We start from the raw sequence: 72,089 nt of genomic DNA on the forward strand, positions 1-72,089 counted from the left end.
TGTCCTGTTTGGTGGAGATGATATTTAATAAAATAAGTAGAAATCCACTAAAAGTTTTGTTTGGTTATCTTGCAATCCCGAGATAATCGTCTCCATGCTCCAAATCCATTTTAAAGCCATTTTTAAGGCATTTCGCGCATACATGAAATGAACACATTTTTCTCCAAAACTATAACAGATGCAAGCTTGTCCTGTTTGGTGGAGATGATATTTAATAAAATAAGTAGAAATCCACTAAAAGTTTTGTTTGGTTATCTTGCAATCCCGAGATAATCGTCTCCATGCTCCAAATCCATTTTAAAGCCATTTTTAAGGCATTTCGCGCATACATGAAATGAACACATTTTTCTCCAAAACTATAACAGATGCAAGCTTGTCCTGTTTGGTGGAGATGATATTTAATAAAATAAGTAGAAATCCACTAAAAGTTTTGTTTGGTTATCTTGCAATCCCGAGATAATCGTCTCCATGCTCCAAATCCATTTTAAAGCCATTTTTAAGGCATTTCGCGCATACATGAAATGAACACATTTTTCTCCAAAACTATAACAGATGCAAGCTTGTCCTGTTTGGTGGAGATGATATTTAATAAAATAAGTAGAAATCCACTAAAAGTTTTGTTTGGTTATATTGCAATCCCGAGATAATCGTCTCCATGCTCCAAATCCATTTTAAAGCCATTTTTAAGGCATTTCGCGCATACATGAAATGAACACATTTTTCTCCAAAACTATAACAGATGCAAGCTTGTCCTGTTTGGTGGAGATGATATTTAATAAAATAAGTAGAAATCCACTAAAAGTTTTGTTTGGTTATCTTGCAATCCCGAGATAATCGTCTCCATGCTCCAAATCCATTTTAAAGCCATTTTTAAGGCATTTCGCGCATACATGAAATGAACACATTTTTCTCCAAAACTATAACAGATGCAAGCTTGTCCTGTTTGGTGGAGATGATATTTAATAAAATAAGTAGAAATCCACTAAAAGTTTTGTTTGGTTATCTTGCAATCCCGAGATAATCGTCTCCATGCTCCAAATCCATTTTAAAGCCATTTTTAAGGCATTTCGCGCATACATGAAATGAACACATTTTTCTCCAAAACTATAACAGATGCAAGCTTGTCCTGTTTGGTGGAGATGATATTTAATAAAATAAGTAGAAATCCACTAAAAGTTTTGTTTGGTTATCTTGCAATCCCGAGATAATCGTCTCCATGCTCCAAATCCATTTTAAAGCCATTTTTAAGGCATTTCGCGCATACATGAAATGAACACATTTTTCTCCAAAACTATAACAGATGCAAGCTTGTCCTGTTTGGTGGAGATGATATTTAATAAAATAAGTAGAAATCCACTAAAAGTTTTGTTTGGTTATCTTGCAATCCCGAGATAATCGTCTCCATGCTCCAAATCCATTTTAAAGCCATTTTTAAGGCATTTCGCGCATACATGAAATGAACACATTTTTCTCCAAAACTATAACAGATGCAAGCTTGTCCTGTTTGGTGGAGATAATATTTAATAAAATAAGTAGAAATCTACTAAAAGTTTCGTTTGTTTATATTGCCATCCTGAGATAATCGTCTCCATGCTCCAAATCCATTTTAAAGCCATTTCAAAGGCATTTTGCGCATACATGAAATGAACACATTTTTCTCCAAAACTATAACACATGCAAGCTTGTCCTGTTTGGTGGAGATGATATTTAATAAAATAAGTAGAAATCCACTAAAAGTTTTGTTTGGTTATCTTGCAATCCCGAGATAATCGTCTCCATGCTCCAAATCCATTTTAAAGCCATTTTTAAGGCATTTCGCGCATACATGAAATGAACACATTTTTCTCCAAAACTATAACAGATGCAAGCTTGTCCTGTTTGGTGGAGATGATATTTAATAAAATAAGTAGAAATCCACTAAAAGTTTTGTTTGGTTATCTTGCAATCCCGAGATAATCGTCTCCATGCTCCAAATCCATTTTAAAGCCATTTTTAAGGCATTTCGCGCATACATGAAATGAACACATTTTTCTCCAAAACTATAACAGATGCAAGCTTGTCCTGTTTGGTGGAGATGATATTTATTAAAATAAGTAGAAATCCACTAAAAGTTTTGTTTGGTTATCTTGCAATCCCGAGATAATCGTCTCCATGCTCCAAATCCATTTTAAAGCCATTTTTTAAGGCATTTCGCGCATACATGAAATGAACACATTTTTCTCCAAAACTATAACAGATGCAAGCTTGTCCTGTTTGGTGGAGATAATATTTAATAAAATAAGTAGAAATCTACTAAAAGTTTCGTTTGTTTATATTGCCATCCTGAGATAATCGTCTCCATGCTCCAAATCCATTTTAAAGCCATTTCAAAGGCATTTTGCGCATACATGAAATGAACACATTTTTCTCCAAAACTATAACACATGCAAGCTTGTCCTGTTTGGTGGAGATGATATTTAATAAAATAAGTAGAAATCCACTAAAAGTTTTGTTTGGTTATCTTGCAATCCCGAGATAATCGTCTCCATGCTCCAAATCCATTTTAAAGCCATTTTTAAGGCATTTCGCGCATACATGAAATGAACACATTTTTCTCCAAAACTATAACAGATGCAAGCTTGTCCTGTTTGGTGGAGATGATATTTAATAAAATAAGTAGAAATCCACTAAAAGTTTTGTTTGGTTATCTTGCAATCCCGAGATAATCGTCTCCATGCTCCAAATCCATTTTAAAGCCATTTTTAAGGCATTTCGCGCATACATGAAATGAACACATTTTTCTCCAAAACTATAACAGATGCAAGCTTGTCCTGTTTGGTGGAGATGATATTTAATAAAATAAGTAGAAATCCACTAAAAGTTTTGTTTGGTTATCTTGCAATCCCGAGATAATCGTCTCCATGCTCCAAATCCATTTTAAAGCCATTTTTAAGGCATTTCGCGCATACATGAAATGAACACATTTTTCTCCAAAACTATAACAGATGCAAGCTTGTCCTGTTTGGTGGAGATGATATTTAATAAAATAAGTAGAAATCCACTAAAAGTTTTTTTTGGTTATCTTGCAATCCCGAGATAATCGTCTCCATGCTCCAAATCCATTTTAAAGCCATTTCAAAGGCATTTTGCGCATACATGAAATGAACACATTTTTCTCCAAAACTATAACACATGCAAGCTTGTCCTGTTTGGTGGAGATGATATTTAATAAAATAAGTAGAAATCCACTAAAAGTTTTGTTTGGTTATCTTGCAATCCCGAGATAATCGTCTCCATGCTCCAAATCCATTTTAAAGCCATTTTTAAGGCATTTCGCGCATACATGAAATGAACACATTTTTCTCCAAAACTATAACAGATGCAAGCTTGTCCTGTTTGGTGGAGATGATATTTAATAAAATAAGTAGAAATCCACTAAAAGTTTTGTTTGGTTATCTTGCAATCCCGAGATAATCGTCTCCATGCTCCAAATCCATTTTAAAGCCATTTTTAAGGCATTTCGCGCATACATGAAATGAACACATTTTTCTCCAAAACTATAACAGATGCAAGCTTGTCCTGTTTGGTGGAGATGATATTTAATAAAATAAGTAGAAATCCACTAAAAGTTTTGTTTGGTTATCTTGCAATCCCGAGATAATCGTCTCCATGCTCCAAATCCATTTTAAAGCCATTTTTAAGGCATTTCGCGCATACATGAAATTAACACATTTTTCTCCAAAACTATAACAGATGCAAGCTTGTCCTGTTTGGTGGAGATAATATTTAATAAAATAAGTAGAAATCTACTAAAAGTTTCGTTTGTTTATATTGCCATCCTGAGATAATCGTCTCCATGCTCCAAATCCATTTTAAAGCCATTTCAAAGGCATTTTGCGCATACATGAAATGAACACATTTTTCTCCAAAACTATAACACATGCAAGCTTGTCCTGTTTGGTGGAGATGATATTTAATAAAATAAGTAGAAATCCACTAAAAGTTTTGTTTGGTTATCTTGCAATCCCGAGATAATCGTCTCCATGCTCCAAATCCATTTTAAAGCCATTTTTAAGGCATTTCGCGCATACATGAAATGAACACATTTTTCTCCAAAACTATAACAGATGCAAGCTTGTCCTGTTTGGTGGAGATGATATTTAATAAAATAAGTAGAAATCCACTAAAAGTTTTGTTTGGTTATCTTGCAATCCCGAGATAATCGTCTCCATGCTCCAAATCCATTTTAAAGCCATTTTTAAGGCATTTCGCGCATACATGAAATGAACACATTTTTCTCCAAAACTATAACAGATGCAAGCTTGTCCTGTTTGGTTGAGATGATATTTATTAAAATAAGTAGAAATCCACTAAAAGTTTTGTTTGGTTATCTTGCAATACCGAGATAATCGTCTCCATGCTCCAAATCCATTTTAAAGCCATTTTTTAAGGCATTTCGCGCATACATGAAATGAACACATTTTTCTCCAAAACTATAACAGATGCAAGCTTGTCCTGTTTGGTGGAGATAATATTTAATAAAATAAGTAGAAATCTACTAAAAGTTTCGTTTGTTTATATTGCCATCCTGAGATAATCGTCTCCATGCTCCAAATCCATTTTAAAGCCATTTCAAACTGTTTGGTGGAGATGATATTTAATAAAATAAGTAGAAATCCACTAAAAGTTTTGTTTGGTTATCTTGCAATCCCGAGATAATCGTCTCCATGCTCCAAATCCATTTTAAAGCCATTTTTAAGGCATTTCGCGCATACATGAAATGAACACATTTTTCTCCAAAACTATAACAGATGCAAGCTTGTCCTGTTTGGTGGAGATGATATTTAATAAAATAAGTAGAAATCCACTAAAAGTTTTGTTTGGTTATCTTGCAATCCCGAGATAATCGTCTCCATGCTCCAAATCCATTTTAAAGCCATTTTTAAGGCATTTCGCGCATACATGAAATGAACACATTTTTCTCCAAAACTGTAACAGATGCAAGCTTGTCCTGTTTGGTGGAGATGATATTTAATAAAATAAGTAGAAATCCACTAAAAGTTTTGTTTGGTTATCTTGCAATCCCGAGATAATCGTCTCCATGCTCCAAATCCATTTTAAAGCCATTTTTAAGGCATTTCGCGCATACATGAAATGAACACATTTTTCTCCAAAACTATAACAGATGCAAGCTTGTCCTGTTTGGTGGAGATGATATTTAATAAAATAAGTAGAAATCCACTAAAAGTTTTGTTTGGTTATATTGCAATCCCGAGATAATCGTCTCCATGCTCCAAATCCATTTTAAAGCCATTTTTAAGGCATTTCGCGCATACATGAAATGAACACATTTTTCTCCAAAACTATAACAGATGCAAGCTTGTCCTGTTTGGTGGAGATGATATTTAATAAAATAAGTAGAAATCCACTAAAAGTTTTGTTTGGTTATCTTGCAATCCCGAGATAATCGTCTCCATGCTCCAAATCCATTTTAAAGCCATTTTTAAGGCATTTCGCGCATACATGAAATGAACACATTTTTCTCCAAAACTATAACAGATGCAAGCTTGTCCTGTTTGGTGGAGATGATATTTAATAAAATAAGTAGAAATCCACTAAAAGTTTTGTTTGGTTATCTTGCAATCCCGAGATAATCGTCTCCATGCTCCAAATCCATTTTAAAGCCATTTTTAAGGCATTTCGCGCATACATGAAATGAACACATTTTTCTCCAAAACTATAACAGATGCAAGCTTGTCCTGTTTGGTGGAGATGATATTTAATAAAATAAGTAGAAATCCACTAAAAGTTTTGTTTGGTTATCTTGCAATCCCGAGATAATCGTCTCCATGCTCCAAATCCATTTTAAAGCCATTTTTAAGGCATTTCGCGCATACATGAAATGAACACATTTTTCTCCAAAACTATAACAGATGCAAGCTTGTCCTGTTTGGTGGAGATGATATTTAATAAAATAAGTAGAAATCCACTAAAAGTTTTGTTTGGTTATATTGCAATCCCGAGATAATCGTCTCCATGCTCCAAATCCATTTTAAAGCCATTTTTAAGGCATTTCGCGCATACATGAAATGAACACATTTTTCTCCAAAACTATAACAGATGCAAGCTTGTCCTGTTTGGTGGAGATGATATTTAATAAAATAAGTAGAAATCCACTAAAAGTTTTGTTTGGTTATCTTGCAATCCCGAGATAATCGTCTCCATGCTCCAAATCCATTTTAAAGCCATTTTTAAGGCATTTCGCGCATACATGAAATGAACACATTTTTCTCCAAAACTATAACAGATGCAAGCTTGTCCTGTTTGGTGGAGATGATATTTAATAAAATAAGTAGAAATCCACTAAAAGTTTTGTTTGGTTATCTTGCAATCCCGAGATAATCGTCTCCATGCTCCAAATCCATTTTAAAGCCATTTTTAAGGCATTTCGCGCATACATGAAATGAACACATTTTTCTCCAAAACTATAACAGATGCAAGCTTGTCCTGTTTGGTGGAGATGATATTTAATAAAATAAGTAGAAATCCACTAAAAGTTTTGTTTGGTTATCTTGCAATCCCGAGATAATCGTCTCCATGCTCCAAATCCATTTTAAAGCCATTTTTAAGGCATTTCGCGCATACATGAAATGAACACATTTTTCTCCAAAACTATAACAGATGCAAGCTTGTCCTGTTTGGTGGAGAGGATATTTAATAAAATAAGTAGAAATCCACTAAAAGTTTTGTTTGGTTATCTTGCAATCCCGAGATAATCGTCTCCATGCTCCAAATCCATTTTAAAGCCATTTTTAAGGCATTTCGCGCATACATGAAATGAACACATTTTTCTCCAAAACTATAACAGATGCAAGCTTGTCCTGTTTGGTGGAGATGATATTTAATAAAATAAGTAGAAATCCACTAAACGTTTTGTTTGGTTATATTGCAATCCCGAGATAATCGTCTCCATGCTCCAAATCCATTTTAAAGCCATTTTTAAGGCATTTCGCGCATACATGAAATGAACACATTTTTCTCCAAAACTATAACAGATGCAAGCTTGTCCTGTTTGGTGGAGATGATATTTAATAAAATAAGTAGAAATCCACTAAAAGTTTTGTTTGGTTATCTTGCAATCCCGAGATAATCGTCTCCATGCTCCAAATCCATTTTAAAGCCATTTTTAAGGCATTTCGCGCATACATGAAATGAACACATTTTTCTCCAAAACTATAACAGATGCAAGCTTGTCCTGTTTGGTGGAGATGATATTTAATAAAATAAGTAGAAATCCACTAAAAGATTTGTTTGGTTATCTTGCAATCCCGAGATAATCGTCTCCATGCTCCAAATCCATTTTAAAGCCATTTTTAAGGCATTTCGCGCATACATGAAATGAACACATTTTTCTCCAAAACTATAACAGATGCAAGAAGCTTGTCCTGTTTGGTGGAGATATTTAATAAAATAAGTAGAAATCCACTAAAAGTTTTGTTTGGTTATCTTGCAATCCCGAGATAATCGTCTCCATGCTCCAAATCCATTTTAAAGCCATTTTTAAGGCATTTCGCGCATACATGAAATGAACACATTTTTCTCCAAAACTATAACAGATGCAAGCTTGTCCTGTTTGGTGGAGATGATATTTAATAAAATAAGTAGAAATCCACTAAAAGTTTTGTTTGGTTATATTGCAATCCCGAGATAATCGTCTCCATGCTCCAAATCCATTTTAAAGCCATTTTTAAGGCATTTCGCGCATACATGAAATGAACACATTTTTCTCCAAAACTATAACAGATGCAAGCTTGTCCTGTTTGGTGGAGATGATATTTAATAAAATAAGTAGAAATCCACTAAAAGTTTTGTTTGGTTATCTTGCAATCCCGAGATAATCGTCTCCATGCTCCAAATCCATTTTAAAGCCATTTTTAAGGCATTTCGCGCATACATGAAATGAACACATTTTTCTCCAAAACTATAACAGATGCAAGCTTGTCCTGTTTGGTGGAGATGATATTTAATAAAATAAGTAGAAATCCAATAAAAGTTTTGTTTGGTTATCTTGCAATCCCGAGATAATCGTCTCCATGCTCCAAATCCATTTTAAAGCCATTTTTAAGGCATTTCGCGCATACATGAAATGAACACATTTTTCTCCAAAACTATAACAGATGCAAGCTTGTCCTGTTTGGTGGAGATGATATTTAATAAAATAAGTAGAAATCCACTAAAAGTTTTGTTTGGTTATCTTGCAATCCCGAGATAATCGTCTCCATGCTCCAAATCCATTTTAAAGCCATTTTTAAGGCATTTCGCGCATACATGAAATGAACACATTTTTCTCCAAAACTATAACAGATGCAAGCTTGTCCTGTTTGGTGGAGATGATATTTAATAAGTAGAAATCCACTAAAAGTTTTGTTTGGTTATCTTGCAATCCCGAGATAATCGTCTCCATGCTCCAAATCCATTTTAAAGCCATTTTTAAGGCATTTCGCGCATACATGAAATGAACACATTTTTCTCCAAAACTATAACAGATGCAAGCTTGTCCTGTTTGGTGGAGATGATATTTAATAAAATAAGTAGAAATCCACTAAACGTTTTGTTTGGTTATATTGCAATCCCGAGATAATCGTCTCCATGCTCCAAATCCATTTTAAAGCCATTTTTAAGGCATTTCGCGCATACATGAAATGAACACATTTTTCTCCAAAACTATAACAGATGCAAGCTTGTCCTGTTTGGTGGAGATGATATTTAATAAAATAAGTAGAAATCCACTAAAAGTTTTGTTTGGTTATCTTGCAATCCCGAGATAATCGTCTCCATGCTCCAAATCCATTTTAAAGCCATTTTTAAGGCATTTCGCGCATACATGAAATGAACACATTTTTCTCCAAAACTATAACAGATGCAAGCTTGTCCTGTTTGGTGGAGATGATATTTAATAAAATAAGTAGAAATCCACTAAAAGTTTTGTTTGGTTATCTTGCAATCCCGAGATAATCGTCTCCATGCTCCAAATCCATTTTAAAGCCATTTTTAAGGCATTTCGCGCATACATGAAATGAACACATTTTTCTCCAAAACTATAACAGATGCAAGCTTGTCCTGTTTGGTGGAGATGATATTTAATAAAATAAGTAGAAATCCACTAAAAGTTTTGTTTGGTTATCTTGCAATCCCGAGATAATCGTCTCCATGCTCCAAATCCATTTTAAAGCCATTTTTAAGGCATTTCGCGCATACATGAAATGAACACATTTTTCTCCAAAACTATAACAGATGCAAGCTTGTCCTGTTTGGTGGAGATGATATTTAATAAAATAAGTAGAAATCCACTAAAAGTTTTGTTTGGTTATCTTGCAATCCCGAGATAATCGTCTCCATGCTCCAAATCCATTTTAAAGCCATTTTTAAGGCATTTCGCGCATACATGAAATGAACACATTTTTCTCCAAAACTATAACAGATGCAAGCTTGTCCTGTTTGGTGGAGATGATATTTAATAAAATAAGTAGAAATCCACTAAAAGTTTTGTTTGGTTATCTTGCAATCCCGAGATAATCGTCTCCATGCTCCAAATCCATTTTAAAGCCATTTTTAAGGCATTTCGCGCATACATGAAATGAACACATTTTTCTCCAAAACTATAACAGATGCAAGCTTGTCCTGTTTGGTGGAGATATTTAATAAAATAAGTAGAAATCCACTAAAAGTTTTGTTTGGTTATCTTGCAATCCCGAGATAATCGTCTCCATGCTCCAAATCCATTTTAAAGCCATTTTTAAGGCATTTCGCGCATACATGAAATGAACACATTTTTCTCCAAAACTATAACAGATGCAAGCTTGTCCTGTTTGGTGGAGATGATATTTAATAAAATAAGTAGAAATCCACTAAAAGTTTTGTTTGGTTATCTTGCAATCCCGAGATAATCGTCTCCATGCTCCAAATCCATTTTAAAGCCATTTTTAAGGCATTTCGCGCATACATGAAATGAACACATTTTTCTCCAAAACTATAACAGATGCAAGCTTGTCCTGTTTGGTGGAGATGATATTTAATAAAATAAGTAGAAATCCACTAAAAGTTTTGTTTGGTTATCTTGCAATCCCGAGATAATCGTCTCCATGCTCCAAATCCATTTTAAAGCCATTTTTAAGGCATTTCGCGCATACATGAAATGAACACATTTTTCTCCAAAACTATAACAGATGCAAGCTTGTCCTGTTTGGTGGAGATGATATTTAATAAAATAAGTAGAAATCCACTAAAAGTTTTGTTTGGTTATCTTGCAATCCCGAGATAATCGTCTCCATGCTCCAAATCCATTTTAAAGCCATTTTTAAGGCATTTCGCGCATACATGAAATGAACACATTTTTCTCCAAAACTATAACAGATGCAAGCTTGTCCTGTTTGGTGGAGATATTTAATAAAATAAGTAGAAATCCACTAAAAGTTTTGTTTGGTTATCTTGCAATCCCGAGATAATCGTCTCCATGCTCCAAATCCATTTTAAAGCCATTTTTAAGGCATTTCGCGCATACATGAAATGAACACATTTTTCTCCAAAACTATAACAGATGCAAGCTTGTCCTGTTTGGTGGAGATGATATTTAATAAAATAAGTAGAAATCCACTAAAAGTTTTGTTTGGTTATCTTGCAATCCCGAGATAATCGTCTCCATGCTCCAAATCCATTTTAAAGCCATTTTTAAGGCATTTCGCGCATACATGAAATGAACACATTTTTCTCCAAAACTATAACAGATGCAAGCTTGTCCTGTTTGGTGGAGATGATATTTAATAAAATAAGTAGAAATCCACTAAAAGTTTTGTTTGGTTATCTTGCAATCCCGAGATAATCGTCTCCATGCTCCAAATCCATTTTAAAGCCATTTTTAAGGCATTTCGCGCATACATGAAATGAACACATTTTTCTCCAAAACTATAACAGATGCAAGCTTGTCCTGTTTGGTGGAGATGATATTTAATAAAATAAGTAGAAATCCACTAAAAGTTTTGTTTGGTTATATTGCAATCCCGAGATAATCGTCTCCATGCTCCAAATCCATTTAAAAGCCATTTTTAAGGCATTTCGCGCATACATGAAATGAACACATTTTTCTCCAAAACTATAACAGATGCAAGCTTGTCCTGTTTGGTGGAGATGATATTTAATAAAATAAGTAGAAATCCACTAAAAGTTTTGTTTGGTTATCTTGCAATCCCGAGATAATCGTCTCCATGTTCCAAATCCATTTTAAAGCCATTTTTAAGGCATTTCGCGCATACATGAAATGAACACATTTTTCTCCAAAACTATAACAGATGCAAGCTTGTCCTGTTTGGTGGAGATGATATTTAATAAAATAAGTAGAAATCCACTAAAAGTTTTGTTTGGTTAGCTTGCAATCCCGAGATAATCGTCTCCATGCTCCAAATCCATTTTAAAGCCATTTTTAAGGCATTTCGCGCATACATGAAATGAACACATTTTTCTCCAAAACTATAACAGATGCAAGCTTGTCCTGTTTGGTGGAGATGATATTTAATAAAATAAGTAGAAATCCACTAAAAGTTTTGTTTGGTTATCTTGCAATCCCGAGATAATCGTCTCCATGCTCCAAATCCATTTTAAAGCCATTTTTAAGGCATTTCGCGCATACATGAAATGAACACATTTTTCTCCAAAACTATAACAGATGCAAGCTTGTCCTGTTTGGTGGAGATGATATTTAATAAAATAAGTAGAAATCCACTAAAAGTTTTGTTTGGTTATATTGCAATCCCGAGATAATCGTCTCCATGCTCCAAATCCATTTTAAAGCCATTTTTAAGGCATTTCGCGCATACATGAAATGAACACATTTTTCTCCAAAACTATAACAGATGCAAGCTTGTCCTGTTTGGTGGAGATGATATTTAATAAAATAAGTAGAAATCCACTAAAAGTTTTGTTTGGTTATCTTGCAATCCCGAGATAATCGTCTCCATGCTCCAAATCCATTTTAAAGCCATTTTTAAGGCATTTCGCGCATACATGAAATGAACACATTTTTCTCCAAAACTATAACAGATGCAAGCTTGTCCTGTTTGGTGGAGATGATATTTAATAAAATAAGTAGAAATCCACTAAAAGTTTTGTTTGGTTATCTTGCAATCCCGAGATAATCGTCTCCATGCTCCAAATCCATTTTAAAGCCATTTTTAAGGCATTTCGCGCATACATGAAATGAACACATTTTTCTCCAAAACTATAACAGATGCAAGCTTGTCCTGTTTGGTGGAGATGATATTTAATAAAATAAGTAGAAATCCACTAAAAGTTTTGTTTGGTTATCTTGCAATCCCGAGATAATCGTCTCCATGCTCCAAATCCATTTTAAAGCCATTTTTAAGGCATTTCGCGCATACATGAAATGAACACATTTTTCTCCAAAACTATAACAGATGCAAGCTTGTCCTGTTTGGTGGAGATGATATTTAATAAAATAAGTAGAAATCCACTAAAAGTTTTGTTTGGTTATATTGCAATCCCGAGATAATCGTCTCCATGCTCCAAATCCATTTTAAAGCCATTTTTAAGGCATTTCGCGCATACATGAAATGAACACATTTTTCTCCAAAACTATAACAGATGCAAGCTTGTCCTGTTTGGTGGAGATGATATTTAATAAAATAAGTAGAAATCCACTAAAAGTTTTGTTTGGTTATCTTGCAATCCCGAGATAATCGTCTCCATGCTCCAAATCCATTTTAAAGCCATTTTTAAGGCATTTCGCGCATACATGAAATGAACACATTTTTCTCCAAAACTATAACAGATGCAAGCTTGTCCTGTTTGGTGGAGATGATATTTAATAAAATAAGTAGAAATCCACTAAAAGTTTTGTTTGGTTATCTTGCAATCCCGAGATAATCGTCTCCATGCTCCAAATCCATTTTAAAGCCATTTTTAAGGCATTTCGCGCATACATGAAATGAACACATTTTTCTCCAAAACTATAACAGATGCAAGCTTGTCCTGTTTGGTGGAGATGATATTTAATAAAATAAGTAGAAATCCACTAAAAGTTTTGTTTGGTTATCTTGCAATCCCGAGATAATCGTCTCCATGCTCCAAATCCATTTTAAAGCCATTTTTAAGGCATTTCGCGCATACATGAAATGAACACATTTTTCTCCAAAACTATAACAGATGCAAGCTTGTCCTGTTTGGTGGAGATGATATTTAATAAAATAAGTAGAAATCCACTAAAAGTTTTGTTTGGTTATCTTGCAATCCCGAGATAATCGTCTCCATGCTCCAAATCCATTTTAAAGACATTTTTAAGGCATGTCGCGCATACATGAAATGAACACATTTTTCTCCAAAACTATAACAGATGCAAGCTTGTCCTGTTTGGTGGAGATGATATTTAATAAAATAAGTAGAAATCCACTAAAAGTTTTGTTTGGTTATATTGCAATCCCGAGATAATCGTCTCCATGCTCCAAATCCATTTTAAAGCCATTTTTAAGGCATTTCGCGCATACATGAAATGAACACATTTTTCTCCAAAACTATAACAGATGCAAGCTTGTCCTGTTTGGTGGAGATGATATTTAATAAAATAAGTAGAAATCCACTAAAAGTTTTGTTTGGTTATCTTGCAATCCCGAGATAATCGTCTCCATGCTCCAAATCCATTTTAAAGCCATTTTTAAGGCATTTCGCGCATACATGAAATGAACACATTTTTCTCCAAAACTATAACAGATGCAAGCTTGTCCTGTTTGGTGGAGATGATATTTAATAAAATAAGTAGAAATCCACTAAAAGTTTTGTTTGGTTATATTGCAATCCCGAGATAATCGTCTCCATGCTCCAAATCCATTTTAAAGCCATTTTTAAGGCATTTCGCGCATACATGAAATGAACACATTTTTCTCCAAAACTATAACAGATGCAAGCTTGTCCTGTTTGGTGGAGATGATATTTAATAAAATAAGTAGAAATCCACTAAAAGTTTTGTTTGGTTATCTTGCAATCCCGAGATAATCGTCTCCATGCTCCAAATCCATTTTAAAGCCATTTTTAAGGCATTTCGCGCATACATGAAATGAACACATTTTTCTCCAAAACTATAACAGATGCAAGCTTGTCCTGTTTGGTGGAGATGATATTTAATAAAATAAGTAGAAATCCACTAAAAGTTTTGTTTGGTTATCTTGCAATCCCGAGATAATCGTCTCCATGCTCCAAATCCATTTTAAAGCCATTTTTAAGGCATTTCGCGCATACATGAAATGAACACATTTTTCTCCAAAACTATAACAGATGCAAGCTTGTCCTGTTTGGTGGAGATGATATTTAATAAAATAAGTAGAAATCCACTAAAAGTTTTGTTTGGTTATCTTGCAATCCCGAGATAATCGTCTCCATGCTCCAAATCCATTTTAAAGCCATTTTTAAGGCATTTCGCGCATACATGAAATGAACACATTTTTCTCCAAAACTATAACAGATGCAAGCTTGTCCTGTTTGGTGGAGATGATATTTAATAAAATAAGTAGAAATCCACTAAAAGTTTTGTTTGGTTATCTTGCAATCCCGAGATAATCGTCTCCATGCTCCAAATCCATTTTAAAGACATTTTTAAGGCATTTCGCGCATACATGAAATGAACACATTTTTCTCCAAAACTATAACAGATGCAAGCTTGTCCTGTTTGGTGGAGATGATATTTAATAAAATAAGTAGAAATCCACTAAAAGTTTTGTTTGGTTATATTGCAATCCCGAGATAATCGTCTCCATGCTCCAAATCCATTTTAAAGCCATTTTTAAGGCATTTCGCGCATACATGAAATGAACACATTTGGGAGGTTCCCACACACAAACACACACCAGCCAATCAGACCCCACTCACCCCCTCCCCACGAAAACAGGAGGACATCAAGACTGTACAGTGGCAACAAGGTTTTTTTTTTTTTCAATGATCTTGACTGTCCAGGGGAGGGTGTGTGTGTGTGTGTGATGTTACCTCTGAGACCACCTGGCTAGTCCAGGGCGTCACATAAGCAGCCCCTGTGTGGGGCTGGGGTGAGTCAGGAGAGGGGTGCCAGCTGTCGGGACCCAGTACGGACCAGTGTGAAAAGAAGACACATACCTCGGGCAGGAAAAGATCACCTGAATTACACACACGGGTGTGGGACCCGTCTTCACAGCAGCGGGCCGTTGGCACCTGTTACCAGCAACTTGGTTAATTACTGGACTGGGGTTAGTTATTGGTTTATACTGTGAGTACTCCTGCACCACCCGGTACAAGGCGAGGACTGTACCCGTCACTCTACAAACTACCTCTCCCAATTGGGCCCTGGGACTATAAATCCCCCTACCCGTGGAGGGTATCCCACCTAGCTGCCCCACACCATCAGTCCCGGGCACGGTCCCCAGAGGCAGTGGCGGTGCCACCACCTTATCAACGCAACCCACGGGTGGCGTGACAGACAATTCCCCCTACCTAATCCCCCTCTTTTTTGGGAGCTTGACATTACAGACCGGGTCACGACACCGGGATACCTGCAGAAGTAACCCCTTGGCCAGGATCTCATTTCCCCCCCAATCCCTGGGCAACACAGCAATAGGTGGCAGCACAAAGAGCTGTAGGTGGCATAACACAAACAGCACTGACAGTGACAGCACTAGAAGGCAGCTCGGAGAGCATTAGGTGACAGCACTATAAGGCAGCAGGGAGAGCACTATGTTCCCCACCACAGCTTTAAAACAAAGAACCCACAAAAACATTCTTAATTAAAAAAAAAACACCCACACACACACATTATATATGTGCATCTGTAGAGTTGTGCCATGATGGCGACCCTGACCTCCACCCAGCCCTTTACCCCGTGAATAATGTTATGCAGAATTCATGAAAGCTGTACAAAAGTTTGAAATCAAAGACATTTTTTATTACAATTCCCTAACATTGCTTAAACAACAACAAAAACAGCATAAATATTATAACAAAAAACAAAAACTATAAATTTTGATATTGGTTACTAGAGTCATTTAAATGTTGCCTCTGTGGGCTGAAAAATTGGTTCATTGGGGGGAACATGGGATACTGTGCGGGGGGGTCATGCTGGAGGTGCGGTCGAGGCTCCATCCTCATCCATGGCACTTGGTTCCATGAAGAGTGTTGTTGATGATCTACTTCGCACACTTTTGAGGAGTCTGTCAGTTTCCCCAATGCCACCTTGTTGAGGGCCTCCAGCATGACCCTTTCGACATGACCTCTTTGTTTGTCATCCAGCTTACGGAGTCTTTCATCCGTAAGCTGGGCAAATCCGCAAATGGATGGTCTGCTGTGCTGCTCCAGGATTTTCTTCGCCATATCCATAAGGTCTGTTGATGATGTGTTGTTCGGCTGCCTCTTACGGGTTGAGGAGATCCGCCGCGGTAATGGAGCTTCTGCGGTCTCCTCGGAAGTCCCGGCAATTTCATCATCACCACCTGTCGCTATTGGCCCAGCTTCACAACGATCCTGCGGAACAATAAAAATGATGTTAAACTCAGATATCATGAGCAACAGGCACAGGGATACACATGCACTGGAAACTAATGGGAGGGGCAGACTAGTACTACAAGATATGAAATGTCATTACATGGTATGAAAATAGAGTGTGGAGAAACTAGTAAAGGAGTATACTTATCTGAACTGGAAGGGATACATTTTGAAATCTGCAACAGTAATCATAGAAAACCGTAGTAACTATTTTCAATTAAATAATGCCATGTACATCAAAAGTTTCACAAAGGTACTTACATCTCCAACTGTGGTGTCAGACCGGACCTCAGGCTGTGTTCCGGGACCAAAGGACAGCGATGTTATTGTACGTGGTACCTCTTGGTCTCTTATGAAGGCCAGCAAATCGTAGTACCAAAGCTTTGGAACGTAAAGTTCCTCCGTTCCGGCACCAGATTTGCTGGCCTTCTCCACCTTATTTAGTTCCTTTTTATAAACGGTGCGAAGACCCTGGATTTTCTTTCGCACAATCTCAGTCGTAATGGTCTAAGTAGGGTTATGCCTCTGGAACAATTCAACAAGCTGCTCATAGGCCTGCTTTTTCTTGTATCGATTGCTATAATCGACAGACTTAATCTTCCACAAACAAGGCAGGGATCGATACATATCAATCATCTCCCTTATAAATTCTTGTTTGTTGGAAGACATCTGAAAAAAAAGGAAATTAATGTATTACTACATTGTTATAAACTAAGCACAAGAATATAGCTGCTATAATACTGCCACCTACGTACAACTACTTTAATACTGCTCCTATGTCCAATAATATAACTACTATAATACGGCCCCCTATGTACAAGAATATAACTACTATCATACTGCCCCCTATATACAAGAATTTAACTACTATAATACTGCCCCTATGCACAAGAATATAACTACTATAATACTGCCCCTATGTACAAAAATATAACTACTATAATACTGCCCCTATGTACAAGAACATAACTATATGTACAGCGGTATTGAATATATAAATATATATACATATATACATATATATATATATATATATATATATATATATATATATATATATATATATATATATGTAGAAAATAGCTATATGTTCAAGAATATAATTGCTATAATACTGGCCCCATATATATATTTATTTTTATATATATATATATATATATATATATATATATATATATATATATATATATATATATATATATATATATATATTCCTATGTACAGGAATAGAAAAGCTATAATACTTCCCCCTATGTACATAGATAAATATAACTATAATACTGCCCCAATATACAAGAATACAGTTGCTATATTAATGTCACGATGTACTAGAATATTGGTATAATACTGCCCAAAATTACTTACCTTTAAGTCAGGAGAATATTAAAAATCCAAGACGAAATCAACAAATTGAAAGAATCACTGCAGCAAACTGCGTTCTGAAAAAGCTCAGGTAGAGTGAATGGAAGCGCTACTGCGTCGTCTTTTGTTTGATACGGTCACCCAATCAGGCGACGCTGTAGTGATGACCAATCGGAACAGAGGGGCGTGAAGAAAGACAACGCAAAGCGCTGTAGCGATCACCAATAGGAACAGAGGGGCGTGAAAAGAGATAACGCAAACCGTATCTAGGGGTTAAAACCACACCTCTGACTCGTCGTGCAATGACATGTCTGAAACCACACAACGACCGTCGACGTCGCTATGATCTCTGCTCCGTCGCTGCTTTATTTAGCATGTTTGACAGCTTACTAACGATTATCTATGGTCGCTGCAACGTCACAGAATATGGTGACGTTGCAGCGACGTCGTTGTCGTCGTCGTTATGTGTGACACCAGCTTTAGAGATGTTAATAGGTTTGTCAGGAATCTCACAATAAAAAGACATTTTTCCAATACTGATGCGGACAATACTGATAGGCCCAACTCACCTGATCCTCCGACCAACAATTCTACTCATGTCCCCCTATTTTGGAATTTGAGGGAACAGATTGCGGTTACGCACTTACAAGAACTAAGTGACACCTGTACGGGTATATCTGAACCTTCTCCTTTTGTCAATAAGAACCCGAGTTTTTATCCTATTGCCTCCAGGGTTCCTGTTATGGACACGTTCCAGGACCTTATAGAATCGGAGGTCAGAAATATACTCTTGATGAAACCCCAGATTCAGGACAATTTGTCATCCTCTGAAAAAAGAGCACTTAAAGATCTGAAGGACAATAGTCACATTGTGGTCCGGGGGGCGGACAAGGGGGGCTCAGTAGTAGTGCTGGACAGCAAACTGTATGAAAGAGAGATTAATACCATATTGAGTGATAAATCCACTTACAGGCAATTGCCTTGCGATCCCACATCTGATTTTTCCTCAAAGTTACGGGTCCTCTTCTCACAAGGTTTTCAATGGGGAGTTCTTAATGAAAAGGTCTACGAATATCTTTTTGTCGACTCTCTGGTGTGTCTCATTTTTCAAGGCCTTCCCAAGGTCCATAAGGGCACTTTCCCTCCCCCATTGAGACCCATAGTAGCCAGCACTGGGTCTCTAACCAGCAATCTGAGTGACTGGCTAGATCATTATATCCAGCCGCTCATGAAACGTACTATTGGTCATATTAGAGACACAAAGAGTCTCTTACAGGATTTGGAGATGTCCTGGACGAGTGGTTCTTTTTGGATAATAAGCGACGTGGTCTCATTATATCCTAGCATACCGTATAGGGAAGCCTTACAGGCTCTGTATTTTCATCTAAATAAATACAGCTCATTTGACGATGTCCTCAAAGAATTCATTCTCATGACAACAGGTTTTCTGTTGACCCACAATTTTTTCCAGTTTAACTTAACATTTTATCTCCAGATAGCCGGTTGTCCTATGGGGGCATGTTTTTCATGTGCATTGGCTAATATTTACATGGCCTACTGGGAAGAGAAATATATCTATACAAGTGATAATCCATTGTTGCATACCATTATTTGGTATGCAAGATATATTGATGATCAAGTTTTGATATGTAATACAGGAGATTTTGATATCCCCCAGGAGGCCATGGAAGCCGTCAATGCACATTTTAACAACAACCCTCTCAATTTGAGATTTACCATGAACCTATATATGGACTCAGCTCCCTTCCTGGACATCCTGCTATCTGGCGACCCCTTGACTGGTTCCATTCATTCTGTTCTGTATAGGAAGCCTATTTGTGGCAATACCTCTCTCCATGCGAGTAGCTGTCACATGCCCCACACCTTACAGAATTTACCTGTGGGTGAGCTCTTACGAGCGAAGCGTTTATGCTCATCTGAAGCTTCCTATCGTTGTGAAGCTGTCCGCATTAGAGAGAGACTCAGTGGGAGGGGGTATCCTGATCGGACTTTGAACAGGGCCTCTTCTATTGTTGAGAATAGGACCAGAACCAATCGGTTGCGGATGCCCTGGAAAGACCCATCTCAGAGGAGGAGTACTGGGCTGCAATTAAAAATTCCCCCACTGGTAAGGCCCCTGGCCCAGATGGCTTCCCCCTGCTTTACTACAAAAAGATGGGCTCCATGCTGCTCCCCCATTTCTCTCTGCCTTTAACAATATCTCACTCTCCGAAAAGGTCCACTTGCCGAGAGACTCTTTGGCCGCTAATATAGTAGTCATCCCTAAAGAGAGTAAAGACCCTACCTCTTGTTCTAGTTACCGACCCATCTCCCTCCTCAACACAGACTTGAAGCTCTTCACCAGAATATTATCAGAGAGACTCTCTCCATTGCTGGGGGGGATTGTCAACCCGGACCAGGCTGGGTTCATGATGGGAAGGGAAGCGAGGGACAACACCACTAAGGCGCTGAACTTAATCCACAGGGCTAATTCGGAAGGGTTGCCCCTGATGCTCCTGTCGACCGACGCAGAAAAAGCGTTCGACAGAGTCAATTGGATATTCATGGAGGAGGTTCTGCGGGAGGTGGGGTTGGGGAGGATGATGCTCAGGTGGATATGCTCTCTGTATAGTAACCCCTCTGCCGCGGTCAGGGTGAACGGTCTGGGTGAACGGTCTCCTTTCAGATAGATTTCCCATTCTTAACGGCACAAGGCAGGGATGCCCCCTCTCACCCCTGATCTTTATCCTGACCCTGGAACCCCTGCTTAGCCGAATTAGAGGTAACATTGACAGGAATGATACCAGGCCACATAGGTTTGAGCTCTAAGCCTGAGCCATAACCACGATTTTCAGGTGTTTCAAGCCTCCCCTGATGAGCAGTCGTTGTGAAACGCGTCGGAAGTCACCTGCTTGATGGATATTAGGGTCAGCCACAACAGGGCCAGCTGTGGACTGCCCTTGTAAGGGCGGGAGTTTTTGTGGATTATCTTAGGGTCAGTTGTATCCCAGACAGGGCCAGTGACCAAGCCACTGCTCCCCAAGTGCCGGTAGTTGGACTAAGCAGCACTGGAGAAGGACGACACCTCACCGACAAAAAGACTGGGTGAGATGGTTCCACTTTAAGTGGTCCTAATATTGCACTGTATATGACATCCTATTGTCCCTGACCCCTGCCGTTGTTTGTATAGAGCATGGTACAGGTATTATGAGGTCATTATTTCCTGGGCACCGCATGTCATGGTGCATATGTTTGGTTGTCCCCTGATAGAGCGTATCACACTAGCTTAGCTCTATAGTGGGACATTCACACTATTTTTGGTCTGGTGTTGATGACGCTGAGTGACAACATTCTGTCTGTTGAGTGGCATGCTACTTCTTGTGTATACATTTATCTTTGAAGGCTGCACTTACACAGCATCTGTCTAATCAGCGATACCACATCAGCTTTTTGTGTGTTGAAAAACTCATTACATCTCCGGTGTTGTTCATCTAGGTGAACGTTACCCGTTCCCCTTTTTCTGTAAATGATGGTGCCATAGATACACGCAGCACACATTGGTCCCATCATTTCCAGGTTTTAAATGGTGTTTGGATCACAGTTTGTATATTTATTTTAAATAACCCAATTAAAGGTTAAGTTTTATTATCACATGTTGCTAGATCTATATAAGTTGTACATGTTGGAATTCTTTTCTAATACCTACTGGTTCTGAATTGGTGCTATATTCATAACATTGACATTTCCGGCCCTATAGTTGCTGGTTCCACCTACAAAATTGCGGCGTACGCGGACGACTTACTTTTCTTTATTACCAACCCTCGGGTCTCCCTGCCCAATCTACTGAGAGAGCTGGAAACATACTCCTCTCTTTCTAATTTTAGAATTAACATGTCAAAATCGGAGGCTATGAATGTATCTCTCCCCCAAGATCATGTTATTTCGCTACAATCTGCGTTCGGGTTTAAGTGGGCTAATCACTCTCTGAGGTACCTGGGGGTCCAGCTGGCAGCGGACACTAGCCAACTATATAAGCTGAATTATCTCCCTCTCCTGCAGTCCATTAGAACAGACTGCGCAAATTGGGCGAGGGGCCTTTTCACATGGTTTGGGAGATGTGCAATATTGAAGATGAATATATTACCACGACTTCTATACCTCTTCCAGGCCCTGCCAATTAAGATCCCGAGCTCTTTCTTCAAGGAATTGGCCTCACTATATACTAAATTTATCTGGGCGAATAAGCCGGCGAGACTTTCCCGTTCCCTACTGTGCAGACCTAAGTGTAGGGGAGGGCTGGGAATACCTGATATGAAAAAATATTACTGGGCCACACATATGGTTAGGGTTCTGGATTGGTGCCACCACTCTAGGATGAAACCATGGGTCGCCCTGGAACAGAGCTTCTCGGAGGTACATTTACCGGCCATGCCTTGGGTCGCAAGCTTTTTCCCGTCTACTTTGAGATCTCACCCCACTATTGGCGCTACTCTGGAATGCTGTTCGAGGGGCGAGGTTCGGCGCCTCCTCCTGCCGTTGCCTTCCCCCATGTCACCAATTATAGGAGATCCGGATTTCCGTCCTGGCCTCTTGGACCCAGTTTTTCGGAGCTGGGTACAGGGGGGCAGATTCAGAGCTTACCAGCTGGGAGGGGAGGGTGACTGGCTATCTCTTTCGGATATTTGTGGTCTCCTGCCTCCGGACCCCCTGGGGAGATGGAGGGCCATGCAGTTGAGGCATTTCATGAGCTCCCTTCCCTGCTTCGCCCGGTATGCTGGGCCTCCCACAAGATTCGAGAAATTGTGCTTGGGAGAGGGGGCCCTGCGGCACTCACTTTCCCTGGCATACAATTTGCTATCAGACCCGGGAGATTTGCCCACCCCGGTCTATTTGCGGCAGTGGGAAAGGGACCTTGGGACGGCTCTATCTGACACGCAACGAAACAACGTCCTAATGATGGCACATAAAACCTCGATCAGTTCCAGACTGTTGGAGGCCAACTTCAAACTGCTGACTAGGTGGTATAGAGTCCTGACCAGACTTCATAGGATATTCCCCTCAGTTGACCCCGTTTGCTGGAGGTGTGGCTCGGGGGAGGGTGATTACGTGCACATCTTTTGGTCCTGCCCTTCCTTGCAACGGTTTTGGTCAGAAGTGAGGGAGGTAATTAGACTGGTGACCGGCACGGTTGAGACATTGGGTTCGGAACTGTTTATCTTACAGCTTTTGGAACTCCCGGCTCCTAGATACAAGCGCTCTTTGCTTAGATTTCTGGTAATGGCTGCCAGGTCTTGCATCCCGCTTGGCTGGAAGTCTTCTACCACCCCCACACTGGCACAGTGGGTTTCAAGGGTTAACGACCTAAGGCACATGGAGGACTTGACATCCTCTCTCAATGACAGACAGGAAGATTTTCATAGGACTTGGTTCCCATGGTTGGAGTTCACTCACTCGGTGGAATACGCCAGATTACTCTCTGTTCCACGGCTGCTGTGAGGCTCTGGGGAAACACTCTCCCCCCCCTTTTTTTTTTTTTTTTTCTCTCCTCTCCCCCTTTCCTCTTTTTTCTTCTCTCGCTCTCCCTTCTTCTCACTTCTTTGTCCCCTATCTTCCCCTATTCTCCCCTCCCCCCCTATTCCCCTTTAGCTCTTTCTCTTAACCTGTTCTAAACTCTTTTCGGGCTTTGCTCTCTTTCTATGTTCTGTATTCCACCCTTGTTGGGTTGGTTCATAAAAGGATTAAATTGGGCCTGACTCGAGCAGTTGCAGCGACTAGATATGTACAGGGGTGCGGAAGGGTGGGCTACATGTCAATGTTAAATATTTGAAATCTGTTATTCTGTTCTTTGTGGAGCAGGTGTTACTTTGTATGTTCTCGAGTCGGTCATTAAAATAAAGAATTTAAAAAAAAAAAAAGAACCAATCGGTTGGAAGATCACCCTGTTTCCTCAGTATCTAGAAATCGTGTGACTTTTTCAACACCATTTAGCACTGATTTTTTTCAAATTAAACAGACCATCCAGCGTTTTATCCCCCTTTTACGTCAGGACCCCATACTAAATTCAGTTCTTCAGCCGGGGGTCAATATAGTAGCCAAGAGAGCTCGTACCATTGGGAACCTTGTGGCACCCAGCATGTTCACATCTAAGAAATGTAACAGAACCTGGCTCAGTGTCTCTGGGTCTTATAAATGTGGGTCCGGCCGATGGGGCCTTTGCAGGTTCATGCACAATACCAAATCCCTATTAGGGAATAATGGAGAAAGCTTTGTAATTCGATCGTTTATTAATTGTGCTTCTGCACATGTGGTCTATGTGGCAACGTGCACACTATGCCGCAAGGGCTATGTCGGCTGCACCTCTAGAGCACTTAGAACCAGGATCTCTGAGCACGTCCGCATACCTTCAGCAGCTCATGACAGGACCTCCTTAAGCTATGTTGCATTGGTGAAGAAACGCTCCTTATCTGGTCTGACCAGGCACTACATTGAATGTCATTCAGCGGATTTTTCTTCCTTAGTGATCACGGGTATAGAGTCTGTTCCCAGACCACCTCGTGGGGGGGACTGGTTCCAAGCCCTGCTTTTGGCAGAGGCAAAATGGATTTTGAAGCTAAATACAAGATACCCAGGTGGCTTTAACTATCGCTCCAATTTGCGATTTATTTTTTAGATCGATAGATATAGAATAATTTCTGATCCGTTTTCTGACATTCAATGAGGTGCTTTTATGCTTATGTGTTTGTTCTAGTCATTCTTTGATGAAATTCATCCATTCCTGCACGGATGCCATAATTCGGACATATTGTAATGAGCATTCCTTCAGTCAAGCTCCACACATGTTTCATCCTGATGTATATATATTTTTTTTTTATGGTCTTTTTATCGTCAGACGATATGCACATATTGGAGCTTGCTTATTTATATTGAACAAGTCCTCTCCCCCCCCCTGTTTTTCACTGGAGGAGCTGCTTTTTGATATACTTTGCAAATATTGTTGAGAACCTTATAAATTTATATTTTATTTAACTTGTGATCTCCATATAATTTACTTATCAACCTAGGGTTGGGTCCTTTGGTAACTAACCCACATAATCTAATTTCATTTTTAGCTCTATCTGTATCATGAAATTTTTCGTTTCTATTCTTATGAATATATAGGGGCTTGTATTTGCAGCCCTATTGCAATTTCAGGTCAGCTCCTTTATTGAAATGATTATTAACATATGAATGAATGTTTTATGGTTTATCACGCACTATTTACTAAGGATTATATTGACCCAGTATGATGTTCCTTTTGTCCATATGCACGGCGATGTTCACCTGTTTTTTCATGCAATCATGACATCCCGCCCCTCCCTTCCGCCCATCCAGCGGGTCAGTCTATTTTAGTAATGTTGTGGTATACATGGAACACTTATGATTAAGGACTCTTTCTGTTTTTATGGTGTAGTCCGAAACGCGCAAAGTTTCCATGTATTGATTTATACCTCGGCCTTCACGATGCTTTTAATATTTCCAATAAAGATTACGGAGATTTTATCTTAAAGAAGAATCAGTGCCGGATCATCCTTTTCTTCTCTGCCTTCTTCCACAAACCGGTCGGGACTTACCGGCGGATCCGAGGCACCCGCAAGGTCTAGCAGTCCGGGCAACAGGTGAGCTGAAGAATCCCTTTTCCTTTACCCATTCTAGGCTTATCCCCAGCCTGTGCTAGTGTGCTCTGGTGGACGGAGCAAGCAGCACGCTGCGATAAAGGCACAGAAAAGCTGCAGCAGGTTTACCAGCCTCCCGAAACTGTGCTGTGTGTGTGACTCCCCCCCCCTCACTGTGAGTACTCAACCAATTGCTGCCCCCCCCCGCTCAGTGCTGTGTACCCCCTAGTGCTGTGTGCACCCCCTCGTGCTGTGTGTACCCCCTCGTGCTGTGTACCCCCCAATGCTGTGTGTACTCCCTAATGCTGTGTGTATCCCCTAGTGCTGTGTGTACCCCCTAGTGCTGTGTGTACCCCCTAATGCTGTGTGTACCCCCTAGTACAGTAAGTACCCCCTAATGCTGTGTGTACCCCTTAATGCTGTGTGTACCTCCTAATGCTGTGTACCCCCTTGTGCTGTGTGTACCCCCCAGTGCTGTGTACCTCCTAGTACAGTGTGTACCGCCAGTGCTGTGTACCCCCTCATGCTGTGTGTACCCCCCAGTGCTGTGTACCTCCTAGTACAGTGTGTACCCCCCAGTGCTGTGTACCTCCTAGTACAGTGTGTACCCCCTAATGCTGTGTATATTCCCTTGTGCTGTGTGTATCCCCTAATGCTGTGTGTTCCCCCTAATGCAGTGTACCCCCTAATGCTGTGTACACCCCAGTGCTGTGTACTCCCTAGTACAGTGTGTACCCCCTAAGCACGGTGTAACCCCTCACTGCTGTCCGTGCCCCCCTAGTGCTGTCTGTACCCCCTGGGTGATGTCTACGCCCCCCCCAGTGCTGTCCGCACCACCTAATGCTGTCCATGCTGCACCCAGTGCTGTCCATGCCACGGTGAGTGCTGTCTGTGCCCCCCTTATGCTATCCATGCTCCCCAGTGCTGTGTGTCACCCCTCAGTACTGTGTACCTCCCAGTGCTCTTAACTCGCTACTGCTGTCTGTACCCTCCCACTGCTTTCTATGCCCCCCAGTCTGTGCCCTCTTGTTGATGTCTATGTTCCACCAGACCTGTCTGTCTCCCTAGTGATGCCACCTAGTGCTGTCCATGCTGCCACCCAGTGCAGTCCGTGCTGCCACCCAGTGCAGTCCGTGCTGCCACCCAGTGCAGTCCGTGCTGCCACCCAGTGCTGTCCCTGTCCCCAGTCATGTCTGTGCCACTTCCAGGGCTGTCCATGCCCCCTACTGATGTATATGCCCCAGCCCCTCCTGTGATATAAACTCCCAGTGTCTCCTGTAATTTATGCACCCCTGCCCCTCCTGTGATGTTTATGCCCCCAGCATCTCCAGACAGAGACAAACCTGGAAAAGCAGCTGTGAGAAACAAGATGATCAATATCACCAAACATCACAATTGCACCAAAGAGAAGCAGCTCCTGCCCCCACAGTAGGGGTGAGTTAATTAATTGTTTGACCAAATATAGCAGGGTTATTTTTCAGGTTGATAATGTTGTGCGGCCCCCAAAGGTTAGTACGAAATTCCAAATGGCCCCTGCCAGTAAAAAGGTTCCCCACCCCTGCAGTAAGTGATAGACATACAAAAACACATTAAAAATATAGTGTTACAGTTGTGAGGTAGCGACCACCAATGTTGTGGATGGTCGCTATGTGTTGCAGTGGAGAAGGATTCCCTGCCCTATTGAACTGAAGATGTGACTGTGGGACCTGTAGTTTCACAGGACTTGGGTTGTAATTAAGGGTTAGCTTCCCTTTAAACTATGGGCGGCGTGATGGACAGGGCTGGAGAATCACATACCTCCACCTGTGGGTGTGTCCGGTTGGGTTTAAGAGACTGTTAGTTTTAGAGACAGAAAAAAGTCTGAGTGTGCTGCACATGGAGATTGTGTGCTGCACATGGAGATTGTGTGCTGCACATGGAGATTGTGTGCTGCACATGGAGATTGTGTGCTGCACATGGAGATTGTGTGCTGGAGGTCTCAGTCTGTGTGAAGACTGAAGAGAGACTTCTGGAAATCAGTCCAAGTGAGGACTGGGGATAAAACTGCAGCCTGGCTGGAGGCTGCAGGAAGGAACCACAGTGAGTGGTGTTCGCTGGCAGGAGCCAGAGTGTGGAGACTCCACTATGGACATTTAATTGGACTGGAAGCCCACGGTATGTTATATTTTCCTTTAAGCCAGGAGAGGCTTTGTTACATTTTGTTTAGCAGTTTATGTTGAGTCTATTAAATAAACTGCTGGGTTTTATAAGAGACAGTGATACCTGTGTTGCCTAAGCTACCTAATACCGCTGCAAGCGAGTGAAACCCCCAAGTTTCGGTAAGCAACGTTATACAGTGTACAAAACACACAAGGATGCAGAGGGTTAACACGCTGTAAGTTGGGTTAAATTATACAAACCCTAGGAGTATAGTGAACAGATAAAGCCTAATTGGCTATTCCTTTGGATTTGGATGTAGATAATAACAGAGGTAACAGTAATAGGGCTGTCGAAATTTACAAGATGATGGTCGCGGTGTAAGTAAAGTGCAACGGCTGGCTGTAAATATATATATATATATATATATATATATAGTTCCGGAATTGCGACAGTGCAGACCTTCATTGGACCTGTGGGCTGACTAATAAAGTGTACATGTGCACTCAAAATTCATCGGTATAGACCTGTATGTTCCCAAATGCTGGTATCCCCATCATTGATGGGTCCATACCCAGGGACTCAACACGTGAATTTCACATATAATAGTGAGAGAATGATAGTAAAATTCTGTAGTAAATATTATATCTCATCACTATAGAAACAGGACTAAATGGTAATCTCAGCAGCCACAACTCTGCCTAATGGCTGAAATACTAATAAACGCACTGAGTAGTGGAAAATACCAAAGGCAGAAAGAGTGTGCAGGAGAGTAGAAGGCACCTTGCATTAAATTCAAAAGAGCTTGTTGCATTACCTGGTGGTATATGGGGCTGGTTCTGAAGGCAAGAGTAAACCTCCTTAAAGACTATTTTTATAAAGGAACATTTCTCCTTTCCACACCCTTGGTGACCGATTCCATGTTCTGTATGTCTTTTTGTACTGTTTTGTATTTGTTCTTTTAACCTTTACCAATAAAAACTTAATATTTTCAATCATAATTGTGCCTTATCTCCTTTCCTCCTCTTTTGATATGCCTTTCGGAGTTGGCATTACCCCCGAGGGATGCTATTGTGTTATCTCCTCGGTGTATTAATCATGGCCAAATTTATGTGTTTAATCCTTATATGATGTGTTTGCTTAATGGCGGCCGCTTGCAGTCTGACGCCGGCGCATGCGCGCTACTGTCCACCGACCCCAACGGGGAAGCGCCGCGCGTCAACGGTGCCAGCACATGCGCAGTGGCTATAGAAGCCAGTGCACATACGCAGCCCTAATGACAGCGGGCAGGTGGAGGACAGCGGGCACGTGCACCAGACTGCAGTAAGCAACTTACGTCACATTCCCATATGCTGCACTATAATATGCGCTTGCTTACTTGCTAATCACTATGCATGATATGCAAAGTTGAAGCGACCAAATGGTCATGGAAACCTATAAATTTATAAATTCCAAGTATGCCATACATAACGATTGAGACATATGGTAATTCATAACATGCATCAGGTCGTGCAATATTGAGAGAATATCCACGTCAGGAATATGAATCCATTAGAGTGGGTTCTTCACATACAAGGTGATCCTTAGAGTTGGTAGAAGTATACTGTAAACAAATACACTAATTAAAACCGATTAAAAACAATACAGGAAAACAGTGGAAGAGATCAATCAAATATAATGTACTAAATTGCATAAATGATCGTTGCTGCGCAGAGAGCCAGATGGATTAATTGGGGACTATAGAGCTAGTACACAGGCATTTTTTTAGGGGAAAGAGAGTCCAACTTATAAGAAACAAGCAAATTAATTGGTTTCATTCAATCCCATAGTTTCCAATAGTGTAATCCATTTGTATTCTTGCTGTAATAGTTTCTTATTTATATTGCCGCCTCGAATCCCTACGGACACATGTTCAATCCCCCTTACCTTAAAGGTACAGGGATCACTATCATGTTTTAATTTGAAATGTCGAGGGATCGTTTTCAATTCCTCCAAATTGGAGATGGTTTTTGAAGCGACAATGTCGCGTACGTGTTCCCTTGTCCTGACTCTTAGTTGGCGTGATATCAGCCCCATATAAAAATGTGGCCACAACCACACATCGCATAGTATATCACCTGCGTGGTGGATCAGGTGGATACTGGCGACTTTCAAATTCTTTGTCTCCCCATGATGACCTAAAGGTCTTAGTCCTGCACATATTGGTGCATGCCCTACATCCACCACAGGGGTATCTAGTATATACTTTTTTAGGATTGGTTTGGTCTGGAGAACTGGCCACTGGCCAATGGCGCCAATTTGTCGCTAATTATTTCTGTGTTTTTCACAGCATCCAGTAATAAGAATAAAATGGATTATGAAGTCAGAGAAAAGTTAATTGCTTTCAAAAATGAACGCAGTGTTCAGTGATGAGCCCATATTGGTGTCTACGGAAAGCAGTGGAGAGATGCAAAATAGTATAGATCGATATAAGGAGTTGCTGTGCAAGAGAACCAGAATCTGGTGGAATAGGGCATTTTTAGAAAAATATCTGGAGAAAAACCTCATACCACGGAGACTTAAGGGCACTTTACACTCTGCGATATCGGTATCGATATCGCTAGCGATTGTACCCACCTCCGTCGGTTATGCAACACGGGCAAATCGCTGCCCATGTCGCACAACATTGCTTACATCCGTCACACGCACTTACCTGCCTAGCGACGTCGCTGTGACCAGCGAACCGCCTCCTTTCTAAGGGGGCGGTTCATTTGGCGTCATAGCGCCCAATAGTAGAGGAGGGGTGGAGTTGAGCGGGCCGAACATCCCGCCCACCTCCTTCCTTCCTCATTGCCGGTGGGACGCTGATACGGTGAGTTTCCTCGTTCCTGCGGTGTCACACATAGCGATGTGTGCTGCCGCAGGAATGACAAACAACCTCGTTACTCACCTGACAACAATATTTGGTGTTTGGACGACCTCTCCAAAACCAACAATTTTTACCACTTTTGCAATTGTTGAAGGTCGCTCGTACATGTTACACGCTGCGATGTCGCTAACGATGCCGGATGTGCTTCACAAACACCATGACCCCGACGATAAATCGTTAGTGATATCGCAGCATGTAAAGCACCCTTTATAGTGCAGGTCTTTCCAGCCTTCAAGGAGCCGGATGATTAATTTAGGAATAGGTGGGAACAGGCGGCTACCACCTGCTCTAGAGAGTTCATGGAGCTGCTAGTACAACTAAATAAACAGTCAGTGACATGGATACAGAAATTGAACAAATACAGAAAAAGCTACAGGATGGCCTATCCAGTGATGCGCTGGTAAGACTAAATTCTGAGATTGAAGATGAATCCATTAAGTGGGAAAAAGAGGTAAGCGATGTTAAAATCAAAAAGTTTCAGAGAGATACTATGGATCACAACCAAAATAACATCTATAGATGGCATAGGAGACAGCGGGGTAAATGGAAGAACGCTGGATCAAGATCAGGGTCGTTTGCTTCCTGCACGTCCAATGAAGTTCAACGAACCAAGAATCAGGGTCTGGGAGTGGCATGACCTTGCGATCCACGGACAAGAGACAGAACAACTCTAGTAAAAGCATGCCCTCGGGATCATATAGGAAGAGTCACAAGAAAAATGATACGAACAAATTACAGGTGATTAACTTATCAGAACATGTATTGACTTATAATAAAAAAAAAAGTTGTTTGAGAGGGGGCTAACCTTTGCACCCACTAATGGCTTTAATCTTTTCACAGTTATAAAAGATGTTAATCTTTTATCAAGGAAATTTATTCTTAAAAAGCTGCATTATAAAAACAGCGATGACCATACGACCATGTCAGACTCTATAATAGAAGAAGCCTGGAGAAATTTGAATTTTTTGTTGGACGAGCAGGATGGAACGACCCAAGGTAAATACCCCAGGCATTTATATCCCAGATCGGTAACATTTCCCCCGATGTCGGCATCTCCTGCGGTGGAGATCTTCACTGATCTGGTTATCCATGATCTCAAGAGGATCTCTACTGCATGACTGAGTGACAACCTTACTCAGGGAGATCGAACGGCACTTTGTGAATTACAGTCGCTCGATGACCTTGTCATCAAACCAGCCGACAAAGGGGGAAACATTGTCCTATGGCCCAAAAAGATGTATGAGAAGGAGGCACAGAAACAGTTGAGGGATAGAATCACATATATAAAATTATCCAAAAATCCTATGTCATCATATTCTGCTGAATTAGGTCTGATACTATATGGCAGGGCATTATCCCTAAAAAAAAAATAATCTATGACGGTCTAATATTTAAATACCCTAAGACACCAACCACTTACTTCATCCCTAAAATCCACAAAAATGCCACCGAACCCCCGGGCAGACCTATCGTGTCTGGGTTGGAAGGCCTTTATGACCCGGTGTGCAAATTTGTGGATTTTTGTTTGCAACCACTGGCAGAAGCTCTCCCATCATTCGTCCGTGACACCACGTACGTATTAACCAGAATTAACGGGATACATTTGGAGGATGATATGTACCTCGTGACTGCAGATATAGAGTCACTCTATACTTGCATTGATCATCAGCAGGGGTTGGAGGCGGCCCGCTTTTTTCTCGTGAACAGCAACTTGGATGGTCGCACATGTGAGTTGGTCCTTGGGCTGCTTGAGTTCATCCTAACGCATATTTTTTTTTCCTTTTAAAGAGCAATTTTATCTACAGCGGAGGGGTACTGCAAAGGGGGCGGCCTGTGCGCCTTCATTTGCAAACCTCTTTCTTGGGTTTTGGGAAAGTGGTTTGCGGGGGGGCGAGGACGCGTGGGCTGTAGACCATATACCCCTCTGGCCATGATACATTGACGATATTTTATTTATTTGGCAAGGCAGTGAGGATGGGCTTAGGCAGTTCATGGGCCAACTCAATGTGAATGATTTTAACATCAGGCGGACCTATGTGTATAGCAGGGAGGTGGTGGACTTCCTGGACATCAAGATCGATATTGACAGCAACCGACAGCTACAGTCAGACTTATTCAGGAAGCCCACCGCAATCAATTCCCTGTTGCATGCAGAGTCTAGCCACCATTACGTCACTATCAAATCTATCCCAGTTGGGCAGTTTATGAGAACGAAGCGGATTTGCTCAACCCCACAGAAATTTCAAGCTGATATATTGAGAAAGAGATTTCAGTCATGAGAGTACAGCAACAGATCCATAAAGGAAGGGTATAATAGGGTGAAGAAGTTCACATGAGAAACTTTACTCCAGTCCTCCAATGGAGTATCCAAGGACAACAATAATGTCAGATTCATCACAACATATAATTCACAATGTGAAGAGGTGAAAAGAAGTTTGCAGCGCCATTGGCCAGTTCTCCAGACCGAACCAATCCTGAAAAAGTATATACTAGATTACCTCCAGATGACCTATAGGAGAAGCAAAAATCTCAAAGATATATTGGTTAGAAGCCACTACGTGGCGACTACCAATACGCCCTTTGACACAGGGTCACCGGTTAAGGGGTGTTACCCCTGTGGTGGATGTAGGGCATGCGCCAATATGTGTGTGACCTTTAGGTCATCAGGGGAGACAAAGAATTTGAAATTCGCCAGTATATCACCTGCTCCACCACACAGGTGATATACTATGCGATGTGTGCTTGTGGCCTAAGTTATATTGGGCTGACATCACGCCAACTAAGAGTCAGGACAAGGAAACACGTACGCGACATTGTAGCTGCAACAACCATCTCCAATTTGGAGGAATTGAAAACAATCCCTCGACATTTCAAATTAAAACATGATAGTGATCCCTGTACCTTTAATGTAAGGGGGATTGAACATGTGTCCAGAGGGATTCGAGGCGGCAATATAAATAAGAAACTATTACAGCAAGAATGCAAATGGATTACACTATTAGAAACTAAATCACCTACAGGATTAAATGAAACCAATTAATTTGCTTGTTTCTTATAAGTTGGACTCTCTTTCCCCTAAAAAATGCCTGTGTACTAGCTCTATAGTCCCCAATTAATCCATCTGGCTCTCTGTTTAGAGCACGGTAGCTAGTATGCCGTGCGAATGCATGATGGCACAGGCCTGGTTATATATACAATGGAATGGCCATTATTATTGAATAAAGGTTTTTATGTTCACTATATGTGTGGTGAGTGAAGGGTTAAGAACAGCTGTGTTCTGTCATGAGGAGACTGGTTAAACCAGTTTAGGCTGGTTCTGCGCACCCGTTTTTTCTAACAGCTGATTGGTCAGCTGTTAGAAAAGTGCGGGAAATTTGTAAATAAAAGCAGGGGCTCTCCATCAGCTGGCTGTCAGAATTTCTGAAGATCAAAGAAGAACAGCTGATGGGAGCCTGCTGCAAGACCGGATGAAGAGGGCGAGCGAGGACAGTGGAGAAGCCTGGCTGAGACAATGCCTGGAGGCGTCTAGGCAGCCAGCAGACGTTGGAGAAGCTGAGGATCGTGACGCCGCGGTTATCCAGCATACCAACCCAGAAGAGATGGCAGCGCTGACAGCGGATATCCCGGAAAGAAGGCGGTCCCTGCGGCGCAGCGTCCTTCCAGCGGCAGTCGGTGAGAATGAGCAAGAAGCGGAAGCCGGAGCATCCCCGCCCATCCTGGCTGCGGAGGCGCGTCATTGTTCAGCGCCGGACAGAGCAGCCACGAAGAGGAAGAGTACGTCATCTAGTCGGCGTCGCCGTAAAAGCGCGGCACCGGCCCAGGGATTTGAAATTCCTGGTGGCAGCGGGAGATCATAGGGGAAGATCGTTCCTGAGGCCAGAAGAGCGACGGGGGCCCCCTGGTCCGAGTCCCCGTCTGAAGAGGAGGAGGTGCTTTGCCGAGGCCAGAGGCAGGAGCCTGAGGCGCGAAGCTGCTGGAGACCAGGGACGTCCACAGGAGGGCCGAGAACTGCAGAGCAGAGGACAGGGTGAGAGTTTCAATGTCCCTCTGTCTGTCTCGTGTGCCAGCCCTCTTCCTTTTAGTATAGAAGCTGTAGTGAAGAAAGTGTTATGTGAAATGTTAGCAGGGGGGCGGTGGCTAGGGAGAGTAGTGCAGGTCTTAGTGGTTGTCAGGAGTCCATGTCTCTGCATGGTTTTTTATTTAAGGAGGCTTTGACATGTGACATGTCCCCCCTGGGATTTCATTTGCCGCAGCCAGTTAGGGATAAGATTTACGAGGGGGATTATGTTGATTTGTTTTCTCTGCTTCTGTCTAGTAGAGAGAATGTTAAAAAGGATGAGAAGACGGATTTAGATGATAAGAAAAAGGCCGCCTTTAAATCATTCAATAACTGGCTGCAGGCATTTTGCATTTTTTCTTCTGTCTTGGGTGAAAAGAATCCGGCAGTTTGTTCGGGTCTTTTTCAGCACCTGGAGAACATATTAGAGGCATATCGCAGTTTTGGTGGCATTGCATGGCTGAATTATGATGAGAGTTTTCGTCAAAAATTAGCCATCCTCCGGAATATGCAATGGGGCCAAAAAGACGTCGGTCTATGGCTAAACCTTATGCTTCCTCAGAGGACTAATTTTAACAGATTTTCTCAAAATAATCCTATGGTTAAAAAAGGTTTCTGCTTTGCATTTAATGAGTCGTCATGTAAATTTACATCCAATTGCAGATTTCGACATGAGTGCTCCTTTTGTGGCGGCAATCATGCCATCTTCAAATGTTTCAAAAAACAGAACCAGAGTACACAGCAACAACACAACACTAAGGAGTCCATATTTAAAGGCGGTGACACCAGTGATAGTACAAAACATGCTGGGTTGGTTAGATCGCTATCCAGTCAGACAGAATGCTTAGTTAATTTTGGATGGATTTGTGAACGGGTTTTTTGTTCCTGAGTTTAAAGGGTCAGGGTGCATTTGGGTGGAGAATCTTCTTTCAGTAAATGAATTTGAGTCAGTGGTAGCTTCCAAAGTGCTAAAAGAGATTCAATTAGGTAGGGTAGCTGGTCCTTTTGTTAGTCCCCCGTTCAAGAATTTTCGGCTTTCGTCACTCGGGATAGTCCCTAAGAAGGAGAAGGGTAGTTTCCGTCTATTCCATCATTTATCGTTTCCAAGATATGGTTCTTAAATGTTGAGATTGAGCCGGATATAGTCTCGGTTAAATATTCCTCATTTGATCAAGCTGTGGATTTGTTAAGGGAAGCAGGTAGAGGGGCTTTAATGGCAAAATCAGATATACAGTCAGCATTCAGGCTTTTACCAGTGAATCCTTCGGGTTTCAATTCTCTGGGTTTTCAGTTTAGGGGGCACTATTTTTTTGACAAATGCCTCCCGATGGGTTTTTCTTTGTCTTGTTTTTATTTTGAATCTTTTTCATCATTTTTACATTGGGTTGTTGAGGTTGAGGGAGGTAAGGGAAAATTCTGCATTATTTAGATGATTTTTTATTTCTTGGTAAGGCGGAGTCTGAGGATTGTTTAAAGTTGTTAGTTAAGTTTCGTGAGTTGATGTGTTTGTTTGGTGTTCCTATAGCGGAAGAGAAGACGACTTTGCCCTGTCGGTGTTTGGAGTTTTTAGGCATCACTATTGATTCTGATAGGATGGAGTGTAGGTTGCCTCAGGATAAAGTTGCTAGGTTGGAAGCGGAGCTTTTGAGCTTGATTGTCAGAAAAAAAGACTACTTTGAAGAATCTGTAATCATTGCTTGGGCTTTTGAATTTTAGTTTGCAGATTTTTCCAATAGGTAGGGTATTTTCCATTTTCCGTTTTTTCTAACAGCTGATTGGTCAGCTGTTAGAAAAGTGCGGGAAATTTGTAAATAAAAGCAGGGGCTCTCCATCAGCTGGCTGTCAGAATTTCTGAAGATCAAAGAAGAACACCCACCCGCCATCCCTGGAGAAAGAACTTCTCGTGGAGGATCGCACTCGTCGTGGCATTTGTTAGAGGGAAAAGTCGTCAGCTTTGCTGGCGGACTAGTTTATGGACTGTGGTGATGAAATGGTTAATAAAGATTTGGTTATTTATTGGTAATTTTAATATGCTATTTAACCCTTAATAAATGTCACGGCCATTTAATGCCATCAAAATTATTCAGAGTGTCACGTCTATTTATTTTATATAGGCCTTGTGTTATCATGCGCAGCAATGATCATTTATGCAATTTAGTACATTATCTTTGATCTCTTCCACCGTTTTCCTGTATTGTTTTTAATCGGTTTTAATTTGTGTATTTGTTTACAGTATACTTCTACCAACCCTAAGGATCACCTTGTATGTGAAGAACCCACTCTAATGGATTCATATTCCTGACGTGGATATTCTCTGCATATTGCACGACTTGATGCATGTTATGAATTACCATATGTCTCAATCGTTATGTATGGCATATGTCGCGGGCGGAGGTGGGGACGCCGCGCTCTCCCACTGCTCGGGTCCGGCTGCCGCTGCTGCTGCGGCCTGCTGCTGCTCGGTGGCTCGAGCGATGGGCCGGATCCCGGGGACTCGAGCGGCGCTCCTCGCCCGTGAGTGAATGGGGATTGGTTTTTGGGATTGTTTATTGTCCGTGACGCCACCCACAGTTGTGGTGATTGTGTGGACACCACCGCTGCTCTGTATGGGGATCCCGGGAGCGGTGACAGGGAGCAGCAAAGTTGTTGGTTCTCCCCTCCGTGGGTAGGGGGTGGTTGTCCCGGGGCCCAGTGATGAGATGGGGGATGAGGGATGGCGGGGCCGGTGCAGGGCTTGGTGGGGTGCAGGGATGCGGGGCAGCGCTGTGCCTCACGGCACTGTGGTACTCACTCAGCCTGAGACGGGGACACAGTTCTCGGTAAAACACACGGCTGGAAAGACGGTTCCCACGGACGGCTGCTGTTGCTTTTCCCCGGTAGTTGACGATGACGGTCCCTTTTCCTGCACGTAAGTCTATATTGGTAGCGATGGGTTCCCACCGGAAAACCCACTCCCTGGCTTGGATATGGGCCGGAGGAGCCCCACTTTACCCGCAGGCGCTGGCCCTGAGAAACTGGTGCCTTGGCGGTGGCGGTGTCTCTCTCCTACGGTTGGACTGTTGCCTTCAATCGGGACTTAGTTGTTGGGAGACCCGGAGGTCCCCTTCACTGACGGATTTGGCAAATTCACGGCGACTCCTAGCCTTGCCGGGATCCGAAAGGCCCCTGCCAATGTTGCTGGCTTCTCTTCGTATACCATTCTGGTACCGCCGGGCCACCACCCGTCCACGGTCCTTTCGACAACCTCCGATCAGCCTCTCCTGCAGACGGTCACCGCCGTCTGCTGACCTTGCTGTCTCAGTCCGGGGCACGCACCCGGACCAACTTCAGGCTTCCTCAACTGTCACTTTCTCTTCCAGTTTTACTCCTCTCTCTTGCTCCTCTACCACTTCACTCTCACTTCAAACTCTGACTAAACTGATCTGACTGGTTCTCCCGCCTCCAGGGTTGTGAACTCCTCGGTGGGCGGAGCCAACCACCTGGCCCACCCCCTGGTGTGGACATCAGCCCCTGGAGGAAGGCAACAAGGATTTTTGGTTTAGCTTCGGTGTACCTATCCGGGGTGTAGGGTGTGGTGGTGTCATGACCTGTGACCCCTGGCTTGCCCAGGGCATCACACATACTTGGAATTTATAAATTTATAGGTGTCCAAGACCATTTGGTCGCTTCAACTTTGCATATCATGCACAGTGATTAGCAAGTAAGCAAGCGCATATCATAGTGCAGCATATGGGAATGTGACGTAAGTTGCTTAATGCAGTCTGGTGCGCGTGCCCACTGTCCTCCACCTGCCCGCTGGGTCACGCCGCTGTCATTAGGGCTGTGTATAAGCCCTGGCTTCTATAGCCACTGTGCATGCGCTGGCAACTCTGAAGAGCGGTGCTTCCCCGTTGCGGTCGGTGGACAGACTGCAAGCGGTGGCCATTAGGCGAACACATCATACAAGGAGAGGGAAAATTGATCTGCAATAGCCCCCTGAGGAAGCGTTTTATGCGAAATGTACATAGGGGCGGAAGTGGATGCACTGCTGACCCACCAACTCTAACATGGGTAACAAAGAAATATGATGTTTATATCTGATACTGGGTATTTACTATTTTAGCAAAGCCTGTTAGCAATGACAGATATCATATTCCTTATAAATATATATATTTATAAATATATATATATATATATATATATATATATATATATATATATATATATATATATATATGAAAGAGGTAAGAGTCCCGGTGCACCACCTACTCCGTGTGTTACTACACGTTCAGCTACTTGAGCCCTACTGAGCCATGGAGGGGATCATGGTGCAGACTTGCGGTGAAGACCAAGATAAATCCAAAGGAGAAAGAAAGTCGCACTTCAGATGATCACCATATAACTCCGTCTTTATTGCAGGGGAAACATGAGGGTACAAGCGGTGGGGAGGGTGAGACAAGCCATACAACGCCGGACGACGGCGTGCCGTTTCGCTAGAACTTAGCTTCCATGGGTCCAGTGCAAACTGCCATGCAGCACCGCCCTTTTAACACAAATGGTGCGGGTACTGCATTAGCAGAGTGATTTAAAATGCAAATGCAAGTATACAATTAGTAGCTGCAAAAAACAGGTGAAGACTTCAAGGGTATTAACATATCACAGTCTAATACACATATCTCTCAAAATACAATAATATACAAAAGGCGGACAGAATCACAATCCCTACAAGAACAGAACAAAATTCTGATGTACAGTACAGCGAGCACAAAAACAGTAGAAATTATTTTAAATTTGTGAAAAAAAAAAAAAAAATTTCAGAGACAGTGTATGCAATAATGTTAAAATGCAAAACAGTAGCTATTAATCAACGCCATGATCAGATAGTGCTAGCAAAACAAGGGTGTCACAGTCAGGATGTCATATAGTCGACATGCCAAAAAAAAAAAAAGGTCTTTCAAGAAAAACTGACAAGTTGTTTCTGTCATTCAAACCTAGCGGTCCCATTGCGTTTAGATCCAGAATCAATCTGGATTCTTTTTGTAACAGCGTGCGGTGCGTGTCGCCGCCTCTGCTGCTAGGATTGACTTTAAACAGACCAGCAAAAGAACAGGACAGGACTGCGATGGCGACGAATGATCGTGATAGACCTCGCAAATTTTTTTTTAAAAAAAATACCAGGAAAAATGCCGCATAATGCCGCCGGGGATAGATGCACCTTCAATTTCAAATACAATTCTGTTTGACATTGTGAGATCCAGCATAAAGAGACACTGGCATTTGTTGAAAAACGATAAAGACCTTAGAGCCCTGGTTAAAGAGGGTCCCTTGGTATCTTACAGAAGAGGCCATAATTTAGTCGACCTTTTGGTAAAAAATAGATTCGTGCCCACAAAGGAAAAGACATGGTTAGACAAGAAAAAAATTAAGGGTAATTTTAGATGTGGGAATTGTCCTTTCGGTTCGGCCCATAAAACGGGGGATGTAATAAGTGGGGTGTGAGTACCTCAGGGTTAATGATTTCATATCGTGCAAGTCCACTTATATAGTGTATGCATTATTCTGCCCCTGCAATTTTTATTACATTGGAAAAACTATCCGGCCCCTTTACGTCCGTTTTAGGGAACATTGCAAATCCTTAATATCAGGGATAGGTTCAGCAAGACTTATTAAACACATGCAGGAATGCCATAATAGTAATTCCAATCTACTTTCTTTTGCTGGTCTGTTTAAAGTCAATCCTAGCAGCAGAGGCGGCGACACGCACCGCACGCTGTTACAAAAAGAATCCAGATTGATTCTGGATCTAAACGCAATGGGACCGCTAGGTTTGAATGACAGAAACGACTTGTCAGTTTTTCTTTAAAGACCTTTTTTTTTTTTTTTTGGCATGTCGACTATATGACATCCTGACTGTGACACCCTTGTTTTGCTAGCACTATCTGATCATGGCATTGATTAATAGCTACTGTTTTGCATTTTAACATTATTGCATACATTGTCTCTGAAATTTTTTTTTTTTTTTTCACTAATTTAAAATAATTTCTACTGTTTTTGTGCTCGCTGTACTGTACATCAGAATTTTGTTCTGTTCTTGTAGGGATTGTGATTCTGTCCGCCTTTTGTATATTATTGTATTTTGAGAGATATGTGTATTAGACTGTGATATGTTAATACCCTTGAAGTCTTCACCTGTTTTTTGCAGCTACTAATTGTATACTTGCATTTGCATTTTAAATCACTCTGCTAATGCAGTACCCACACAATTTGTGTTAAAAGGGCGGTGCTGCATGGCAGTTTGCACTGGACCCATGGAAGCTAAGTTCTAGCGAAACGGCACGCCGTCGTCCGGCGTTGTATGGCTTGTCTCACCCTCCCCACCGCTTGTACCCTCATGTTTCCCCTGCAATAAAGACTGAGTGATATGGTGAGCATCTGGAGTGCGACTTTCTTTCTCCTTTGGATATATATATATATATATATACTAGAAGGTGGCCCGATTCTAACGCATCGGGTAGTCTAGAATGTGTATGTTTGTTAGCAGATTGAATAATAATGTAATAAATTGTTTGGATGGGTTAGTTTTAATTTAGTATTCTTAAAATAGTTTATTGGTTTAAGAATGACAAATAGAACAAACAATTTTATTTTCAATAATTTATTAGATAATGAATTGGTTTCAAACTATCAATACATATATTTCATATACTATAAATGGTTACAATTTTTTTTGTATGAGAGGAAAATGAAAGGATGGGAGGGGTAAGAATATTTTATTAGGGAAGAAAGCAGGGGAACAATGAGGTAAGTGGGTACTATGGAAAGAGGTTGTGGAAACATTCCTGGTTATTTAGTTCATGTTAAATATTTTTATGATCGGTGATTAATATGAACAGTTTTAATAGATGAGTCTAATGTTTAATGATGTCCATGGCTTGTAATGAAAGAAGGTTATGAACAGTGTAAAGTTAATTAAAAATATTTTTATACACCACATTTTGTGTAAAGATCTTTTCACTCTCTTTAAGTAACTTTCCTTGTAAAGGTGTGTCAAGAACTTGTACTTTGACGTTGCATCTCATTGTCACTCTTGAAAACGCAACGTACAGTTGTCCATGGCCAAAAACTGGTTCAGGTAGATATATGCCAACACGGTGTAGAGTTTGGCCTTGTGACTTGTTTATTGTCATGGCAAATGCAGGTTTTAGGGGAAACTGACGACGGCGAAGTTTAAATGGAAGGCGAGTGTCTGAAGGACATATATCAATACGTGGAATTAACACTTCCTTTTCTTTAGCTGATCCAGTGATGACTCTTGCTTGAATAAGGTGTGAATACATTCCAGTCACAATAAGGCGCGTTCCATTACATAGTCCTTGTTTGGTATTTAGATTCCGGAGCAACATAACAATGGTTCCAATTTTAAGTTGAAGTATGTGGGATGGCATTCCTGATGGTGTTACACTGTTTAAAAATTCAACGGGATAATGTTCACGTTCATCTTCATTATCTACATCGATTGAATCATCACTTTTGTACAACTTATATTCACCTGGCATGCGATCCATTACACGGGAATTTAGTAGAGTAACGTCTTCATTTTTGGCACATAGAATTGCATAGGAAGAGGCTTTGTTAACATTGTTTTTGTCGTTAATATCAATGTTCAAACGTTGTCCAAAAACCTCAGTTACAATGCAGTCTTTACATAACATGTCTTCAGGTATTTCTATAATGTCTTCTCCAAGGTTATATTGATTGGTAAGTTCACCGTTACCAAGTTTCAGAAGCCATTTGCTGTAATCTGGATCAGTAGATCGCATGTTGTTAATTAGTTGGAGTTTGGTAAAGTTTTTCCAAAGTTCTGACATTTTTAAGCTGGACTCAATAATATCTGTTCTTGTTCCACTTGGTATAACTGGAAGGCATTGTCGAAAATCTCCCCCAATAACAAACACTTTTCCACCAAATGGAATTACATTTTTTTCTGCTACCTTTGTGGTCATTACTTCACGTAGAAGTCTGTCAATTAAGGTCAAAGCATATTTGGAGGCCATAGTGCATTCGTCAATTATTAAAAGACTTGCATTTTGTAAAAGTTTTCCTGCTACTGTATCTTGTTTGATTCGTGAAACGGATATTTCATTGACTGGAACTGGGATGCCAAATAGTGAATGCATAGTGCGACCTTCGTTTAATAGATTTGCTGCAATACCTGTTGTAGCAGATGTCAACACTTTTTTTCCCAACCCTCTAACGTGATGTATTAAAACATCATAAAGGTATGTTTTGCCGCTTCCTCCAGGACCGTCAATAAAGAAACATTTAGGGTTCGCATTTCCTTGGTTAAGAATGGCACTTAAAATGGTGTCATATGCAATTTGTTGTTGTTCATTTAAGGAGATTCTCAGCTCTGTTGCTAACAATAATTCTGAAGATTCATTATACTGCGGAGCTTGTGGAAGTTGTATTTCAGGGTGTGGCAAATTAAAGTCAGCATACGTTTTTCCATGTAGTAATAAAATATTTTGGACATCTTGCATGGCGTAAGCTTCACATTTGCAACAATGACCAGTTTGGTTGTGAAGATGTAAGCAGTAATCTTCAATTAGATTTTCTTTGAAAAGTGTCCAAAGTTGATCAGGGTTTGTAGGGGGGCCAAACACGCAAATGTAGGCAAACAATTCACGAAGTTGCTTAGGCATATGTAGGGTTACTGCGTCTTGTAAAGTAAGTTTCCAAACTGTATCATCAAATAGAAGTCCCAAAGCCAAAGCTGCAGCTTTAAATGTATCATGTAATACTCCATGAACGGTTTTTAAATGGTTATAACTTGTAGCTCCTCTGACATGCAGTAGTAAGAGGCGAAGGCAATATCTTTCTTGATCTTTGAGACTAACAGTATACATGCGTCCAATTATTGTGCTTACTCCACGTAGTCTTGGATTCCAAGTTTTTTTCCAAACATAATGCTCTGGAATCTCTCGATACAAATATTGCCTTGCATTTTTATCTCGTTGGTTTAGCAAAAACCATTCTAGTAATGTTGAGGTTGTGGTTAAAGTTTTGGACACATCTTCGACTTGAGCATCTTCAAAAAAATAAAGTTGTTGTTGATGTGGTAAATGAATAGCTAATCGTATAATGGCATGGGACTGTGAATGCATTGGAAAGGCAAATATTCGCCACGCAGCTTCGGGAGCACTGACATATCTTGAGTCTACAAAAGTTGAAGATTCATCATGGTTCAGAGTTTTCTGTTGGATTTCGACATTAGCTTTGTCATGGCCTTTGTAGATATACTTAAAAAGATATTTAACACTTTTGATTGAACCACAGATTTCCACGTTGATGTGACAGTTGTAGCGTTTTAGTAGGTATGGATTGTATGGAACTATCCATGAGTTATTGATATGTTTATTTTTGTGAACAATGTTCTCAATATCTTGTCGTCGGTATGATGGGTAGCCATCTAAATCTTTAACAGTGTGCTGTTTTAAGTCCTTTGGAAATTTTTTAGTACATTTTCCATTTTGCATGCATGGACTTGCTGGATTAAGAACTCCACATGGACCATGAACCATATGAGACACTACAATGTCATAGAGCTCTGGATATTGTTGTTGGTTAGGAATCTCAGCCCATACTATGTTGTCGATGTCTTCCTCAGTGTGAATCTTAGAATTGGTGTCTAAGATAAGGAGAATATGTGCATGTGGTAGACCTCTTTTTTGAAACTCGATGACATGAACCATTGCTATGACTGTTCCAAACAGGCCATTTTTGATGTCTTGTAAAAGGCTTTTTAGTTTTAGCCGAAATATGCGTGCAACTAAGTCAGGCCTATGTTCTACGTGTTGCCATGGTTCCAGATGCTCGGTGATTTCAACCCATTTGGGATTACAGGTCATGGTAACAAAAATGTCTGGTTTTCCATACTTAGTGACTATTGCCATTGCATCTTGATAACGTTGTTGCATGTTGCGGGGGCTTCCTTCAAATGACGAAGGTAGAATAACTGTTTTGCCAATAGGTATTCCCTTTTCAATTGATTTTTGTTGCAAATGTTCTTGAAGAACACAGTAGTCTTCTACTTTGAGGATTTTTTGATTTTGTCTTATGTAATTCAGGCGATTAGCTTCTATTTTAACATATGCATCTACTAAGTACTGTTGTGTTAGTTTTCCACCGTTTAAAATTGGATTAAAGTGATTGCGGACAGAGAGTTGAAAACTGTAGTATTGCAGTTGTGTTATTCTTCTAGTAGTACCTTGTTGTTGTAGGTTTTCATGCCAGCCTTGATCACCTCTTGGAAAGAAAAGCGGATATAGAAGAGCATCAAGGTTGCTGTGCAAAATGCTAATCCGCTGTGTTTTAGGAAGTAAAGGGTTGTTTTTGTCTGGGTGAAGATGAACTAATATATCCCTGTTAAAAGGAGGCTCTCCATCATCATTTTGGAAAACTACTGCGACCTCACTAATGCGTGGTTTGTTGTATCGCCGTGGATCTTGTCCACGTTCTTGTTTAATGGCCATGACAATAGAAGGCATTGAAGTTCCATATGTGATAGCCTTCTGTTCTTCTTCGGCTTCTACGTCTTTTAGCATGCGATATGCAGCTGCAAATGGATTGATTTGTTGTAAAAGTTGTGCAATTTGATGCATCATTTCAGTATTACACTTTTTGTTTTCGTGAACAGTCAGCCGTTGTTCTGTTGCTTCATTTGGATCCAAAATGTATAATTGAGCATATTTTGGAGTTTGGCCCATTTCTGGATGAAGTGTCCCTGTGCGGTGGTAAATTTGACCATGAATTTTAAAACAATACGGGCCAAATCCTGGCGGCGGTGCAATATTGGCTCCAAATGAAGCAAATGCATGTGAACTGTTGATGCTTCGGATATTGTCCATAAAATTTTTACTGTGTGGATGACTTCCTTTCATCAATTGCTCTAACAGATCTGAGTATTGAGGTATGGGCAACTGAATTTTCCCTTTTTGGCAGCATTGAGTGAACAGATTGTCTGCTGGTTTTTCATCGGTAAAATTGTGCGAGTTGCATTTGGAGCAGAGTGAATTCATCTTTCCACAGTAATGCTGAATAATTGTATTTTCATTATGTGTTCTGCTGGCTGTAAAAAGTTGAATATTGTGTTGAGTTTGGCTGAGATGGTAGATCATTCTTTTGTGATGAATTAGGCGATCATGTTGTTGTCTTTTTAGTTTGGAAGATGGGGATTCCTGTCTCCGTTGTTGGCTGTGGGCTTCTGCATCCTGAGCTTGTCTTGCAGCAGTTTGTTGTGGTGTCTCTTGTTTTCTACGTTGTGTGTGAGCTGTGGCATCTTGTGCTTGTCTGTCCACAGTTTGTTGAAGTGTCTCTTGTTTTCTACGTTGTGTGTGAGCTGTAGCATCTTGTGCTTGTCTGTCCACAGTTTGTTGAAGAGTCTCTTGTTTTCTACGTTGTGTGTGAGCTGTAGCATCTTGTGCTTGTCTGTCCACAGTTTGTTGAAGAGTCTCTTGTTTTCTACGTTGTGTGTGAGCTGTGGCATCTTGTGCTTGTCTGTCCACAGTTTGTTGAAGAGTCTCTTGTTTTCTACGTTGTGTGTGAGCTGTAGCATCCTGAGCTTGTCTGTCCACAGTTTGTTGAAGAGTCTCTTTTTTTTCTACGTTGTGTGTGAGCTGTAGCATCTTGTGCTTGTCTGTCCACAGTTTGTTGAAGAGTCTCATGTTTTCTACGTTGTGTGTGAGCTGTGGCATCTTTTGCTTGTCTGTCCACAGTTTGTTGAAGAGTCTCTTGTTTTCTACGTTGTGTGTGAGCTGTGGCATCTTGTGCTTGTCTGTCCATAGTTTGTTGAAGAGTCTCTTGTTTTCTAAGTTGTGTGTGAGCTGTGGCATCTTGTGCTTTTCTGTCCACAGTTTGTTGAAGAGTCTCTTTTTTTCGACGTTGTGTGTGAGCTTGAGCATCGTGGGCTTGTCTATCGGAAATTTGTTTAGGTGAGGCTTTGTGTCGACATAGTCTTTGAGAATTAGCTTCTCTGGCTTGTCTTTCAGTAGTTTGTTGAAGTGTCTCGATGTTGCGACGTTGTTGTCGCATTGATGCTGCTGCTATTTTTCTATCATGTTCGCTGGTGTATTTTCGCTTACGCCCCCTTGTAAGACAGAGCTCGTCAAGTATTCTTGAGTGAAGCTGTAAAAGGCAGACAGATAGACGAAATAATACAGTTAGACTGTTGAGTGAAGTAAAGGATTTTTTTGTTAGAGTACTGTGCATGAGAGAAGGTGTTGAGTTGACTTGTGAGAGCTATGTTGCACTGTGTTACTGAGCAGGTCTTTACAAATGTTGCTGAAAGTATGTTACTACATGGTTTACATTATGTGTGTGTTCCACGTGGAAAAACTGTAGGAGTGTGGGAGTGTTTATCGTTGTGTTGTGACCTTCTTTGTGGGCTACGATACAGCAAGGTATGTGATGGGTAGAAATCTGGATAGTTTTTTGCGTTGTTAGTTGCCTCCATTTGTAATGTAAGGCAGTTGATGTGACAGTACTTGTCCCGTTGCTAAGGGGGCGTTGGCTTATAGAGAATGCATTGGGGCATTAATTTATCTGCGCAGGCAGATGCAAACTGGAACCAATGGAGGCAAGACATGTTAGTGAGGTGGGATGATTTTGGTAGTTACTATGTGTATTTTGTGTGTGTCCATTCTCTTCTTCTTCTGACTTACCTCTTCATTTCTAATTTCTTGTGGTGTCTCCTGTTGTGTTGGAAGTGCGGGAGGTGATACTTCCAAGGCTTGTCTGTTGTCCTTTTTTTGAAGATTATCTTGGTGTAGCTGTTGTGTGTGAGCCGTACCCTCGTGGGTTATTGTGCAGGCAGTTTGTTTACGTGTGTCTTGTTCTGGAGGCTGTGTGCTAGCGTTGGCATCACATCGTTGTCTGTTGACCTCTTGTTCTATTTGCCTTTGTTTTTGACGTTGTAGTTGCCTTCTTTTTGCTGCAGCTGCTTTTCGTTCCTGGTCGGTGGTGTACTTGCGCTTCGGCCCCATTATAAGGCAATCAGTGTAAATCGTGCTAGACGTAATCTGAAAAAGACACGAAAATTGCAAGACATGGCAAATGATATGGTAGACTACAGGCAAGAAGTATGTATTCAGCAGCATGTTAGTTTTTTTTTTTTTTATAGGATTTTGAGAAAGGTATGTAGCAGTGGTTATGAGGTAAAGTCTTGAATAATGATGGTTCATTTATTGCTTGTTGGTGTTCCGCTGTGCAGCACGCATCAGCGTGTTTGACAGCGGAAGATCATCGATCTGAATGGGCATGGAACCGGCATATACTGGTAACTATGGTAAACGATCAGGTAAGTATGCAAAGCGCAAAACTCTAGAAGTGTGGGAGTGTTTATCATTGTGTAGTGAGCTTCCTTTGGGGGCTACGATACAGCAAGGCATGAGATGGGTTGAAATCTCGTTACTTTTTAGAGGTGTTAATTGCTTCCATTTGTAATATAAGGCAGTTGATGTGACAGTACTTGTCCCATTGCTAAGAGGGCGTTGGCTTATAGAGAATGCATTGGGGCATTAATTTATCTGCGCAGGCAGATGCAAACTGGAGCCAATGGAGGCAAGACATGTTAGTGAGGGGGGATGATTTTGGTAGTTACTATGTGTATTTTGTGTGTGTCCATTCTCTTCTTCTTCTGACTTACCTCTTCATTTCTAATTTCTTGTGGTGTCTCCTGTTGTGGTGGAAGTGCGGGAGGTGATACTTCCAAGGCTTGTCTGTTGTCCTTTTTTTGAAGATTATCTTGGTGTAGCTGTTGTGTGTGAGCCGTACCCTCGTGGGTTATTGTGCAGGCAGTTTGTTTACGTGTGTCTTGTTCTGGAGGCTGTGTGCTAGCGTTGGCATCACATCGTTGTCTGTTGACCTCTTGTTCTATTTGCCTTTGTTTTTGACGTTGTAGTTGCCTTCTTTTTGCTGCAGCTGCTTTTCGTTCCTGGTCGGTGGTGTACTTGCGCTTCGGCCCCATTATAAGGCAATCAGTGTAAATCGTGCTAGACGTAATCTGAAAAAAACACGAAAATTGCAAGACATGGTAAATGATATGGTAGACTACAGGCAAGAAGTATGATTTTTGTTCAAGGTATTTAGCAGTGTGTGTGAGTTAAAGTTTTGAATAATGATGTTTCATTTTTTGCTCGATGGTCTTCGGCTGTGCAGCACGCATCAGCGTGTTTGACAGCGGGAGACCATCAATCTAAATGTGCAGGAAACTGTCGTAGACTGGTAACCATGGTACACAATGGAATAACTATGCAAATTGCTTTGCTTATTTACCCAATGTGTACCATAGTTACCAGCGTACGCCGACTCCCGCACACGTGTACCGTGAGCCGGGGTAAGCTGGTAACCATAGTACACATTGGCTAACAAACCAAAATGCTTTCGATATGAAGAAAAGGAGAGATTCCAGCAACTCCAGGAGAAAGTAGAATTTTATTTAAAAATGGATTCTTTATTGATAATAAAAATATTCCATCCAAGCAAGACAAAAAATAGTGAGGCAAGACAGAGGAGTCGTTTCCTACGCGTTTCAACGTAGATAGGTTGGAATCATGGCATTCCATGATTAAGACCTATCTAGGTTGAAACGCGTAGGAAACGGCTCCTTTGTCTTGCCTCACTAAAAATCATTTTGTTTTGCTTTGATGAAATATTTTTATTATCAATAAATAATCCATTTTTAAAGAAAATTCTACTTTCTCCTGGAGTTGCTGGAATTTCTCCTTTTCTTCATGTGTTCTCACCCAGGTCCAGGGTGTTTCCGTGTACCAGAGGTAAAATTTGGGAGTGAAGAGGGGAGAGCTGAAGTTAGTTCGTTTTTGAAAATGCTTTCCATAGTTACAGGATTGTATACCATTGTTACCTGTGTAAGTCGTTAAGCTGCTAACCAGAGTGCAAATTGGCTAACTATGCAAATCGACCGTGGTGGTTTATTTTTTGCTTGTTGATCTCTTGCTGTGTAGCTGTGTGCACCCCCATGCTGCGCATTCCCCATCGTTCTCCATCCCCTATGCTGCGCACTCCCAAACGTGCTCCATCCCCCATGCTGCGAACTCCCCATCGTGCTCCATCCCCGATGCTGCGCACCCCCCATCATGCTCCATCCCCGATGCTGCACACCCCCCCATCGTGCTCCATCCCCCATGCTGCACCAGCATCAGCCTCTCTGCCCCCAGCGTCAGCTTCTCTGCCCCCAGCATCAGCCTCTCTCCTCCCAGCATCAGCCTCTCTCCTCCCAGCATCAGCCTCTCATCCTAGCATCAGCCTCTCTCCTCCCAGCATCAGCCTCTCCTCTCTGTCCCCAGCATCAGCCTCTCTCCTCCCAGCCTTCCCCAGCATCAGCCTCTCTCCTCCCAGCCTCCTTCCTCCCACCCTCCCCCAGCATCAGCCTCCCCCTCCCAGCCTCACCCAGCATCAGCCTCCCCCAGCATCAGCCTCTCTTCTCTCAACCTACCCCTCCCAGCCTTCCTCCTCCCAGCCTCCCTCAGCATCAGCCTCCCTCTCCCAGCCTCCCCAAGCATCAGCCTCCACCAGCATCAGCCTCTCTCCTTCCAGCCTCCCCCAGCATCAGCCTCCGCCAGCATCAGCCTCTCTCCTTCCAGCCTCCCCCAGCATCAGCCTCTCTACTTCCAGCCTCCCTCAGCATCAGCCTCCCCTTCCCAGCCTTCCCCAGCATCAGCTTTCCCTCCCAGCCTCCCTCAGCATCAGCCTTCCCTAGCATCAGCCTCTCTCCTCCCAGCCTCAGCCTCTCTCCTTCCAGCCTCCCCCAGCATCAGCCTCTCTCCTTCCAGCCTCCCTCAGCATCAGCCTCCCCTTCCCAGCCTTCCCCAGGATCAGCCTCTCTCCTCCCAGCCTCCCTCCTCCCAGCCTCCCTCAGCATCAGCCTCCCTCTCCCAGCCTCCCCAAGCATCAGCCTCCACCAGCATCAGCCTCTCTCCTTCCAGCCTCCCCCAGCATCAGCCTCCGCCAGCATCAGCCTCTCTCCTTCCAGCCTCCCCCAGCATCAGCCTCTCTCCTTCCAGCCTCCCTCAGCATCAGCCTCCCCTTCCCAGCCTTCCCCAGGATCAGCCTCTCTCCTCCCAGCCTCCCTCCTCCCAGCCTCCCTCAGCATCAGCCTCCCTCTCCCAGCCTCCCCAAGCATCAGCCTCCACCAGCATCAGCCTCTCTCCTTCCAGCCTCCCCCAGCATCAGCCTCCGCCAGCATCAGCCTCTCTCCTTCCAGCCTCCCCCAGCATCAGCCTCTCTCCTTCCAGCCTCCCTCAGCATCAGCCTCCCCTTCCCAGCCTTCCCCAGGATCAGCCTCTCTCCTCCCAGCCTCCTTCCTCCCAGCCTCCCCCTCCCAGCCTCCCTCAGCATCAGCCTTCCGCTCCCAGTCTCCCCCAGCATCAGCCTCCCCAAGCATCAGCCTCCACCAGCATCAGCCTCTCTCTTTCCAGCCTCCCCCAGCATCAGACTCTCTCCTTCCAGCCTCCCTCAGCATCAGCCTCCCTTTCCCAGCCTTCCCCAGGTTCAGCCTCTCTCCTCCCAGCCTCTTTCCTCCCAGCCTCCACCAGCATCAGCCTCTCTCCTTCCAGCCTCCCCCAGCATCAGCCTCCGCCAGCATCAGCCTCTCTCCTTCCAGCCTCCCCCAGCATCAGCCTCCCTCTCCCAGCCTTCCCCAGGATCAGCCTCTCTCCTCCCAGCCTCCGTCCTCCCAGCCTTCCCCAGCATCAGCTTTCCCCTCCCAGCCTCCCTCAGCATCAGCCTTCCCTAGCATCAGCCTCTCTCCTCCCAGCCTCAGCCTCTCCCCTTCCCAGCCTTCCCCAGGATCAGCCTCTCTCCTCCCAGCCTCCCTCCTCCCAGCCTCCCTCAGCATCAGCCTCCCTCTCCCAGCCTCCCCAAGCATCAGCCTCCACCAGCATCAGCCTCTCTCCTTCCAGCCTCCCCCAGCATCAGCCTCCGCCAGCATCAGCCTCTCTCCTTCCAGCCTCCCCCAGCATCAGCCTCTCTCCTTCCAGCCTCCCTCAGCATCAGCCTCCCCTTCCCAGCCTTCCCCAGGATCAGCCTCTCTCCTCCCAGCCTCCTTCCTCCCAGCCTCCCCCTCCCAGCCTCCCTCAGCATCAGCCTTCCGCTCCCAGTCTCCCCAAGCATCAGCCTCCCCAAGCATCAGCCTCCACCAGCATCAGCCTCTCTCTTTCCAGCCTCCCCCAGCATCAGACTCTCTCCTTCCAGCCTCCCTCAGCATCAGCCTCCCTTTCCCAGCCTTCCCCAGGTTCAGCCTCTCTCCTCCCAGCCTCCTTCCTCCCAGCCTCCCCAAGCATCAGCCTCCACCAGCATCAGCCTCTCTCCTTCCAGCCTCCCCCAGCATCAGCTTCCGCCAGCATCAGCCTCTCTCCTTCCAGCCTCCCCCAGCATCAGCCTCCCTCTCCCAGCCTTCCCCAGGATCAGCCTCTCTCCTCCCAGCCGCCGTCCTCCCAGCCTTCCCCAGCATCAGCTTTCCCCTCCCAGCCTCCCTCAGCATCAGCCTTCCCTAGCATCAGCCTCTCTCCTCCCAGCCTCAGCCTCTCTCCTTCCAGCCTCCCCCAGCATCAGCCTCTCTCCTTCCAGCCTCCCTCAGCATCAGCCTCCCCTTCCCAGCCTTCCCCAGGATCAGCCTCTCTCCTCCCAGCCTCTCTCCTCCCAGCCTCCCTCAGCATCAGCCTCCCTCTCCCAGCCTCCCCAAGCATCAGCCTCCACCAGCATCAGCCTCTCTCCTTCCAGCCTCCCCCAGCATCAGCCTCCGCCAGCATCAGCCTCTCTCCTTCCAGCCTCCCCCAGCATCAGCCTCTCTCCTTCCAGCCTCCCTCAGCATCAGCCTCCCCTTCCCAGCCTTCCCCAGGATCAGCCTCTCTCCTCCCAGCCTCTCTCCTCCCAGCCTCCCTCAGCATCAGCCTCCCTCTCCCAGCCTCCCCAAGCATCAGCCTCCACCAGCATCAGCCTCTCTCCTTCCAGCCTCCCCCAGCATCAGCCTCTGCCAGCATCAGCCTCTCTCCTTCCAGCCTCCCCCAGCATCAGCCTCTCTCCTTCCAGCCTCCCTCAGCATCAGCCTCCCCTTCCCAGCCTTCCCCAGGATCAGCCTCTCTCCTCCCAGCCTCCCTCCTCCCAGCCTCCCTCAGCATCAGCCTCCCTCTCCCTGCCTCCCCAAGCATCAGCCTCCACCAGCATCAGCCTCTCTCCTTCCAGCCTCCCCCAGCATCAGCCTCCGCCAGCATCAGCCTCTCTCCTTCCAGCCTCCCCCAGCATCAGCCTCTCTCCTTCCAGCCTCCCTCAGCATCAGCCTCCCCTTCCCAGCCTTCCCCAGGATCAGCCTCTCTCCTCCCAGCCTCCTTCCTCCCAGCCTCCCCCTCCCAGCCTCCCTCAGCATCAGCCTTCCGCTCCCAGTCTCCCCCAGCATCAGCCTCCCCAAGCATCAGCCTCCACCAGCATCAGCCTCTCTCTTTCCAGCCTCCCCCAGCATCAGACTCTCTCCTTCCAGCCTCCCTCAGCATCAGCCTCCCCTTCCCAGCCTTCCCCAGGCTCAGCCTCTCTCCTCCCAGCCTCCTTCCTCCCAGCCTCCCCATCCCAGCCTCCTTCAGCATCAGCCTTCCCCTCTTCCCCATGATCAGCCTCTCTGCTCCCAGCCTCCTCCAGCACGCTGTGCTCCTCTGCCGACACTCACACACCCGATCGCATCCACTCACACACACCCGATCGCATCCACTCACACACACGATCGCATCCACTCACACACACCCGATCGCATCCACTCACACACACCCGATCGCATCCACTCACACACACCCGATCGCATCCACTCATACACACCCGATCGCATCCACTCACACACACAGACACTGACGATGTCGCACTTACGCGCTCATACTCACAACACCCGGAGATATCACATGCCTCTGGCCATGTGATCCTCCGTCAGGTCCTGGAAGGTCACAACAGGCTGAGAAGCAAGCGATATCCCAGGATGTTGTGAGTATGTGAATGCGATGTGAATGCGATGTGAATGTGATGTGAGGTGTGTGTGAGGTGTGTGTGAGGTGTGTGTGAGAGTGAGTGTGATCTGATGTGTGTGTATGTTTGTGTGTGTGCGTGTGGATCTTCCGCCGCAGCAGGCAGCAGGACCTTGATGCGCTTGTAACCATGCGAGCATGGTTACCAACGTATCCACACCACTCCCGTGCGAGCGGGGGCCGGGGGAAGGGGGGGGAGGGAGTACAGTACTCACCTCCGTGACAGCGCTTGTAACCATGCGAGCATGGTTACCAACGTATCCACACCACTCCCGTGCGAGCGGGGGCCGGGGGAAGGGGGGGGGAGGGAGTACAGTACTCACCTCCGTGACAGCGCTTGTAACCATGCGAGCATGGTAAGCAACGTATCCACACCACTCCCGTGCGAGCGGGGGCCGGGGGGGGGGGAGGGAGGGAGTACAGTACTCACCTCCGTGACAGCCGTGTCAGTTCGGGAAATGCGCGGGGGAGGGAGGGGGCGGAGCCAGAGCTAGCGTGCATTGCGTGAGGGGGGCGGGGCGTGGAGTGGCCGAATTGCCAATGCCTGCAGGGTGCCGGGGCGAGAGGCCAATCTGTGGGGGGGGGCGGAGCCTGGGCGAGCGGCTGGCCAATCCGTGTGGGGGCGCAGCCTGGGCAAGCGGCCAATCCGTGTGGGGGGGCGGGGCCATGGCGAGCCCAGCGGCCAATCAGCTTTGTGTCACCGTAAGGACACAATTTCGGAGCATGACAGACAGACAGATAGACAGACAGACAGACAGACAGACAGACAGAATAAGGCAATTACATATATAGATATATAACGATTGAGAGGATTTGGCATTTACGTTTGATGTTTTGAACCTGAGTTACCTGAGTGGTCTTATAATGGCTGTTAGTACATAGATCTGCATTTAGTCCTGTTTCTATAGTGATGAGATATAATATTTACTACAAAATTTTACTATCATTTTCTCACTATTATATGTGAGATTCAAGTGTTGAGTCCTTGGGTATGGTCCCATTAATTTATTGGCCTCCCTTCCAACACTCTTGCACCCCTCCAATTTATCCTAAACTCTGCGGCCCGCTTAATCCACCTCTCCCCTCGCTACTCCCCAGCCTCGCCACTCTGCCAATCCCTTCACTGGCTTCCCATCGCCCAACGACTTCAGTTCAAAACATTAACCATGACATACAAAGCCATGCACAACCGGTCTCCTCCCTACTTCTGTGACCTAGTCTCCCGGTACCTACCTGCACGCAACCTCAGATCCTTACAAGATCTCCTTCTCTGCTCCTCTCTTATCTCCTCTTCCCACAATCGCGTACAAGATTTCTCCCGTGCATCCCCCATACTCTGGAACGCTCTACCTCAGCACATCAGACTCTCCACTACCGTGGAAAGCTTCAAGAGGAACCTCAAGACGTACCTCTTCCAACAAGCCTACAACCTACAATAGCCCTCAGTCCAGTACACCACTGCGCAACCAGCTCTGTCCTCACCTATTGTACCATCACCCATTCCCTGTAGACTGTGAGCCCTCGCGGGCAGGGTCCTCTCTCCTCCTATACCAGTCTGTCTTGTACTGTTAATGATTGTTGTACAAATACCCTCTCTCACTTGTAAAGCACCATGGAATAAATGGCGCTATAATAATAAATAATAATAATAATAATTAATGATGCGGATACCAGCATTTGTGAACATGCAGGTCCATACCGATGAATTTTGAATGCACAAGCACACTTTATTAGTCAGCCCACAGGTCCAATGAAGGTCTGCACTGACGCAATTCCGGAACTATATATATATATATATATATATAGATATATATATAGATTGTGAGATACCGAGGGGAGAAGTACTAGAGAACAGGTATGTTTCCCATCGGTTCATTTCATATGTCTCCATGTACTGACTGTGGAGCAGTCAGCCCATGCAAATGGGCTGGGAAAAGCTCGGAAAGTTATATCTGGCTCAGCAATAAGTTAGTCACTGAAGCCTGTTTATTTCAGTGTAATTTTGGTTTCGGTTTTTCCTGGACTAATCAGTAGGAATGGCAGTGGGACTGGTTGCTCCCTTCTCCACATTCAATCCAGGTTTTGATTCCTCACTGGATCAGCTGAAATAATCAGGAGGCATTCAGAACAAGGAGACTGCTGAGGAGAGCAGTACAGGCTCATGGCTGCTGGTGCTGAGACTCCATACCTCCGCTTGCTGTGCTGAGGAACCGACACAGTAAGAGAATACTGTTTTGTTTGTTACATAGGTTTATTTTGTAGTTACCATTCTGTTGTTAGTTAGTGGCCAGACGGCCTTAAACATTTATTTTCCTGTTTTTGCATGTGTAACACTGAGAGATAAGTGTACACAATAAAACATTGCAGTGGCCGTATCTGTATGGAACCTGCCAGTCTGCCGCTGTCATCTATGAATCCATAGCCACTTTCTTGGACCAAAGCAAAGATCCCAGCTGAGCTATATCCCCTGTCTCACAAATGGTGGAGAATGCGGGCATTAGTGGCTATTGGACTGTAACTACAGATAAACCATTCTATGGGCATTGGCTCTTGTTAATGTCCTGGCTGAAAGCTCCTGTGCTGCTGAAGAGCCAAGAGACCAGCAATATGGAGGAGCTGCTGAATCAGTTGGTGCAGGCCAAAATTAACCAACAACAGACCAATACTTACCTCCAGAAGGCGCTGGAGTAGCAGCACCAAATGCAACAAGAGCAGTTAAATGCAATAAAAAAGTCCTTGGTTCGGCAGCCGCGAGACGCGGAGGACTGTGCACAAGGCTCTGCCAGTGCGCAGAAAGCCGTACAAAAGACTTTACTTAAAATGACTACTGATGATGATGTGGAAGCATGTCTGGCAGTGTTTGAACGTATTGCAGAACGTGAGCGCCTACCGGTGGACAAATGGGCTGAAGTGGTCGCTCCATTCCTGATCGGAGATCCGCAAAAAGCATATTATGATCTAAGTGGAGCTGATGCTATGGACTATATTAAACTAAAAGGTGAAATCCTGGCAAGGCTGGGAGTAAACACATATGTACGGGCACAGAGGGTACATCTATGGACTTTTGTGGCACATCACCCAGCTCGTTCACAAATGCATGACCTCATCCATCTGGTGAATAAATGGCTGCAACCAGAAACTTTGGCGCCCACACAGATGGTGGAACGTGTTGTCCTAGACAAGTACCTGCGATCCTTACCGGCTAAGATCCAAAGGTGGGTCGGACAGGGTGACCCAACTAGCGCTGACCAGTTGGTGAAAATGGTCGAGCGTTACAGCACTTCTGAAAGCCTACTCCAGGGGATGCTTTCGCTTTGCTGGGGTTCTAGGAAATCGCCTGAAAGTCCTGCTAAAACTACTCCTTTTCAAAAGAAGAGAATGTTGCAACTAGGGGTAGCAGGTCCACAAAGGACTATGTTAGCGGTGTAATTTCTCAGCAACTCAACAGGCCCAGACTGAGGTCCCCAACTGGGAAACAAGGGCCTATTCAGTGTTGGTGATGTCGTGGGCTCAGCCACGTAGCTGCTAACTGCCCATTAACTACAGAGCCGATGGACTGTAACACTACAAGGTGTCTGTCATTATATGTTTAGTCTGTGCTGTGGAGATCCTCACGGGAAATGAAAAACATGTGTGTTGCATTGAGGTCAACGGCTATAGTGTGAATGCCATCTTAGACTCTGACAGTCAAGTAACCTTGGTACATGCTAGCTTGGTGGACCCTGGAGCAATAACAGATTCAACTGTGGGCATTAGTTCCATACATGGCGAGGCTAAAAAACTACCCCACAGCCTGGGTAACTCTTGCCACACTCTTGGGGGCCAAAAGACATCAGGCGGTGATCGTAAAGACTATGTTGCATAGTGTAATCCTGGGGAGAGACTTTCCCTTATTCTGGGACTTGTGCAACATTAAAAATTGCGTGAACACCCCGGTTGAAGAAAAACTGGTGAACGATACCCTGGGGCTTGCCCCTGAGCCACTGGAGCAAGATGATGGGGGACCCAGCACAGGGGTAGCTCCAGAATCTGTACACTCTCCTCTGGCTGTGTTTGCAGGCGAGGCGGACACGCTAGAGGATGGTATAGAGATGCCAGGTCTTGAGGTGGCCCGTGATAATTTCGGGACCGCTCAACACCAAGATCCTACTTTAACAAGGGCATGGGAAAATGTGAAGGTCTCTGAGGGAAACCCAGGGAAACCCAGGGGCTCAAAATGAGTTTCCACATGTGGCAGTGCAACAGGGCATGCTGTACCACATTGAAAAGATGCGAGGAGTGGTGGTGGAACAGCTAGTGGTACCAAAATCTTTTCGTCAGGTGGTTTTAGACCTGGCACATAAACATCCTTGGGGGGGCCACCTGGCTGGAGAAAAGACAAAATGCCGTATTCTGCAACGTTTCTTTTGGCTGGGTCAGGTGGGAGATGTAACTCAGTACTGTCAGTCCTGTCCTACATGCCAGTTGACTGCACCTATGACACATTTTAGAAGCCCCTTTGTACCCTTGCCAATAATAGAGGTGCCCTTTGAGAGGATAGAGGGGAGCCAGCACGATCTGAAATTGGCATGCATCATATAAAAAGTGAAAATTCACAGATTTATTCCAACTGTACTACAATAAAAAAATGAGATTTTTAGCAAATAATTGATCAATTTTTTGAGCCACCCCTGCCAACGTCACGGCAAATCTCAATAGGGGGGTCCTACTCTACATTCTGTATTTCATGTGCCATGCGGCCTCCTAGATAAAGTTAAAAGCAGAACCATAATAGAGCACACATACCTGTAACCTGTATATAACCGCTTCTATGTTGCAAAAAAGGCACTTGTGGATAGAGACCAGCCCAGGTCCCAGCATGTGGAGCAAGCTCTACACCATACCAGGACTATATCAGAACTGATCCTCCCAGTGCCAAACAGCAACCATTGATAAAGGCGGACCAGATCCAAGATGGTGCTTAATTAGCATTGCCTGTGGAAAGGGGTGAGGTAACTGAATCTGAACAGCTACCAACAGGAGGAATACATAGCAAACCAAAATCAGGCGTGCATGGCATGGTGGTGACCGGCCACCAGAATTTGTAGCATAACTACGACCAAACAGAGAGAGAGGGGAGCCAGCACGATCTGAAATTGGCATGCATCATATAAAAAGTGAAAATTCACAGATTTATTCCAACTGTACTACAATAAAAAAAATGAGATTTTTAGCAAATAATTGATCAATTTTTTGAGCCACCCCTGCCAACGTCACGGCAAATCTCAATAGGGGGGTCCTACTCTACATTCTGTATTTCATGTGCCATGCGGCCTCCTAGATAAAGTTAAAAGCAGAACCATAATAGAGCACACATACCTGTAACCTGTATATAACCGCTTCTATGTTGCAAAAAAGGCACTTGTGGATAGAGACCAGCCCAGGTCCCAGCATGTGGAGCAAGCTCTACACCATACCAGGACTATATCAGAACTGATCCTCCCAGTGCCAAACAGCAACCATTGATAAAGGCGGACCAGATCCAAGATGGTGCTTAATTAGCATTGCCTGTGGAAAGGGGTGAGGTAACTGAATCTGAACAGCTACCAACAGGAGGAATACATAGCAAACCAAAATCAGGCGTGCATGGCATGGTGGTGACCGGCCACCAGAATTTGTAGCATAACTACGACCAAACAGAGAGAGAGGGGAGCCAGCACGATCTGAAATTGGCATGCATCATATAAAAAGTGAAAATTCACAGATTTATTCCAACTGTACTACAATAAAAAAATGAGATTTTTAGCAAATAATTGATCAATTTTTTGAGCCACCCCTGCCAACGTCACGGCAAATCTCAATAGGGGGGTCCTACTCTACATTCTGTATTTCATGTGCCATGCGGCCTCCTAGATAAAGTTAAAAGCAGAACCATAATAGAGCACACATACCTGTAACCTGTATATAACCGCTTCTATGTTGCAAAATTTTCTCTGTTTTGACCGTAGTTATGCTACAAATCTGGTGTCTGACCAACACCATACCATGCACGCCTGATTTTGGTTTGCAATATATTCCTCCTGTTGGTAGCTGTTCAGACTCAGTTACCTCACCCCTTTCCACAGGCAATGCTAATTAAGCACCATTCTTGGATCTGGTCCGCCTTTATCAATGGTTGCTGTTTGGCACTGGGAGGATCAGTTGTGATATAGTCCTGGTATGTGTAGAGCTTGCTCCACATGCTGGGACCTGGGCTGGTCTCTATCCACAAGTGCCTTTTTTGCAACATGGAAGCGGCTATATACAGGTTGCAGGTATGTGTGCTCCATTATGGTTCTGCTTTTAACTTTATCTAGGAGGCCGCATGGCACATGAAATACAGAATGTAGAGTAGGACCCCCCTATTGAGATTTGCCGTGACGTTGGCAGGGGTGGCTCAAAAAATTGATCAATTATTTGCTAAAAATCTCATTTTTTTATTATAGTACAGTTGGAATAAATTTGTGAATTTTCACTTTTTATATGATGCATGCCAATTTCAGATCGTGCTGGTTCCCCTTTTTTTTCTCTTTTTTTTCTCTTTTTTTTCTCTGTTTTGACCGTAGTTATGCTACAAATCTGGTGTCTGACCAACACCATACCATGCACGCCTGATTTTGGTTTGCAATATATTCCTCCTGTTTGTAGCTGTTCAGACTCAGTTACCTCACCCCTTTCCACAGGCAATGCTAATTAAGCACCATTCTTGGATCTGGTCCGCCTTTATCAATGGTTGCTGTTTGGCACTGGGAGGATCAGTTGTGATATAGTCCTGGTATGTGTAGAGCTTGCTCCACATGCTGGGACCTGGGCTGGTCTCTATCCACAAGTGCCTTTTTTGCAACATGGAAGCGGCTATATACAGGTTGCAGGTATGTGTGCTCCATTATGGTTCTGCTTTTAACTTTATCTAGGAGGCCGCATGGCACATGAAATACAGAATGTAGAGTAGGACCCCCCTATTGAGATTTGCCGTGACGTTGGCAGGGGTGGCTCAAAAAATTGATCAATTATTTGCTAAAAATCTCATTTTTTTTATTATAGTACAGTTGGAATAAATTTGTGAATTTTCACTTTTTATATGATGCATGCCAATTTCAGATCGTGCTGGTTCCCCTTTTTTTTCTCTGTTTTGACCGTAGTTATGCTACAAATCTGGTGTCTGACCAACACCATACCATGCACGCCTGATTTTGGTTTGCAATATATTCCTCCTGTTGGTAGCTGTTCAGACTCAGTTACCTCACCCCTTTCCACAGGCAATGCTAATTAAGCACCATTCTTGGATCTGGTCCGCCTTTATCAATGGTTGCTGTTTGGCACTGGGAGGATCAGTTGTGATATAGTCCTGGTATGTGTAGAGCTTGCTCCACATGCTGGGACCTGGGCTGGTCTCTATCCACAAGTGCCTTTTTTGCAACATGGAAGCGGCTATATACAGGTTGCAGGTATGTGTGCTCCATTATGGTTCTGCTTTTAACTTTATCTAGGAGGCCGCATGGCACATGAAATACAGAATGTAGAGTAGGACCCCCCTATTGAGATTTGCCGTGACGTTGGCAGGGGTGGCTCAAAAAATTGATCAATTATTTGCTAAAAATCTCATTTTTTTATTATAGTACAGTTGGAATAAATTTGTGAATTTTCACTTTTTATATGATGCATGCCAATTTCAGATCGTGCTGGTTCCCCTTTTTTTTCTCTGTTTTGACCGTAGTTATGCTACAAATCTGGTGTCTGACCAACACCATACCATGCACGCCTGATTTTGGTTTGCAATATATTCCTCCTGTTGGTAGCTGTTCAGACTCAGTTACCTCACCCCTTTCCACAGGCAATGCTAATTAAGCACCATTCTTGGATCTGGTCCGCCTTTATCAATGGTTGCTGTTTGGCACTGGGAGGATCAGTTGTGATATAGTCCTGGTATGTGTAGAGCTTGCTCCACATGCTGGCACCTGGGCTGGTCTCTATCCACAAGTGCCTTTTTTGCAACATGGAAGCGGCTATATACAGGTTGCAGGTATGTGTGCTCCATTATGGTTCTGCTTTTAACTTTATCTAGGAGGCCGCATGGCACATGAAATACAGAATGTAGAGTAGGACCCCCCTATTGAGATTTGCCGTGACGTTGGCAGGGGTGGCTCAAAAAATTGATCAATTATTTGCTAAAAATCTCATTTTTTTATTATAGTACAGTTGGAATAAATTTGTGAATTTTCACTTTTTATATGATGCATGCCAATTTCAGATTGTGCTGGTTCCCCTTTTTTTTTCTTTGAGAGGATAGCAATGGATTTAGTCAGTCCAATAGTTAAATCTGCCAGGGGTCATCAATACATTTTGGTGGTACTGGATTACGCCACCCGTTATCCGGAGGCTGTACCCTTACGGAATGCCAATGCAAAAGCAATTTCAAAGGAGCTTTTAACATGTTTTCTCGCACAGGCATTCCAAAAGAGATACTTATGGATCAGGGGACCCCCTTTATGTCTCCTATACTCAAAGAACTATGTAAATTACTAAAAATCTCCCACCTGCGTACCTCAGTGTATCACCCTCAAACTGACGGTCTGGTCGAGCGCTTTAATAAAACCCTAAAGAGGATGTTGAAAAGGGTGGTGGATAAGGACGTAAGGGATTGGGATGCTCTCCTGCTATATCTCTTGTTCGCCATACGAGAGGTACCCCAATCCTCCACAGGCTTTTCACCTTTTGAATTGGTCTATGGGCGGTGTCCCAGAGGACTGTTGGATATTGCCAAGGAGACTTGAGAGCAAGAGGTGACTCCTTACCGCAGTGTAGTTGAACATATAACAATCATGCAGGACAGAATTGCGGCAGTTATGCCAATAGTCAAAGAATGTTTGGAGCGCGCCCAACGCGCCCAAAGCAGGGTGTACAACCGGGCGGCTAAAACACGAGTTTTTCAACCTGGGGAGAGGGTGTTAGTGTTGGTACCTACTGTAGAAAATAATTTCTTGCAAAATGGCAGGGGGCATACGAGGTGCTGTAAAAAATAAGTGAAGTGAATTATAAGGTACACCAACCAGACAAGAGAAAACCCCAACAAATCTACCACATAAACTTGCTTAAGTTCCTGGTGGGACAGAGAGAGTCTGGTAGCAGAGACTACCCTTGATAGTGGGCCTCGAGTGGCATCAACATCTGAGGTAAGTGACCCCCAGATAGTACCACCAGAGGTGGCTATTGCAGACACGCTATCCAAGACCCAAATACAAGAAACCAAGGCGTTCATACAGATAAAACGCAGATATTTTTACAGAACTACCCGGCCGTACTCACCTAATTAAACATGAGATTGTCACCGACCCTCAGACACGAGTACGGTTAAAACCATATCGAATTCCATTGCCCAGGAAGTAAAGAAAATGCTGGCGCTCGGGGTTATTGCGGAGTCCCGGAGTGAGTGGGCTAGTCCTATCGTACTGGTGCCCAAGCCCGATGGGTCTATCTGGTTTTGTAATGATTTTCGCAAGTTAAATGAGGTATCGAAATTCGATGCCTACCCCATGCCAAGAGTTGATGAACTTATAGAGAGACTAGGTTCAGCCAGATACATATCCACTATTGACTTAACAAAAGGTTATTGGCAGATTCCCCTCACTAACTCGGCCAAAGAGAAAACTGCCTTTGTTACGCCACAGGGACTGTTCCAGTACCGGGATATGCCATTTGGGTTGCATGGAGCCCCAGCCACCTTCCAACGACTAATGGATATCATCCTAAAGCCCCCTGTCCAGTATGCATCCGCATATTTGGACGATATCATTATCTTTAGTGATAACTGGGAAACTCATTTGCCAAAAGGTACAAGCTGTCTTGGACTCTCTAAGGGCTGCCAGGTTGACTGCCAATCCCAAGAAGTGTACATTGGGGTTGGAAGAAGCTCGCTATCTGGGATACATCATTGGTAGGGGAGTTATAAAACCTAAGGCTAAAAAAGTGGACGCCATTCAGAATTGGCCACAACCGGTCACCAAAAGACAGGTCAGAGCCTTTTTGAGCATCATTGGCTATTACCAGCAGTTCATCAAAAATTTTGCTACTATCGCAGCCACACTCACAGATCTTACCAAGGGGTCAACCTCTGTCTCAATAAAGTGGAACGCAGAAGCAGAGAACGTCTTTCAAGGGTTGAAAAAGGCTTTATGTGACCAACCAGTGTTGGTTACCCCAAACTTTAAACGGGAGTTTATTGTTCAAACACATGCCTCTGGTGGGCCAACTAAGCAGAAAACTTAAGGAGGCAGAAAAAAAATACAGTGTGGTTGAGCGACAAGCCTTAGCTGTGAAGTGGGCCCTGGAAACCCTGCGCTATTATTTACTAGGACGCCGATTTAGCCTAGTGACTAGAGTTGAGCGCGGTTCGCGGTTCGAGGTTCTCCAGTTCGCGGCTCGAGTGATTTTGGGGGCTGTTCTAGATCGAACTAGAACTCGAGCTTTTTGCTAAAGCTCGATAGTTCTAGATACGTTCGAGAACGGTTTTAGCAGCAAAAAGACAAGCTAATTACTAGCTGGCTTTCCGCTGTAATAGTGTAAGTCACTTTGTGACTCACACTATTATGAAATTTCAGCGTATAGTGTGCGGGAACAGCGCATTCAGATCACTGCTGTTTGGATAATGTTTTTTTTTTCCTTGTCTTCCTTCCCTAAGCGCGCGCGTGTAGTGGGGCGGGCCAGAATGTCAGCCAATCCCAGACACACACAGCTAAGTGGACTTTTAGCCAGAGAAGCAACGGCATGTGTGATAGGATGTCCATGTCACATGTCCATGCATTATAAAAACGGACATTTTCCTCCAGCACGCCATTATCTGCCTTCTGCGTCTTGGTGTCAGTCACCGCTGGCGTAGCTCCTGTCTTCGATACTGCTGTGTACGCTCTATACACAGCGCTATACAGAATAGGGATAGAAATTTCTATTAGTCCTTTTAAGGGCTAATACCGGCAGGGTCAGAGCCATAGGTGACAGTCAGGTTACGTGAAAACAGATTTTAACAGCTACACAAGATGACAGCGTCTGTGTAGCTAAGGTCAGGGATTTCCTCGCTGCATTTCCCCATTAGGAGGGATAGAAAGGGAGGCTTCCTTTCCTCTACCCAGACCCACAACCCTGCCACTGTACCCTCCTGCCCTTTGCACACTCAAGCTCATTGTTACTAAGCCATTATACTAGCAAACACTGAGTAAACTTAGTGGCATCCTAAAAGTGGCTGTTGCACTTCCATTAGTGTCCCACTGGTGCAAAGATATTTGAAGCACCTCTGCATTGCACACTCAAGCTCATTGTTACAAAGCCATTATACTAGCAAACACTGAGTAAACTTAGTGGCATCCTAAAAGTGGCTGTTGGACTTCATTAGTGTCCCACTGGTGCAAATCTATGTGCAGCACCTCTGCATTGCACACTCAAACTCATTGTTACTAAGCCATTATACTAGCAAACACTGAGTAAACTTAGTGGCATCCTAAAAGTGGCTGTTGGACTTCCATGAGTGTCCCACTAGTGCAAAGATATTTGCAGCACCTCTGCATTGCACACTCAAGCTCCTTGTTACAAAGCCATTATAATACCAAACACTGAGGAAACTTAGTGGCATCCTAAAAGTGGCTGTTGGACTTCCATTAGTGTCCCACTGGTGCAAACCTATGTGCACCACCTCTGCATTGCACACTCAAACTCATTGTTACTAAGTCATTATACTAGCAAACTATGTTGCCAGTTTAAGGGCCGTAGTTGCATTGTCAGGGATAGTTATTGTTGTTTATTCTGCTGTTAATAAAGCTAGACCACAGCTGCAATCTACACCACCTCTCAATTTTTACTACCACATTTTAAGTGCACAATCTTGTCACAATCAAAATAAGTGGCAAAATGACAGATTCTGGTGGAAAGGGGAAGAGGCGTGTTGGAAAAGGAAAAAAAGGGTTTGTCCATAAGGAAGGTGGCAAAGCTCCATTAACATCTGCTGAAGATAGACCATCTTCCAGCAAAAGTAAGATGTCCCAGCTCTGAAGTCTCCATCCGCCCTGCACAGTATGGTGGAACTGAGATGGCTGAGTCTGCAGAGCTGTTCAGTCACACTATAGCCTGGGAATCAGAGATCTGCTCCCAAACTACAGTGAGTACAGACCAGGAAATGATCTGCAGTGATGCGCAGAACCTTTGTGACTCAGATTCAGGCCGTGATGACCAAGTTTTTGAGCATAATGTTGACCCTTATTCACAAACTGAAACACCTGTGGTAATAGACAATGAGGAACATACTGATGACGATGAGACGCAGATACCAGATTGGGATGACAACTTAAATATTCGGTCAGGGCAAGAAGAGGCTCGGTCTGAGGGTGAGGGGAGTGCAAACACAACAATTGATGAGGAAGTTCTAGATCCCACCTACTGTCAACCCACAGTTAGGCCCTCGAGGAGGTCAACAGAGACGGTGGAGGAGGATGCAACTGACAACGAAGTTACCTTGCGCCTTCCTGGACAGAGTCGGAGTACTGGTAGCACGTCTACAACTGCATCCTCAGCCACCACTGTGCCTCTGAGCACTAGTCAGGGTGGCTCAGCAGGTCGCATGCCCTCTAAGCCTTGCCTAGCCTGGTCCTTTTTTGACATAGCAAAAGATCGCCCAAATTATGTGATCTGTAAAATTTGTCGTGATTCTGTTAGTAGAGGGCAAAACCTCAGCAGTTTGACAACTTCTTCCATGAATCGTCACATGAATAAATATCATATGTCCCAGTGGGAAGCTCACCGTGCTGCAATGCGGCCTAGCAGAGCGAACCATCCACCGCCTGCCCCTTCCAGTGCATCCGCGCGCTCTTCATCTTCTAGGACTGTGGGGACAGCTGTCACATCTGGTTTTCCACGCACAACTTCCACCACTGTAACCGCAACAGGCAGTTTGCTTGGTAGGTCGTCAGTGGGTTTGGAAGGGGAATCAAGTGCGTTTGTACAGCTCTCTCAGACATCGATAGCACCAACGTTGGATGAAGGCAACATCATGTCTACGCCTGCACTTTCCTCACAAACCTGCATTTTTCCAGGGATACCCTACTCAACACCGTCTACACACAGCAGCCAGATCTCTGTCCCTCAGATGTGGACAAATAAAAGGCCATTTCCTGCGACCCATGACAAAGCTAAAAGGTTGACTTTATCCCTCTGTAAGCTCTTGGCTACCGAAATGCTGCCTTTCCGCCTGGTGGACACACAGGATTTTAGAGACCTTATGTCTGTCGCTGTGCCCCAGTACCAGATGCCCAGTCGCCACTACTTCTCTAAGAAAGGTGTGCCTGCGCTACACCAGCATGTCGCACACAACATCACCGCTTCCTTGAGAAACTCTGTGTGTGAATGGGTGCATTTCACCACCGATATTTGGACCAGTAAGCATGGACAGGGACGTTGCATGTCGCTGACTGGGCACTGGGTAACTATGGTGATAGATGGTGAAGGGTCTGCTGCACAAGTCTTGCCGTCCCCACGACTTGTGTGTCAATCCTCTGTCTGTCTAAGTTCCGCCACTGCTTCTGCCTCCTCCACCTCATCTGGGTCCTCCACCTCCGCCCCAAGCCTGCCTAGTCAGGCCACCAGCGTTCTCACTGCGCAGAAGGAATCACGCACCCCTCATTACTATGCTGGCAGCAGAGCGCAACGGCATCAGGCGGTCTTTAGCTTGACATGTCTTGAAAATAGGAGTCACAAAGCGGATGAGTTGTGGGCAGCTCTGGAGACTGAGTTTAATAAATGGTTGTCTCCACTCAACCTGCAGCCTGGTAAGGCCGTGTGCGACAATGCTGCAAACCTGGGTGCGGCCCTTCGCCTGGGCAAGGTTACACACGTGCCTTGTATGGCTCATGTGTTGAACCTTGTCCAGCAATTTTTAACACACTATCCCCGCCTAGATGGCCTTCTGAACAGGGCACGAAAACTGTCTGCTCACTTCCGCCGTTCAACCATCGCTGCTGAGCGACTTGCATTTCTCCAGAAGTCTTTCGGCCTGCCGGTTCATCGCCTGAAATGCGATGTGGCGAGACGCTGGAATTCGACTCTCCACATGTTACAGCGACTGTGGCAGCACCGCCGAGCCCTGGTGCAATACGTCATGACTTATAGCCTGGGCTAACGAGATGCAGAGGTGGGGCAGATCACCCTGATGGAGTGGTCTCAGATCAAGGACCTATGCACCCTTCTGCACAGTTTCGACATGGCGACGAATATGTTTAGCGTTGACAATGCCATTATCAGCATGACAATTCCAGTCATTTACATGCTGGAGCACACGCTAAACACTATTCGGAGTCAGGGAGTGGGACAACAGGAAGGGGAGGAACTACAGGAGGATTCATATGCGCAAGACACAACAACATCACCAAGGTCCAGACGTTCATCATCACCAACGCGGCAGGCATGGGACCATGGGGGACAGGGATCAACAAGGGCGCATGGTAGCAGGCGAAATGTTGAGGAAGGTGCAGGAGAACATGAAGAAATGGAGGACGACCTGTCCATGGACGACTCAGCGGATGAGGGAGACCTTGGTCAAATTTCAGTTGAAAGAGGTTGAGGGGAGATGTCAGAGGAAGAAAGAACGGTTAGCACCTCTATGCCACAAACACAGCGTGGACTTGGTCCGCATGGCTGCGCAAGACACATGAGTGCCTTCTTGCTGCACTACCTCCAACATGACCCTCGTATTGTCAAAATTAGAAGTGATGATGACTACTGGCTTGCCTTACTATTAGATCCCCGCTACAAGTCCAAATTTTGTGACATAATTCCAGCCATAGAAAGGGACGCACGTATGCAGGAGTATCAGCAGAAGCTGTTACTCGATCTTAGTTCGGCTTTTCCACCAAACAACCGTGCAGGTGCAGGGAGTGAATCTCCCAGTTGTAACTTGACAAACATGGGACGGTCTCGTCATCTTCAACAGTCTACCCGTACCAGTAGCACCGTATCTGGTGCTGGTAACAGCAATTTTATTGAATCTTTTCATAATTTTTTTAGACCCTCCTTTGCAAGGCCACCAGAGACAACAGGTCTGACACATAGTCAACAGCTGGAGAGGATGATACAGGAGTATTTCCAAATGAACATCGATGCCATTACTTTGCAAATGGAGCCTTGCTCATTTTGGGCTTCAAATCTTGAAAAATGGCCAGAGCTCTCCACTTACGCCTTGGAGATTTTGTCGTGTCCAGCTGCCAGCGTTGTCTCTGAACGTGTCTTCAGTGCTGCTGGGTGTGTGCTGACAGATAAGCGCACGCGTCTGTCCAGTGACAATGTGGACAGACTAACGTTCATCAAAATGAACAAGTCATGGATCCACAAGGAATTTACTACCCCTGTGTCATCCTGGGGAGAGTAAATGCTTGAGTATTTTGAATGTGCTTGATGCAAATCTAGCTGTGAAGTGTACAACTAGGACACAAGTGCTGCCACTGATGGGGTGTCTGTGTGGCCCAATTTTTGGAAAAAAGGGAGACTCTTCTCGGAGTAACCCTTGCTGTGTTTTTAAAAATGATCCAAGATGCACAGCGCTGGGATCAGGAAAGACTTTGCTACCTACCCCAGTGTCATCCTGGGGACGGTTAAGTATGGCGTATTTTTGAATGTGCTTGATGCAAATCTAGCTGTGACGTGTACAACTGGGGCACAAGTGCTGACACTGAAGGGGTGGGTGTGTGTGGGGCCCAATTTTTGGAAAAAAGGGAGACTCCGCTTGGAGTAACCCTTGCTTACATTGTTTTTAAAAATGATCCAAGATGCACAGCGCTGGGATCAGGAAAGACTTTGCTACCTACCCCAGTGTCATCCTGGGGACGGTTAAGTATGGCGTATTTTTGAATGTGCTTGATGCAAATCTAGCTGTGAAGTGTACAACTGGGGCACAAGTGCTGCCACTGAAGGGGTGGGTGTGTGTGGGGCCCAATTTTTGGAAAAAAGGGAGACTCCGCTTGGAGTAGCCCTTGCTTACATTGTTTTTAAAAATGATCCAAGATGCACAGTGCTGGGATCAGGAAAGACTTTGCTACCTACCCCAGTGTCATCCTGGGGACGGTTAAGTATGGCGTATTTTTGAATGTGCTTGATGCAAATCTAGCTGTGAAGTGTACAACTGGGGCACAAGTGCTGCCACTGAAGGGGTGGGTGTGTGTGGGGCCCAATTTTTGGAAAAAAGGGAGACTCCGCTTGGAGTAGCCCTTGCTTACATTGTTTTTAAAAATGATCCAAGATGCACAGTGCTGGGATCAGGAAAGACTTTGCTACCTACCCCGGTGTCATCCTGGGGACGGTTAAGTATGGCGTATTTTTGAATGTGCTTGATGCAAATCTAGCTGTGAAGTGTACAACTGGGCCACAAGTGCTGCCACTTAAGGGGTGGGTGTGTGTGGGGCCCAATTTTTGGAAAAAAGGGAGACTCCGCTTGGAGTCACCTTGCGGTGTTTTACATGATTTTAGAAGGGCATGCCATGCCTATATCTGTGTCTCCTCCTCTTTTTCCTTGTCCTGCTCTTTTGTTTTCGCATGAGTCTATGTCCTTGTCACTTTCCCATGTGTTTGTGTTGTGTTGCGAGTTGTTTGTCACCTTTTGGACACCTTTGAGGGTGTTTTCTAGGTGTTTTTATGTGTTTGTGATTGCCTGCCATTGTTTCCTATGCGGTTCGAGTTTGGTTCGTCGAACGTTCGCCGAACCGAACTCGAACGAGACGCCCGTTCGGCGAACCGAACTCGAGCCGAACCGCGACCGGTTCGCTCATCTCTACTAGTGACGGACTATTCACCCCTGACATGAATGTCCCAGGCAAAAGAGGGCAATGCGCGGGTGACACGCTGGTTCTTGGCGTTACAAATTTTAAATTTTCAGTGGAGCACAGAGCAGGCAAGGTGCATGGGAACGCAGACGCATTGTCTAGAACGCACTGCTTGGTAAGTCATTGTGTCCGACCCCACGGGCTCGAACAGAGGGGGGGTGAATGTGAGATGTCGAGGGGAGAAGTACTAGAGAACAGGTATGTTTCCCCTCGGTTCATTTCATATGTCTCCATGTACTGAATGTGGAGCAGTCAGCCCATGCAAATGGGCTGGGAAAAGCTGGGAAAGTCAGATCTGGCTCAGCAATAAGTTAGTCACTGAAGCCTGTTTATTTCAGTGTAGTTTTGGGCTCGGTTTTTCCTGGAGCAATCAGTAGGAATGGCAGTGGGACTGGTTGCTCCCTTCTCCACATTCAATCCAGGTTTTGATTCCTCACTGGATCAGCTGAAATAATCAGGAGGCATTCAGAACAAGGAGACTGCTGAGGAGAGTAGTACAGGCTCATAGCTGCTGGTGCTGAGACTCCATACCTCCACTTGCTGTGCTGAGGAACTGACACAGTAAGAGAATACTATTTTGTTTCTTACATAGGTTTATTTTGTAGTTAGCATTCTGTTAGTTAGTGGCCATATGGCCTTAGACATTTATTTTCCTGTTTTTGCATGTGTAACACTGAGAGATAAGTGTACACAATAAAAAAAATGGCAGTGGCCGTATCTGTGTGGAACCTGCCCGTCTGCCGCTGTCATCTGTGAATCCATAGCCACTTGCTTGGACCAAAGCAAAGATCCCAGCTGAGCTATATCCCCTGTCTCACAATATATATATATATATATATATACAGTTAGGTCCAGAAATATTTGGACAGTGACACAATTTTCGCCAGTTGGGCTCTGCATGCCACCACTAGAGATGAGCGAACCGGTCCCGGTTCGGCTCGAGGCGGTTCGCCGAACGGGGGGTCTGGCTCGAGTTCGGCTCGTCGAACGTTCGACGAACCGAACTCGAGCCCATAGGAAACAATGGCAGGCAATCACAAACACAGTAAAACACCTAGAAAACACCCTGAAAGGTGTCCAAAAGGTGACAAACAACTCACAACATAACACAAACACATGGGAAAGTGACAAGGACATATACTCATGTGAAAACAAAACAGCTGGACAAGGAAAAAGAGGGAGACACACAGATATATGAGTATATGCAAAGAAACATCGATTCCATTATTGTGCAACTTGAGCCCTGCTCATTTTAGGCTTCCAATCTGGATAAATTGCCTGAGCTCGCCACGTACGCCTTGAGGATCTTGTCGTGTCCTGCAGCCAGCGTTCTCTCGGAACCTGTCTTCAGTGCTGCTGGGGGTCTGCTGGCAGATAAGCACACGTGTCTGTCCACTGACAATGTGGACCTGGCTCTCAGAGGACTTTTCTTCCCCTGGGTCAGCCAGGGGAGGCGAAAGGCACGCGTATTTTTGAGAGTGCTTCATGCAAAGCATCTTTTTC

The 72,089-nt window shown here is 43.7% G+C and overlaps 1 protein-coding gene across 1 annotated transcript; it reads right to left on the reverse strand.

The window, feature by feature from the left end:
* Positions 1-17,052: 17,052 nt before the first annotated feature.
* LOC142281734 (uncharacterized) lies at positions 17,053-45,816 on the reverse strand. Its single transcript, XM_075332890.1, has 2 exons — positions 41,701-45,816; positions 17,053-17,214 (listed from the first exon to the last, which is right to left on the reverse strand). The coding sequence occupies exons 1-2, from the start codon at positions 45,814-45,816 to the stop codon at positions 17,053-17,055; spliced, it is 4,278 nt and encodes a 1,425-aa protein (XP_075189005.1).
* Between the last annotated feature and the right edge of the window lie 26,273 nt (positions 45,817-72,089).

Source organism: Anomaloglossus baeobatrachus, unplaced genomic scaffold (genome assembly GCF_048569485.1).
Source record: "Anomaloglossus baeobatrachus isolate aAnoBae1 unplaced genomic scaffold, aAnoBae1.hap1 Scaffold_482, whole genome shotgun sequence".
Taxonomy (NCBI): Eukaryota; Metazoa; Chordata; class Amphibia; order Anura; family Aromobatidae; genus Anomaloglossus; species Anomaloglossus baeobatrachus.

Coding starts and splice junctions, on each gene's coding strand:
- LOC142281734 (XM_075332890.1), bottom strand. CDS start 45,816: ATGATCTACCATCTCAGCCAAACTCAACACAATATTCAACTTTTTACA. Junction 17,215..41,700: donor CAATGAGATGCAACGTCAAA/GTACAAGTTCTT, acceptor CTTTTTTTTCAG/ATGTCTTCCAACAAACAAGA.